Below are 68,083 nucleotides of genomic sequence, written 5' to 3' on the forward strand. Positions count from 1 at the left end.
GAAGGTACAGGGAAGCAGCATAATTAGTAGGCATAAAATAGACGGGAGAGATAAAAAAATGGTACAGGAAACAGAGGACTCAAAGAACTTATATGTACAACCCATGGACATGAACTAAAGGGGGGATGCTGGAGGGTTGGGGGCCAGGATGGAGGAGGGATAAAGAGAGGAAAAATTGGGAAAACTGTAATACAAAGCATAATCAATACAAATACTTAGAACAAAACAAAAAGAATGTGACTGCAAAGGATATTTCCGCAGACGAATAGATATGTTTCAGCTTACTGTACAAAAAAATAATTTTGTCTTAAAGTAAAAAATACCTGGTTGCGTCAGAATAAAAATGATAGTAGTAGGCAAAAAGAAACAGGAGAGGCACGGGAAAACGGTCACGCCGAGCGGAAGGAGTTGCTCTGAGCGGAGAGCTTGCTGGGCTGGGGCTGTCCGGGGCCCGCGCCTGCCGGGGTTTGCCCTGTGCCCACGAGTGGCCCCTGCTCACCACACACACACGGGTGCACAAGCACACACACACGTGTGTGCACACAAACAGCGCTGGGGAAGGGTGGCACCGGCACGACCCGCCGCCGAGAAGGAGGCCCGGGCCCTCCGCCCAGCACTCCGCTCTTCTCGCCAGCTTGCTCCTCCCGCCAGGGACGTGGCGCCTCCTTGGCACCACGTTCCCCCACTTTTCCCGGCTCGGCCTCTGACTTCTGACGTCCTTCCTCCCTCTGCTTAGCCCTGGGCCCCCCCTCTCTCCCTTTCTGCACGAGGCCTGTGCCTGCCAGCTGGAGAGGAACGCTGACCTGGCCGGCCGGCGTGGCTGACACCCTCCCGTACGCAGGCGCAGGGGGCTCTCCGCTCAGGAGAGAAACTGAACCCACTAACTGTGAGCTCGGGGGGTGTTTGCTTCACTGAGTTACTGGGTACAGACTCCCTAAAGCTCCCTAGAGTCTCCTCTGGGGTTTCCACTGAGTCACCGTCTACCCCTTGCCTTCCTCTGGCTAAACCGGCCTGTCCTCGGGCGCCGGCGTTTGGGAGAGAGAAGAGGCTCCCAGAGAGGGTTCTTGGTTCCGTCCGCAGCGGGGCCTCTTGCCTCCATCCTTCCGGCCGCTGCGTGGGACAGCCCCGGCCGGCAAGGGCAGGGGCAGCATGGGAGGTGGGGGATGGGTGCCGAGAAGCCGCTGTGGGCTGGCACCGTCTGGTGGAAGGGTCTCTGTGGGAGGTGGGCGGTCTGTCCCCAGAAGCCTGGGAGCATCCCTAGGCGCTGCCTTCTCTGGCCCTAGCAGGGGTGGGGGTGGAGGGAGTGAGGGTCAGGAGGGTGGGGCTGCTGACTTCTGTAGTTTGCCCGGCTCTGCCAGTCCTGGGGGGACTGTGCAGGCTCATCACTGTGAACGCCACTTCCCAGCAGGATTTTGTGTTAAGGCAGACGGGCCCATCTTCTTTTTTTATTAAAAAGTGCCAATAGGTCACCAACCAGCAACGTACCAGGCGTTGTGCTAAGCGCTTGCCCCTGCATCACCACACTCAGGTCTCCTCGGCAGCCAGAGATCCTTTCAAAGTGCAGATCACATCCTGCCCCACCCCAGCCACCAGCTGGAGAACTAGGCCCGCCTCCCCCATCACGCCTGGCTGGCGGGGTATGGCCCCCCTCCACCCACCATCCCTGCCTGCCCCTCCCCTGCTCGCCACGCCCTGTTGCTCCTGGCGCTGCCCCTGCCACAGGGCCTTTGCACGGGTTCTTCTCCCAGGCTCCGCCCAGCTCACTCCCTTGCTTTGTCAGGCCTTTGACAGTGTCTCCTCAGACAGGCCTCACCTCATGTAAAATGTCACCCGTCATCACGCTCTGTGTCTTCCCTGCCTTTGTCTCCAACAGCGCCCAGCACACCCCGAATCAAAGCTGCACGAAGGCGGGGCCTGGTTTGGCTCACAGCTCCACTTCCGGGACCAGGGATGGTGCCTCGGATGGAACGGCCACCACGAAATGGTGAATGAATGAGTATGTGGGTGGGTGCTCATAATGCCTCGTGCTGTTGGTGCCACGATTCCGCCCAGGTCACAGATGAGGAAACTGAGGCCGAGTGAGGTTGACCCTGTCCTCAGGGGCATGGAGCCAGAGAGCCAGGTGGGATCGGAAGGCACAGTGCCTGCCTGTGGGTCCGGCTCTCTCTGCACTCGAAGCCGCGTCCCCACGTGGGAGCCCTCTTCCCCAGGCGCTCCAGACAAATGCATTTTGTGGCTGAACCCGTGTGGCAGACACCGCAAACTGGGTTTCTCCACTTGCTGTTTCCAATGCTTGTTGCACCTGAAAGGCCCTGAAAAGTCCTGCGGGAAAAACCTTGGCTGGACTCGGGGAATCAGTGTGTCCAGAAGCTCTGACCGCGGGTCTTTGTTTACTTATCAGCGTGGGTAGCGCCTGTGAACACGTCACAGGAGGGGCCTCCGGAAATCACGGCGTGTGTCCTTGTGGAGAGGAGGCAGGTGAAGGGTCCTGGGACCTCTCTGGGTCGTCCCGCAGGGGGAGGGCCAGGACCAGGGGCCCAGAGTCAGGCCCCACCGTGTTTGCTCGCCCACCCACTGCTCGCCCCAGACACAGGGAGGCAGCAGCGTGGCTCCTGGCACCTCTGGCCACAGCCCGGCACCGACCTGCGGGCTGGCTCACCTTCCGCCCTTTGGTTTCTGGACCCAGGGACACTTGGTGTTTGTCCCGAGTCTGTTAGAGGGCAATTTGTCAGGCATGCTGCCCAGACCACTCGTCCTTGTTTCTCACTGTCTCCTGTCTCCCCACCGGCACTGGAACCTTCTAGAAGGGCACTGCCTCATGTATGTGTGTCCCCCCAGCGGTTTACACTCTGCCGAGCCGGCCGTAGCTGCCCAGACAGTCCCCAGTGGCTCTGGTGCAGAGGTGCGGGATTGATGATCCTGTTCGCTGCATGGTTTGGTGGGGGCAAGGATGGATGGCGAGGCTGCAACCCCCTTCATTCTCGACCAGAGTCCTTCCCCTGCCCCAGCAGACAGGGGCGCCCCGGAGGCGGAGGGGCCAGCAGCGGCAGGGCGTCCGAGACAGCCTGGTTCAGCGGGATTTGGGAGGCACAGAGCACAGGCCCTGGCGCATCCATTTGTCTTGGTGTTGATGGTGATTTGATGTCATTAGGGATTCAGGTCTCATCTCGGCGTCTGAGATCATCTGGGGATGGGGAAGGGAGGAGAGGAGCAGGCGTCCACAGGCAGCCTGGATCCGGCCGGATAAATCTGGGAGGGGAGGTGCCCAGAGCCAGGCCCTGCTGGTGGGCGGGCGAGGCTGAGCCGCAGAGAGCCAGAGGCAGCGGAGTGGACGGTCACCATGAGAGGGGCCATGCAGGTCTCGGTCATGCTGCTGCTGGTGGCGGTGTCCGACTGTGCCGTGATCACCGGGGTGAGTGGGCTGGCGTTTCCCGGGGTTCTGGAGGGCATCAGGGTCGCCGGGGGAGCGAGCCGGGAACTGCCGGGGGCCAACCAAGGGGAAGGGGGCTGAGCCGTCCCCCTGCCAGCACTCCCGAGGCTCACACGCGTTCCCCATTACTCAGGCCTGGCCCTGCTGAGCGCGTGTGCTCGGCAGAAGCCGTGTGGAAATCAAACCCTGTGTTCTGTGTCCTCGGAGAGCGCTGGAAATTCTGTCGTCTGGGCCTTTGGTGACTGGAAGATTCCTGTTTGGTGTAATGCACCCTTAGAAAATGGATCAGCGTCTTTTAATTTGTCTTCTGTGCAAATTTGGGTTTTTGCATACAGCCGGGGCCACGTGTCAAGTTCAACTCACCTGGCGGCGCGTTGGCCTCACTGAAGGCAGGGACCTTGTTAGCGTGTGCCGGGCGCTGTCAGCCTCTGCTTTCCCTGCTCTCACGGCGGCCGTCCCGAAGCTCTCCCTCCCTCCCTCCCTGCACCCGTGTCCTCACTCTGTGCCCAGGTCTGGTGGGAACAGGGGCAGCTCCACAGTGGGCTGAGCGCGCCCAGAAGCAAGTGTGGGCCCCCCCGGAGCAGCGCGCCTCACCGAGGGGGGTGTGTGCACCGGCCCCCTGCACACGTTAGTGCCCCAGACACGCAGGTGGCGAGTCTCTCCCAGAAGCGTGGCTTTCCTTGGGGCTGCCCTCGGAGGGGCGCGCGCTGTGTCGCAGCGGCGGGACGTTCTCGGTCCAAAAGAAAGCGACAGTGGACCGGAGAGCGTTGCAGGTGAAAGCCACTAGGACGGGAAGGGAAATGCACTGGCATTTCCACCTTCTCCCACGTTCCTCCTGGAGAGTGACACCGCGGGGAAGTGCCCGAGGGCCCCTGGAGTCAGGTCGGTTTCCCTGGTGAGAGGAAGGAGAGCCCCTGTCTTCTCCTGGTTAAAGGACAGAGGCTGAGTTTCAAAGGGCAGATGCGAAAGGCGAGTGGATGCTTTGGAGACCCAGAGCGGAGATAAAATTGCTTGCGCAGAATCTTTCCTAGCGAAGCAAACCCCGCAGCCTGGCCTCCTGCTGGGCGTCGCAGACCGGGAGGGGGAGTCAGAGGGGAGGAGCCGGGTCCCTCTGCCGAGGGGGTGGGGGTCGAGGGTTGACCCCAAGCCCAGGTCACCTCACGCTGTGAGCTCTGGCGTCTGGCCCAGAGCGGAGGCAGGAGGCAGGTGTGAGAGAGGCGGGAAGTGCCCTCCTTCGAGTCCTCGTTTTGAGAAGCACCGTGAGGGAGAAACCAGGCGAAGAGGACATTTGTGACAGAGGTGACATGGGAGCAGAGGGCGGAACCTGTGCTGAAGGCAGGACCCCACCCCCCCAGCCCCACACCCCCTGTCTGACTCTCGGTGAGGGGCTGGTTTCCACCATCCACACTCCTCTGCCTCCCAGGCCAACCCCGTCCCAAATTCAGGCCTGGGCGGCCCTTCCCCCCGGAGTGGGACAGTGACTCCCCGCCTCTGGGGGGAGGGTCGGGTGGGGTCTACTCGGCCCTGATCCTGAGCTCTCAGGGGCCCTCTGGTGTGTGAGACATTCGCTCACTGGCCCGGGGACCAGCACGGCCAGGTGCTGGCCACCTGCAGCTCCTCAGGGTGACAAGCTGTGCACACCCCCACACCGCTCCCGGGGCTGAGCAGGCGGGCAGTGCCTAGGTCCTGCCACCTGCCTTGGGCAGCAGGGGGTGCCCCGAGGCCTGTAGTTGTGGGGTTCGGCGGGGGGGAGAGCAAACCCACGCTGAGCTCTGCACGCAGCCACACAAAGCTGCAGAGCTCTGGAGGCAGAGGGGTCGAGGGGTCCCATGCTTCTCTGCCGTGGCCCCGCTGAGTCAGGGGCCGTCCTGTTTAAAGGGGGCTCACGGGGCCTTCTTCACAAACGGCCCGTTCCAGGCACTCACAGGGCCACTCAGCCCCGACCTGGGGGCCTTGCCCAGAGGGGTTCACTCCTGTCGAGGGGGGAGGTAGCTGCTCTGGGGGCAGCCTCAGGTGGAGCCGGGCTTCCGGTGAGAGTGCGGGACACCAACGTGGGGAGTATAGGCACCCACTGGGCGCTGCTGGGTCCAGGGAAACTCAGCACCAACCCCCTGGGAACCCAGGCCCTCAGGGCCTCTCCCAGGCCCCACGAACGTGAGCTAGTTCAATCCCAGCAGTATGGACTGTGCCCGAGGAGCTGTCTCCTAACCTCTGGACGTGTGCGAAGGGGAGGGCTCTCCCTGCTGAGCGGCCTGGAAGGAGCTTTTGGACGGATGGGGGGTAGGGGGGGTCCTCAGATCCAGGTTTGAGGCCCCACCCAGCCTCCCGCTGCAGGGGGATCCGGAGCAATAATGCAAGGTCCCAGGTGACCTGTGGGGCTTGGGGGGTGCCGCTCTCAGCGCCTCCCCCAGTAGTAGTATTTGGATGTTCTTTTTGCTCTGGTTTTTCTTGGGTGACCTGAATGGCCCCTTTGTCGCCCCCTGCAGGCCTGTGAGCGCGACGTCCAGTGTGGAGCGGGCACCTGCTGTGCCATCAGCCTGTGGCTCCGGGGCCTGCGGATGTGCACCCCGCTGGGCCGGGAAGGAGAGGAGTGCCACCCGGGGAGCCGCAAGGTGCTGCAGGGGCCTGCTGGGGCCGTGGTCAGGGAGACAGAGCGGGGCTGGAGCCCCTCTTCCCACCGAGTGCTTTAGCTTTCTCAAGCCTCTTCACAACCTTAGGTGGAAGGCTCTGTGATTAACCTGTTTTACAGAGAGTAAAGTTGAGGCACAGAGAGGCTAAATAACGTGTCAGTTGTCACACAGCTGGTAAGTGGCAGGGCTGGGATTTGAACCCACGCCGTTGGACACTATGCTCTTCACCGCTCCTATTTAACTCCCTTGGTGGCTGAGCACTCCTCTGGGTGTGGGTCCCAGTGCAGACACAGCGTGGGTCCTCTCCAGCTGCCCCCCAGCCCCAGCGCAGTGTCGCACACATAGCGGACGGATCACAAGTGATGTTCAATCCAGGAAGGCGTGTGTGAGTGTGTGCACACGTGTGTGCCAGGTCAGCGAGGGCAGACACCGTTGGGGGCTGTGGGGTTGTAGGGTCAGGGGTGAGCAGCATTGTGCTGTGGCTGATCCTATAGCCTCTGGTTCAAATCCTGGCTCCTCCAAAAGTTAGCTGTGTCATCTTGGCACGCTGCCTGGCCACTCTGTGCCTCAGTTTGCCCCTCTGCCGTGGCTGTCCCTTTGGGCTGGGGTGGGGGTGATGAGACAGCGGTCAGGGCTGGCACCCGTGTCCCTTTGGTGAGGGCACCCCCCTCCTCTTCCTCTCTCTGCAGATCCCCTTCTTCAGGAAGCGCCAGCACCACACCTGCCCCTGCCTGCCCAACCTGCTGTGCTCGCGGTACCTGGGCGGCAGGTACCGCTGCTCCGCAGACTTGAAGAACATCAACTTTTGAGCTCGTCTGGCCTCAGGATGCCCACCAGCCTTCTTGCTGATGCCACCAGGATGGTCTCTTACATACTTTTGCTTTATTTCTGCCACGTGGCCCGTCCCTGCCACCCCCAGCTGCCCGCATTGCCACTCCCGTCACCGCTTACCTCGATCCCTCCCGCCCGGCACATACTCACCCAGTGACCTGGTTCCCTGCGCTGGCCCAAGGGTGTCCCAGCCCTGGCTGTGGCCCTGGAGGTGGCCTGACTGGTTCTCTGTTCTCCGTTGCTCAGGCGGCCAGAGGGGCTTAAGGAACAGGAAGGTGCTCCCTCCCGTGTCCTTGCCCCACCTGCCCTCTGCTCCTCAGAGTTGACACGTCCTCTCGGGTCTTGCTTCTCTCCTCCTCGCACGTGCTCTCCCGCTCAAGCCCGTCCCAACACAGGCCTGGGGTGCCCACTCATCCTGGCTGGAGCCTCATCCGGCCGGTCCTGAAGCCTGTGGGGGTCGCCCTGCGGTCATCTTCCTTTGACCGACTGGCTCCGCAGTTTTGGGTCACAGGCCGGAAGTCAGCCCTGCCCGGAGGGGAGTGGACGGTGACCTCAGTGACCTCAAGGAGGATGTGAAGAGCCAGGGAATTTGGGCCTCCCCCCCATGCCAGAATCGCAGGGCCTCCAAGGTCCCTGCGTACACACTTTGCCAGTGAACAGGGACGTCCCCAATTCCCACGACCCCCCAAGAGGCAATGGTGGGGTTTAATGTAATCCGCATTTTAGGAGGTAATTAGGGAGTTGCTTTAAACAGCCCCTTTCCAAGGCTCAGCCCCTGGGAGCAGGTCTGGGGGGAGGGGAGGAGGGGAGGGGGAGGGCCAGCTGCCAGCAGGGCCCCGCATCCAGGGAAGGTGTCTAGCTCTGGGAAGCAAGGGCACCTGAAGTCCGTAGCCATCTGTCCAGGAGCTGTGTCACAGGCACCCACGCTCTTCTGCACCCCCTGCCCCACTGAGCACCTCCCATCCGGACCCGGCTCCCTGGGGACAGGGCGGTGACGCCACATGCTGTGTGCCCCGGCCTGCTGGGTGCAGAATAAAAGTGTGAACGAGGGGTGTGTGGCTGTGGTGTCCCTGCTGTGCCCGAGCGGGGCCTTGGGGGCAGGCCGGGCTGTGTCCAGGCGGGGGACAGGAGCCACCTGGACCTCCTCCCAGCTAGGACGGTTTCTTGGAAAGTGGATGTGTCGCTATAAAAAGAATCTACTGACAAGTAGAATATTTCCATAATAAAAATGCATCTTAGAAGAATTAAATTAAATTAGGATTGGGTAAAACGGACAGCCCTCAAGATGCAGGTCTTTTAGGACTGAGCCTCCCCATTCACCCCAATCCTCTCTCTCCAATTGCTGGAGTCTGGTGCCATCTAGTGGCTAAAGTGGGGATGGCACAAAAAAGCTACACAAAAAAATGGAAGCTTCAGAAGGACGCCGCCTTCCCAGAGCAGATGGGGACCAGGCCCCAGATAACCCGGAGAGTTAGACTCACTCAGAGGTTTAGAGGGGCAATGCATCCACCTGTGGGAAGAGGACCGCCATTCTAAGGAGCGCAGGAGAAAGGCTTAATTGCCCCTTTGGGTCCTGCCCCAGCCTGGGAACTTCTTAGAAGCCACTGTCACCTTCCCTTGAGACACCTGTCATCCCCCCCAGGATTAGGAAAGTGTGAGGTGGGCAGGGTCAGACAAGGGCGTTTGGGTGTCCCTCCCCATCTATCTGTGTGCTGGTTCTGTGTTAGTTTCCATCCAACCCTCCCCTGCCGCCGAGTATCCAAGTTCAAGGTCAGCCTAGATTTTAATTTCTCCCACGACCCCTTCTTCCTGAGCTCCACGCAACGGCACATTCCTTAGGCACAAAAAGTGGGACCAAGCACCCACTGGTCCCACTAAGTGGACAACACTATGCTGAACAGCCAACCCCCCAAGACCCCGTCCTGTCTGATTCGTTTTGCGTGAAAGGTCCACGATAGGCAGACCCGTGGAGACAGAAAGCAGCTTGGTTGTTGCCCCGGGCCGAGGGTGGGAACACGGACCAGTAGGGGGCGCTGGGTTTCTCTCTGGGGCGGCAGCCATGCTCTAAAACCGTGTCTAAGTCCTAAAGACGGCGGCGTCACCCGTGTTAAATGGGTGACTTGGGACGCAATGCAAATTATATCATAATAAAGCTATTTAGAGAAATGAATGTGACAACCCACACATTGAAAAACATGCTCCCCAGGGTCAGCTGGCAGGGCGAGGCCAGTGCCCCCAGGCTGGAGGGAAGGCGGCCTGAGGCTGGGCTCTGCCTCAGGGCCGGACACAGCGGCCCGTCTGTACTGGAACCAGGGCTCGGCTCCGGCGGCTTGGGGCTGCCAGGCACCCGCGGGGGGCGGGGGGGCTCGGGTCTGGGCACCACAGGGCGGAGGCATTGCGGGCTGGCAAAGGGCTGGGGTCCCCTCTCCTTCACCCGCCCCTGACTCGGTGGGGTGGGGAGAGGGATGGGCCACAGACGGCATTTGCCCTGTGCGGTCTTCTCCACCAGCCAACGTGAATGGCACCTTACTTAACCCATTTCCGTTTATTGTGACAGCATCTTAAAATGTGTGTGGGCTGGCCCTGGCCGGGGAGCTCAGTTGGTGGGAGTGTCATGGCCCCATACACTGAAAGGTCTCGGGTTCCATCCCCAGTCGGGGTGTGTACGGGAGGCAACAGATCGATGTTTTTTTGTTTCTCTCTTCCTCTCTCTCTAAAAAAAAAAATCAATGCAAACACATTCTTGGGTGAGGATTAAAAAAAAAATTGGGCAGCTGGCTGCACTCAGAGCCCATGGAGCTGCACCTGCGACCTCACAGGTGCGTGCGGGAGGCAGGCGACATGTCTCCTGCAAAGACGCTTTTAATTGTTCCTTGGGGGGGCACTGCCCACGCTGGCGGGGGCGGAGAAGTCCCTGTGGTAGCCCCCGAGGGCTGTGTGGGTCTCTTTCAGAACTGTGCCCCGAACTGGTGACCCTGGGGAGGAGTAAGGTTGCACGACACACCAGCCCCTCCGTGTTCCAACCGCCTCAGCCCCCGAGGCTCCTCTCGACCTTGACAAGCTGCTACTGTGACCTTCCACTCACAGTTTATAAAGAGGGGGCCCAGGGGAGCCTGCGGCCAGCCACAAGCCCGGGAGAACCATGCTGGGGCCTTAGGAAGACCACTTGGCCCAGGCCGTGGAGGAATGGCGTTCTGTCCAGAAAATTCTTTTGTGTCTCAGCCCTTGCCTACTTGGAAGGCTCCGCACATTTTTACCGTAAGAGGCTGTGAGCAAAGTTCGGACTGAGACAAGACATAGGGGGGGCTGTGACATTCCATCACAAACCAGCCCGAAAACCAAGCGAACACGTGTGTCAGGTGGCAGCGTGACATAGTTCTGTCATTTTGCATTTTGCTCGGTTGACATTTCTCTCGGAATGAGCAGCAAAGCCACCCTGGCGATGTTTTCCCACGGGCTGGGGGCCTGGTGGTGAACACCTTTACGAGGTAGGGACTTTGACCAAGTGACTGAACCCCTCTGCCTCAGTTTCCCCACCTGTAAAATGGCGCTAATAACCATAGTACCTGCTCCCCGGGGTTGCTGTGAGTTAGTGCATGCGAAGTGCTTAGGATGGGCCCAGCACACACGAGATCCATGGGAATGACTGGTACTTTTTTTGTTTATTTATGAAGACATCCAGGGCAGTCGGCACTGGGGGTCCTGGGCTGCTGGGAACTGGCTCCTACGCCAGCGTCACCTGGAGTCACCTCCACAGCGGGGTGGCCTGACCCAGCTGCCGGGAAGGGGTGAAACCCCCCACCTGGTGGGGCTTCGAGTGCCCCGCACTCACACTGGGTGGGAAGAAGATTGCCGCGAGTCCAGCCTGTGTTCTGTGATCACCAGGATGTTCGGAAGCACAGTTCACGCAGGCAAAGCTCCAGAACAACTCCGTCTGGGAACACAGATGCGCCAGTCTTATCGAGGTGCGTCTGGACCCCTTGCTTGAACACTCGAGTCGCCGTATCATAGTGAGGTGCAAATGTGTGCTCACGATCTTAATCCTGCGCTATTCAGTTTCTTTGTCTAGCAAAAGCAGGGGAGTGGGCTCTGAATTCTCTCCTAGCTCTTCTTGGGTTGTGTTCAGATTAAACCTGCCAAAGTGTGAGTGTCCCCTGAGATGGACGTCACCAGGACTGGTGGCTGTCCCCCTCCCCCGAGCGGGAAGTCCCAGGAAGCCCCAGGAACTCCCATTTCCAGACTGTCCAGAGGAGCACCGGAGGGAGGGGTTAGGGGGCTGAGTCCTGCAGTCCGATTCAGCAGGGCTTGGAAAGAGCCCTTCCCAGCTGTGGCAGATACAGGTGGTCTCCCCCCGCCCCCCGCCTCCCTGGAGAAACATGGGACTACCCATCCACCCCCAGCTCCAGAGGAAATCAATTAAACAGAGAATAAAAATTCTAACTTTCTTTCCAAGAGGCAGAGAGGTTAGTTCCCATCAGAAAGCGCCCCAGAAGACTTCTGGCCAAGATGGAGGTGCAGGTAGACCCACCGTGCCTCCTCGCACAACTCAAAGAAGGGCAACGACAAATTTAAAAACAAAAAACAACCAGAACTGCCAGAAAATTGAACTGTATGGAAGCCCGACAACCAAGGAGTCAAGAAGAAACACTCACTCAGGCCAGTAGGAGGGGCAGGGTAGCTGGGCAGAGAGGATTCCCAGCAAGGCGGCAGCTGGAGGGGAGGCAAAGCATCGCAGCACCTGGGTTGCTCCGCCCTGGTGAACACCTAAGGCCCCGCCCCTTACTACGTAACAGGTGCTCGGAGACAAAAAAAAAAAAAAAAAAAAACCTAAATGAAAGAACAGATCGAAGCTCCAGAAAAAAATACAACTAAGCAACAAAGAGATAGCCAACCTATCAGACCCACAGTTCATAACACTGGTAATCAGGATGCTCACAGAATTGGTTCAATATGGTTGCAAATTAGAGGAAAAGATGAAGGCTATGAAAAGTGAAATAAAGGAAAATGTACAGGGAACCAACAGTGATGGGAAGGAAACTTGGACTCAAATTAATGGTTTAGAGCAGAAGGAAGAAATAAACATTCAGCCAGAACAGAATGAAGAAACAAGAATTCAAAAAAAAAAAAAAAACCCGAGGAGAGGCTTAGGAACTTCCAGAACAACTTTAAACATTCCAACATCAAAATCACAGGGGTTTCAGAAGGAGAAGAGGAAGAGCAAGAAATTGAAGACTCATTTGAACAAATAATGAAGGATAACTTCCCCATTCTGGCAAAGGAAATAGACTTCCAGGAAGTCCAGGAAGCCCAGAGAGTCCCAAAGAAGTTGGGTTCAAGGAGAAACACACCAAGGCACATCATAATTACATTAGCCAAGATTAAAAATAAGGAGAGAATCTTAAAAGCAGCAAGAGAAAAGGAGAGTAACCTACAAAGGAGTTCCCATAAGACTATCTGCTGATTTCTCAAAAGAAACCTTACAGGCAAGAAGGGGCTGGAAAGAAGTATTCCAAGTCATGAAAGGCAAGGACCTACATCCAAGATTGCTCTATCCAGCAAAGCTTTCATTTAGAATGGAAGGGTAGATAAAGTGCTTCCCAGATAAGGTCAAGTTAAAGGAGTTCGTCATCACCAAGCCCTTATTATATGAAATGTTAAAGGTACTTATTTAAGAAAAGGAAGATAAAAAATATGAACAGTAAAATGACAACAATCTCATAGTTATTAAAATGACAACAAACAGTTATTAACAACTGAACATAAAAAAACCCCTAAACAACAACTAGAACAGGAACAAAATCACAGAAATGGAGATCACATGGAGGGTCTATCAGCAGGGGGAGTGGGAGGGGAAGAATGGAGGAAAATGTGCAGGGAATAAGTAGCATAAATGTTAGAAAATAGACAGGGGAGGTTAAGATTAGTATGGGAAATGGAGAAGCCAAAGAACTTACATGTACCATCAACAGACATGAATGAAAGGGGGGGATGCATGTTGGAGGGGTGTGCAAGGTGGAGGGGAATAAAGGGGGAATAATGGGACAACTGTAATAGCATAAATATATATATATATATTTTAAACAATTTTTAAAAAGATTTTATTTATTCATTTTTAGGGAGGGAAGGGAGGGAGATAGAGAGAGAGAGAGAGAGAAACATCAATGTGCGGTTGCTGGGGGTTATGGCCTGCAACCCAGGAATGTACCCTGGCTGGGAATCGAACCTGGGACACTTTGGTTCCCAGCCCGCGCTCAATCCACTGAGCTACACCAGCCAGGGGAGCATAAATATATTTAATAAAAGAAAGTGCTCCAGTCAAGCTAGAGTGTGCCCTTAATGTTAAAACAAGGACTAGCAAGACAGGAGAAGGGGGGCACTGGGGGGAGGGTGGCAGGCGGAAGGGGGCGTGTGGCTGAGCCTGGGTCTGCGTCCAGCAAGGATTCGGTCTCAAGGGGGGGATGGCTGCCCCGAATGCACCTCAGTCACCGAAGTGGCAAAGTGGACAAAGGTTACAAAGGGAGGGGTGACCGTGCTGGAGAGGAGAAGGCCCCTCTTGGGGACTGTCATTTCCGCTCACAGAAGGCCGGCACCTGGCCCAGCAGCTGGGGGCTGGAGAGCCCCGCAGGTGAGGAGGCCGCCCCGGCCGCCCGAGGCCCCAGTCAGGAGGCAGACACGTGTCCAGTGGGCCCCAGCTCCCACGTGGGGCCCAGCTGGGGTGCTCGGTGCCTGGAGGGGGTGTTAGGGAGTCGAGGCTGCAGAGAAGGGGGCCCATGCCCCTGGGCCAGGGGCTGGCCCGCGCTGCCTGGGGCCTGCTGGGGCGGGTGAACTGGCGAGGAGCCCCGAGGGCAGAAGCAGCCCGCAGCTCCCTCCCAGGGTGAGGGAAGGGAGTCAGACAGTGAGAGCTCTCCCTGCCAGGCTTGGCCCTCCGGGTCTCCTTAACCCCAGCGGAGGGACACTGAGCAGAGGCCCCAGAGGTGGGGTCAGAGGGAGGAGCCACGAGTGTTCTCGGGCAGCTGAGCCCTTGGGGGGCCGGGTCCCAGCAGGGCCGCTGAGCCCCAGCTGGGGTGTGGTGGGCGTGCAGGCCCCCCCCCCCCCCGGCTTCTGCTGCATGCTTGGGTGGGCCAGATCGGCCGGGCTCTCACTGGCAAGGCGTCTGTAGGTGCCTCTGACCGTGGGGAGGGAAGGCTGCCTGGGGGCCACTTCCACCCCAACAGCTGACACCCTCCAGGAGCCCCGGATGGGGGAGACCCGTGGACACAGCCTAACAGCACAGTGAGTGGGTCCTCGGGGGCTTCACTGTGCCGCCCCAGAGACACCCGGAGCCCTTGGGGGCTGGGGACCATCAGATATGGGGCTGGCCTCCTTCCTAGACGCTGCCCTCCCACGCCCCACCTGCCTTCCCCCCTCCATGGTGGCTCTGTCCTCTCCTTGCCCTCTGCCTGGTGGCCCAGCCCCTCCCTGTGGCCCTGGGAACAAAGGTTCAGGTTCTCAGCTCCCTGAGGCTCCGGCAGCTCTCAGTCTGTTTCGCATCTCATACGTGGGGACACTGACCCTGCCACCTATGGGGTTGTCATGAGGGGTACCCCTCACACTGCTTCCCCAGCCTTCCCTGGTCGTGGGCGCCGCCTGGGTGCTTGTTAGGCACCCACAGGCCTGTCCCCCACCCCAGAGCTGCTGGATCCTAATGGCTGGAGAGGGGGCCTGGCACGCTGTCTTTTTTTTTAAAAAATATGTTATGCTCCTCCCCAAACGGACTGCGCAGGACCTCACTGCACAGTGCAGCCTTCTTCCTGCCGTAACCCGACCCACAGAGTCCCTCTGTTTATTTCAAGGTGAAGATTTTAACTCGGGCTATTTATAATTCCCGCCGCCCTGCGGGTGTTAGTTTCAAAAGCCTCACGCCAGATGTCGACTTGGAAGTTGAGAAGGAGACAAACGTTCTCATAAATTAATGTTGCCAGTGATCAACACTTGATATTTTTAACACACATTCATCTCAGAGGGAAAAAAATCCTCTGATTCGAGGCTGCGTTTGTGCATTCCTCCCCTTGGCGAGGGACCACTGAGATCTTTGGGTGTGGCTGCAGGCGGAGGTCCGATGGGAGGAGATGAGTGGGTCCTGAGTCGGAAGCTCTCGTGGGCGTCCAGCTCTTCCTTCCCTCCGTCCATCCTTCTCCGTGTACCTCGGACTCCCGTCCCCGTGGTCCAGGCCAGATCAGGGCCTGGGAGCCAGACTTTCTTCTCGGCTCTGCCGATAGGTGAAGTGGCTCCTGCCGGAGACCACCACTAGGGGGCATACTGGAGCACGCCACTGAGGGGGGGATGGCCTGCAGACGGGTCAGGCCATCTGCACAGTGTTAAAATAAGGGGTTACCCTTTTATAAAAGTTGGTGGATTCCCCCCCAAATCGCATTTCCTGTATCTCTTGAACAGTGGACAGTCCTGGCATCCCTGGGCCAGGGTCCCACACTAGCTGACCGTGGTGGCGGCCAGCTGTTGGTGGTAGTTTGGACGCACCGAACCCACTCTTGATGGGGCCTCCAGCACACTTGCCTCACACCGCCCTCTGGCGGCTGGGGTTCGCAGCTGCCTCGGAAGTCATTTGGTCTGCGCTGTGTTCGTGCTAATCACGCTTAAACAATTTTGGGAGTTCTGCGGACCACATGGCAGGCTTTGCCTTAACTTTGATGCGTACACCACCCGCCCGGGATCACCGTCCCCACAGAAAAGGAAACCGAGGCACTGAGCTGTAAAGGGACGTGCTCAAGGTCACTTCACCCTGTGGCGGGCCCAGGATTTGAGCTCAGGATGGTCACACCTGCACTTCCCAGCCGGAGGGGTCTGGCTCGTTGGGTCACCTCTGCGGAAGCTCATCACACAGGGTCACCGGCTCGACCTGTCCCCGCCCGACTGTGGGCTCCCCAGCGTTGGAGATGACGCCAGCTCCACATCTCCGGGTCCAGCGCGAGCCCGTAGAAGGTGCTCCAGACACCAAGTTGCACCGGCTTTGCCCCGTCGAGTGGCGCTCACACAGGCTGGGCGCCCAGGGCAGCTTGTCCTGAGCTGTGACTGTGTTTTAGCCGCTCCTGTGGGTCATTCCCGGGCACCAGGAGTCCGGGGCAAGTGGAGTCGTCCCCGCCTGGCGCTGGGTGATCAGTAATGAAATCTTATCGAGCTTTTCTAAAAGCCTTTGCAGGTCTTGGCCGGCACACCCTGCCCCGCGATACGCAATCACAACGCGCGGTGCATTGTGGGGCAGCGTTCCTGATAGCGGGCACCCGAGTGCGGCTAGCGCGATCCCAATCTCGTGAACACACACACGGAGCAGCCCGTGCCAAGGGGCCTGCGTTCCTTGGTTTTGAGGGTCACCTTGCGGTGGGAGAGGCGGTGGAGGCTCACTTCCAGCGCTCCCTGTCCAGGAGTGCTGGCTGCTGGGTCAGCCCGGGGCACCGGTGGCGTGGAGCAGAGCTCCCGCCCGATGTTGCCCACAGCCCCAGATGGGCCCACCGCCCGTGGGTACGGCTGTCCCAAGCGATGCCCAGAGGCTGGGAGGAGTGACAAGGGGCAGGGCTGCCCCCGGACTTGACATTGTGAACTGATGAGGCGCCCGTTGTGTGCTTAGGCCTGTGGTGCCTGGGCAGGGGCCTTGCGACCCTGCAAACTCTTCTCCGTGACCGGCAAGCCTCTCGGAGCCTCCCTCTCCCCGTCCGCCGACATAAGGAATGTGCCTCCGCGGCGGAATCAGGTTCATCCGATCACCGGCTTAGCCCAGCGCGGATTGAGCGTCTACTACCACGTGTCCTGCTCCGCGGGCAGCGTGTGGGGGGAACTGCACTCAGATGCAGCCGCTGGGACAGGGCAACGTGCTCTGGGAAGAAACAGGAGGAAGCGGTACCGTTTAGTGTTTCTCCCAGCTGCTTCCCTGGCCTTGGCGAAGGGCGGGCTCATGGAGACAGCAGGGCGTGATGTGGCCGCTTCCGGGGCCTGAAGACCAGCGGGGATCTGGCCATCAAGGAAGGGACAGGCGCCTGGCCACCTCCCCGCTCCTGTCCTAAAACACTCAGTTTCCTTGACGGCAGGCCCCCTGAGGTTCCCTCCTGAGGCCCTCCAAGTCAATGCTCCCGAGTCTGTCCCCTTCCGTGCCCTCAGCCGTGTCTGGGGACCCTGCACATGCCCACCTGTCCGGCTGCCTGGCCTGCCCTCCCGGTTCTAGGTCCACACGTTCCTCCTCCGTGGACACCAGGCCTCCTCACCAGGCCTGCTGAGGTCGGAGGCCGGCACTGTGGTCCCCCTCCCCGCACTGTGGTCCCAAAGCCCCTGCCTTGTTATCCTGACTTGACCTTGATTCTGGTTTGCAGCCTCCCCTCACCCCTGGGAGGTGACGTTCCCACTCCTCACAGCTCAGTCTGGTTTTCCTTCTCACCCTGATCTGGGGTTGCAGGCTGGAGTGCCTCTCTGACCCAGCCCCCGGCCCCTGGCCCCCTCTAGTCATCACCCCCTGCACGTGAGCCCCCATGAAGCTGGACCCCAGCGTGGGACTCAGATGCCAAGTCTCTGCCTCACCCGTCCTTCCCCTTCCCCTCCGTGTGGGGCACATGTCGGCCTCCCCGGTTCACCGCCGTCGGCCTCTGACAGCTCCTGGGCATTGGCATCTCCCCCTCCCCCTCCCCACCCCTTCCCAGGGGGCAGCCAAGGGCCACGGCCCTGGGGGTGCGGGAATCGTGGGGTTGCTGTCTCTCCTAGATCCCGGTGACAGATTGACCACGCTCTGCCTCAGATGCCACTTCGGGAACAGGCTGAGTGCCCCTGGAAAATGGGGGATATTCCTGGACAGGGCTGGCTGCTGGCTCCTGTGAATCAGGCCCCGGGGTGGGGGGAGGGCAGTGAGGACAGGAGTGGGGTCCTTTGCATCAGGCCTCTTTCCAGACCCTAGAGTGGAACCTGAGACGTGTTTGTGCAGGTGGCCCACCTGTGTTAGCTTAAGGAGTCTTGTCGGGAAGGGCAGAGCGGGCCAGCGAGGCCTTTGAAGTCCCTGTGACGTGGAAGAGGGGACCTTATCAGAGTGGGCACTGCCTTAATGTGTTTGCAGAGCGGCCCGCAGTCAGGGGCTGTGGCTGCAGCAGCCCGGGCTTCCAGCCAGAGGGGGCCTGGCGCCCTCCATAAAGGCAGGGCCGTGGGCACCGGAGGCAGCAGCAGCGTCCTGCCCGCTGTCCAGGATGAGGAGCCTCGTGGTGCTACTGGCAGTCCTTGCTCTGTCCCAGGGCAGTGGGATCAGCAGGTGGGTGTCAGGCCCCAGAGGGGGGGACGGGCATCCACACTGGTGGGCCCCTCCCTGGCCCATCGGTCCCCCTGGGAACTCTTCGGAGGGGACACAGTGGACCCCCAGGGCATGTGCTCCCTGTCGGTCTTCCTGTTGCATCTTGGGAACTTGTCCTCTATGTCCACTTTAGGGTGGGGGGCGGGCAGCCCTGATGCTAAGGGCACAGCGTCTGAACTGGGCTGCCCGAGATTTGACCCCCGACTTTGCCGCAAACTTAACTCTGTGCCCAGGTTCCCTGTCTGTTGCCCAAGTGGGGGCGGGGGACTGTGGCGAGGGCCAGAGGAGTTGATATTTGCAAACGGCCTTGAACCCTGCCTGGCGCCGTGTGAGAGCTGCACGTGGGTTTCTGCTGCAGAACCACGTTCTCAGACGCAGCAGGTCCTCTGTGGGTCAAGCTCTCCTTCCGAAATAGTAACAGATCTTTACTGAGCCGCTTGCTACCAGGGCCAGACACTCCGAGGTCTTCCCTAGAGACTCTCACAAATCCTCACGGGTGGGGTGGATATTGTTATTTGCATTTTATCAGCGAAGAAACTGTTGTTCAGCGAGGGTCGCACGTCCACCATGTCCACATAATTAAGAAAGGTGGAGCCAGGACTGGGTCCCACGTGGACTTGAACTGTTGACATCACACCAGGTTCAAGGTCTCTTTGAGGGAGGCCCTCGGGGGTTGTGGGCTGGGCTGGGACAGCTCAGCAGAGGCACAGCTCCCACTGTGGGCGACCCTGAGCTGCTCAGGGACTGCAGCCCAGCACGCAGGCAGCTTGTGGCCGGGACGTGGGACAGAGGAGAGGGCAGCCGTGGGCCCGGGCCCAGGAGCCCTGCCTGGGCTCCTCCCGTTAGGGCGCATGCCCTCGTTGGTCCTGGAGACAGGGGCTGAGGCCCATCCCGAGAACCTGTTGCTTGTAAGTGGGGCCCCAGCGGAGGCCACACAGGAGGGCTGGGGGCGGGGGTCACCAGAGGAGGAGACGTCTCGATGCACACACAAGGCTGTGCCGGGTGGGGTCCCTTTGGGCTCACCCACTGAGAAAACCCACTTCTTTAGGGGTCTCAACATGGCTGCCCTTTATCATCCCCCCTGTAGTCCCCAGGCATCCTTCCATCGGCCCCACATGGGGGAGCGCATGACCCTCGGAGCTGGCTAGGACAGGGGGCCCGTCAACCTCCACTCCTTCAGCCTCCCGGAGAGGACGAGCCACATGGGTTAAGCCCCTGGGCTGGTCGACCGCAGGGTGGGGAGAGTGGCTGCAAAGGAAGGACTTAATCCGTTTTGTGGAGGATTGACCCGAAACTCCAAGGGCTTTGGGGGAGGGGGTGGGCAGCATCCAGTTGCCACAGACCAGCTTCTGTGGTTTTCCCTGTTAACCTGCCACCACCATCTGACACCTGAGCTCTGTTGGGAGCTCCCCGGGGACCAGACTCGGTGCTGGAGACTTCTGAAGGGTTTCCACCTGCCGAGGGCCCCTCAGAGAGCCGCGCAAAGGGCGGGAGTGTTGTCATAGCACTTGCTAGAGGACAATGCACCCTACTCACTATTGCGTCCGGCACATAGTAGGTGCACAGCAAGACTTTGGAGACTGAGTGATCATGTGCGTAGTGTCTTTTAAACCTCAGAGTTCCAAAACTCATTAGCTGGTTATAAAATGTATCCATTTTGTCTCTACCAGCATTAAAAAAAGAGAAAGAAATAGAAAATAGCTTGTGTTGCTTTTACTAAGGGTAGGCGTTGATTTGTGAGCGGAGGGAAAACATGTATTTTCTTCCTTTGGGTTGTGAGACGTCAGCGGGGGCGTGGATGACGGAGCCCCGAGGCTCCGGGCACTTCTCGGAGGCCGGGCAGCCCGGGGCGCTGGCCGCCCTGCCCACTGGCCCTCCCGTCTCCGCAGGATCCCTCTGTACAAAGGCAAGTCCATCCGGAAGGCCCTGAAGGAGCACGGGCTGCTGGATGACTTTCTGAGGACGCACCGCCATGCCATCCGCAGCAAGCACTCCAAGTCGGGGCGGGTGGCCAACGAGCCCCTGTTCAACTACCTGGATGTGAGTGGCTCCGCCGGCCTCCCGGTGACGGTGGTGACCCAGGGTGTGCTGGCCACCGAGCCCTGCCCGGGTCCCCACCTCTTTCCCTGTTTGGGGGAGTCACGCAGACCTGAGGGGTGTAGTGGCCGCACCCCTGCCTCTGGGTCAGCTTCGCAGCGCTGGGTGCTAGCCCTGCCGGTGGAGGGGTCTGAGCTCCGACCAGCTTCCCCGCAGACAGGGTCCCTCAGGTCTGCGGTCCGCTCCCAGGTCCAAGCTCACACCTGCCTCTCCCAGCCCCGGGAGCCTGTCTCCTTCTGGGCTCGGCAGGGTGGGGCAGCCGGTGGCCGGTCCACCGCTGCCCAGGATGCAGCAGGACGGCCCCGCGTGCCGGCTCCTTTCCGGAGCCCGGCTCGCTCTCACCTGTTGCTGGTGGCGGGAAACGGCCGGCTTCTTCCCTTCTGTGCTCCTTTCCCCGTCGGGGTCTCCCTGCCCCCCACCCCCCGCCTGGGCTCCAGTTCTGACTCACAGCGAGAAGGGACCGACCGCTGGGGGGACGTGGGGCCCGTACCTAGCTGGTGCCCACCCCTCTGTCCCTGCTCCTGGCAAGGTGGCCAGTGTCCCTACCAGGCAGACTTGAGGTTTGGTCTGATGTCTGCTGCAGTGTTGCCCGGCTCGCGGGAGGGTCAGGTCAGGCAGGGCCGGGGTGGGCGCTCAACGAGGGGGCTGCAGACCCCGCCCCAGTGAGCCTCTTCCCTCCCCCCGACCCCAACCTCCCGGGTCTCTGGGCAGAAAGCACGTGTAGCCTCCAAACCGGACGGGCTCCATGTGCAGCATGCGCCCTCGCCGACCTGCACACTGTGCCCCGGGCCCCTGACCCCCTGCCGTCTGTCTGTCCGCAGTGCCAGTACTTCGGGAAAATCCACATCGGGACCCCGCCCCAGGCCTTCACCGTGGTCTTCGACACCGGCTCCTCGGACCTCTGGGTGCCCTCCATCTACTGCAAGAGCGAAGCCTGCCGTGAGTGACCGGCCGGCCTCCCTGCCCGCCCCTGCACGCTCGGGCCTGGCAGTGGACAGGGTGGCTGGCAGGCCCCGAGAGGTCACGGGGGAGCTTGCTCTGACGGTCCCAGCCTCCCCGTGTGTCCCAGCTGCTTGCTCAACCCTCGCAAGTGGCCCCAGACAGGGAGGTGCGCAGGCCTCAGCCCTGACGTGCTGCATGGCAGCTGGGAGGGAGGGGGGCGTGGTTTCAGTTTTGTCCCCGTCGGGAGCCAAGACGAGCTGCTCACTCTCCCGGGTCCTCAGTTTTCCTTCTGTGAAATGGGGCTGCAACACGCCAGGGGGTGCCGGGCGAATGCAGTGAGAAGGCCCCTCATGACTGAGAAGAAATAGATGTTATCACTTCTTCCCCGACAATCCGGGAGCCCCGTGCTCTCTTCGGCCCCGTGTACCAGATGAGGAAACCAAGTGCAGGGGAAAAGAGGGGCTGGCCTGGGATTACGGAGCTGGCGAAAGTCAAGTGCCCCGGGAAACCACGGGGAGGGCTGTTTTTCTTCCTTAGTTTGTCTCGGAAGCTGCACAGGTGGCTCCTGGGGTCAGAGAGGTGGGTGGGACAGCAGAGACTAATTTTCTTTATGAAACTCTCGCTGCGGGCCCCAGGGCGGGCGGGTGGGCGGCTGGCTTTCGGGGGAGAGAGTGATGGGCGTTCAGCCCGTCCTCTGGCGAGGCCTGGGGAGGCCCACTCGCCCCGGTCTGTGCTCCAGAGAGCCACCACCGCTTCGACCCGTCCAAGTCGTCCACCTTCCGGGACCTGGGCGAGCCCCTGAGCATCCAGTACGGCACGGGCAGCATGGAGGGCGTCCTGGGCTCCGACACCGTCACTGTGAGTGAGGCCCGGGCCGGCCAGCGCGCGCCTCTCCCTTCCCCCCACCCGCTTGCCTCCCCTGACCCCCGGCTCTGGCGGGCGGGCTGCCTGCCCCTTGGGCCAGTGCTGGGGGGCCCTGTGCATCCTGTCGCTCCCCGCCATGGCCCAGTGGTGGGTAAGAATTCTGAGAAGGGCTTCGGCTGCCTTCACGTGCCCATCGTGGGCAGCGGGTGGGACGGGGAGCCTCGGGTGCAGCCAGCCCCGCGCACGGGGCTCCGTGGATGTGAGGGCGACTTGGGGCACCCGAGGAAGAGAAGGAAGATCAGTGGGGGGGGAGTTAAGGGGCCAGAGGAGGGAGCAGAGGTATAAGGAGCAGGACCAGAGCACAGGAGGGGACTCCAGGACGAAGGCTCCACCCTGAGTGCCACCTGGAGCCTTGGGGAGGGGCGTAGCAAGCAGTGACAGGGCCTGACATCCGTGTTCAAAGATCACTCGGGCTGCCCGTGTGCAGGGTGGAGCCACTGAGGTGGCTCAGAGGAGGCTGGGGACGTGCCCCCCGTCCAAAGCAGTGGGCAGCCCAGCAGGCCACTTCGGGGCCAGCGCTTCCTCAGCAGAGTGTCCATAAGTGCTGGACGACTGGACACTTGGCGAGTGCTGGGCCAGTGTTCTGTCGGGAGGCGGGTGCGGGCGCCACCACTCCACGAAACACGCGGAGAGTGAGGCCAGGAGAGGTGTGGTCCCAGGTCACACGGTGCCTGAGGTCTTTTACACGCTAAGGACACACATCCGGCTCTTTCAGATGCAACATGCGTGTTTGTGCTTCCCGTCCACTTGCATCTGTTCCCCGGGAGCCGATGCCGGGAGGCCTGCAGGCCGGCACAGGGTCTTGCGGCCTCCCAGAGCCCCTCTGCCCAGCGGAGGGCAGGCTGGCTAGCAGGGGGTGGCCTGGGCCCTGCTGCGTCGGGTCCAGGGCCCCCCCTGGTGGACGTCTCCACCTCCCCCGCAGGTCTCCGGCATCGTGGACCCTCAGCAGACCGTGGGGCTGAGCACCCAGGAGCCCGGGAGCGTCTTTACCTACTCCCAGTTCGACGGCATCCTGGGCCTGGCCTACCCCTCGCTGGCCTCCCAGTACTCAGTGCCCGTGTTCGACAACATGATGGACAAGCACCTGGTGGCCCAAGACCTGTTCTCCGTGTACATGAGCAGGTAGGGGCTGCGCCCCGCGGGGCCTGTGGGCCGGGGACCATGCCCACCCCCTGGGGACGCCGCAGCTCCAGGGTGGACCCCGGCCTCCGGGCTCATTCGACCTTGTGTCCAGAGGTCCCCAACGTGGCCACTGATGGAGCGAGAGTCCCCTGGGCTGAAATTTGACTTTTATTTCTGGCATTAAAAACAAGTCCCCAAACAAGCCATCTCTGCACAGGGGATTTTGCACTTTTTCCCCAAAGTGGCAGGCCTCTGTCATCACCTGTCGATGTCACCGAGAGTCACAGACTTCGCAGAGCCGGCTCCACAGGAGCCTACCTTCTCCTTTCACAATTTGGGAAACTGAGGCCGGGAGGAGCAATCACCCTGGGAACTGGTGGCCGAGGCGTGCCTGCCGCCCAGGGGTCCTGCTTCCAGCTAAGCGGCCCCTACCTTCCCGCCTGCCCCTGGGACGGTGCCGCTGGGCTGGACAGAGGGGCGGGGGCAGGGCCGGGAGAAGGCTGATGTCAGGGGAGCCCCGGCCAGGGGTAGACGGGTTCATTCATTCACTCACTCGCTTGTTCACGCCACAGATGTCTGTGGGTCCTTCCTGTGGGCAGGGGGACTTTTTAGCCGGGGACCCAGGCAACACACAGTGACACACACGGTCTGAGGACAAGTGTGGAGAGGACCGCGGGGACGTCTCCCTGTACTGCAGGCGGAACCGTAGCGGGGAAGCCTGGTCTCACCGAGGGTGGGTGTGGAGGGGCCGGGGAGCTTCACCGAGGCCTGAGTGGGAGCCGTCCACATGAGACAGGGACAGCGCGTCTTAGGCGAGGGGACAGCGTGCGCTGGGGCCCAGAGCGGGGACAGGGCTGGGTGAGGTCTAAGAATGGGGGGACGGCAGAGTGGGAAGCAGGTGACGCCAGTGTGCCACGTCTCCCGGCTGTGACCCAGAGCCTCAGAAGGGACAGAGGGGCTTCGGCTGAGGGGGCAGGTTTCATCCAAAGTGTGTGGGACTTTGCTGACGACCCTCTCTCCTGATCGCAGCAACAGCCTTGGGGGAGGAGGCCTTGGGTGACGGGGTGGGGACGCAGGGTGACAGCCAGGAACAACCGAGGGTGCTCTGAGCGGAGTCTGGTGGCCCCGTGGCCCATGGGGCTTCGTGGCTCCTGACACCCCCTCACTCAGCCTCGGCCCGGGGGCCGCTGAGCTCGGGCAAGTCGCTGTAGCCAGGGCCCGAGGGCCACAGCACACCTGTCCTTGTTGCAGGAACGGCCAGGGGAGCATGCTGACGCTGGGGGCCATCGACCCGTCCTACTACACGGGCTCCCTGCACTGGGTGCCCATCACGGTGCAGGAGTACTGGCAGTTCACTGTGGACAGGTGGGTGTGCGGCAGCTGGGGGCCCCTGGTGGGGGGACAGGAGGCCTGGTGTGGGCAGCTCAGAAGCGTGTCCCATCGGAGTCCGAAGCGGATGGGCCCCCCCCCCCCGGGCCTGCGGCCTGGGACGGCCACCCCCTGGGACCAGCCGCGCTGATCCAGCACTCTCTGCCTGCGGGGCGTCAGCTGAGTGACAACGTGACTGTCTCGTCCGGTCCTCGCTGAAGCCCAGGGAGGCTGCGTCCTCATTTTCTAGTTTTCTAACGTGGAGTTTGAGCCTCGCAACCACCCTTAAGGAGGTCGAGGGACTGGCCGTTAACGTGCCCATTCTGTGGATGAGAAGCCCGAGAGAGGGAGGTCAGGGAAGTCGCCTGAGATGTGCGGAGGGTGGGGGTGAGGGAGAACTCGGCCCTTCAGGCCGCGAGCGAGGTGCCCGTTTCACCCCCAGTGCAGTGCCTTTGCTGTCTTACTGCGGTCCTCGCCCCACCGAAGGTGGGCGGTCTCGGTTCAGCCCCTGGGTCCGGTTCCAGGCCCTTCCTCTGAGCTCAGGAGGTTGCGGGGCCTCCAGGAAGGGGCCCGAAGGACCAGGTCCGGGGTGTTGGCTGGCCTCCCTGCTGAGGGTCCTGGCAGGAGAGGCCAGAGGGGACCCAGAAAGGCAGGACCCGAGGGGACATGCGGCGGGGCCATCCTGTCTGCCTTCTGCAGTGTCACTGTCGATGGCGTGGTGGTGGCGTGTGACGGCGGCTGCCAGGCCATCCTGGACACGGGCACCTCCATGCTGGTCGGGCCCAGCAGCGACATCCTCAACATCCAGAAGGCCATCGGAGCCACCGAGAACCAGTTCGGCATGGTGAGGCCGGGCTCTCACACCCTCCCAGACCGCCCCCCCCCCCCCCCCGGGAGGGGACCCACGGGAGGGAGCCCCAGGTGTCAGGATGTCTCCGGGCCTTGCTCCCAGGGCCCAGGCAGCTGCCGGAGCCTGACCTCCAGTCCCCCGAGCCTGAGGCCGGCCCCTGGGTGGGCTGGCAGCTGGTCCCCCTCAGCGTGACTCTGGGGACCATGACTTGGGACCAAACCCCAACCTGAGGGTCCTCTGAGAAGGCAGGCCTCTCCCCGCTGTGTGGCCTCCAGCGCAGAGGATGGGTGGCCCGGAACCTTCTCTGCGGCTCCCTGGCACGCCCATCCCCCTCTGCAGAGGGCCTCCCTCTGGCCTTTTAAACAATAGCCTTCAATGGGTTAGTAGAGTCTAGCTGACATACAGTGTTAGTTCCAGGTGTGTAGCACGGTGATTCGACATTTCTGTATCTTACCCAGTGATCACCCCTAAGTCTAGTGCCCATCTGTCACCGTACAGAGTTTCGGTGATATTAGTAACAATCTGGCACTAACTATGACTGTTAATAGTGATATTGTAATAATAACACAGACTGTTTGCTCTAAGCTGGGCACAGCACCCCGTGACTTAGTTTACAGCTGGGAGTTTGCACCTCCCCAGCCCCTTCACCGTTTCCACCGCCCCCGCCCCCGCCCTGGCAGCCGCCTGTTTTCCTCTGCGTCTGTGAGTCCGTTTTGTTGGTTGGTTTGTTAGTTTGACATCAACTGCGGGAGCCTGAGCAGCATGCCTACGGTGGTCTTCGAGATCAACGGCAGAAAGTACCCACTGCCGCCCTCCGCCTACACCAGCCAGGTATGAGTCTCAGCAGAGGGAGCCCCAGGCTCGCCTCCACCTGCCCCCGCCGTGCGCCCCGCCCCCCGCCGGCCCGGAAGGTCAGCGCGGTTGGTGATTAGGGGCAGGGCCTCGATGGAGCTGGAGCGTGCACTTGGTCTTCTGAGGGGGCCCCGTGGTCCTTGGGCCTCCCTTGCGGCTGCTGCAGCCCCGCCCCGGGAGAAATGGGGCAGATGGGAAGGACCGAGTCCCGGGGCTTGAGGGAGGGGGCGGGGCAGGGCCATAGCCGGCCCCGCCCCCTCCGCCCTGGGAACCTCAGCTCACAGCTCCAGTTTCTAAGCCCAGGGGCCTAGAGCTCCGCTGGCATTTTCTCACAGAGCCCGGGTTTTGTGGGGGCCCAGCTCTCACCCCCACTGACCTGCCTTGACCTCATGCTAAGCACCCCAAACTGGCCAGGCCCCCGGCCCCCAACCTGTCCCGGCAGGTCTCCATGGCAGCAGGGGCCGAGAGTGGAAAGCCGGGGTGCGGGCAAGAACGAATGAGGAGGAGTGGGGTGAGGGAATCCCACCAGCGGACTCTGGACTCCCTCACCGAGTTTTTGGAGGGGCAGCGTCTTCACCTGCTGAGGGAGAGGAGTCGGGCACTTGTTCGCCTGCCCTGGAGGGTGGTTTCGAGGATGAGAGGGCGGAATGGATGAGAGAGCGCTGGGGTGGGGGGGGGGGGTGGGGGGGGCAGGGGCAGGCAGCCTGTAGGCACCGTGCTGCAGGGCTGGCGCCGGCCTCAGCGCGCCCCCTGCCTCTGCAGGACGAGGGCGTCTGCTCCAGCGGCTTCGAGGGCGACGACAGCTCCGAGCAGTGGATCCTGGGGGACGTCTTCATCCGCGAGTACTACAGCGTCTTCGACAGGGCCAACAACCGCGTGGGGCTGGCCAAGGCCGTCTGATGGCACCCTGGCTGGGACCCTCGTTGCCCCGACACACGCGTGCGCCCACGCCTGCATGCCTGCACACGCGTGTAACACACACAGATCAATTCTCAATAAACACCATGTCTCTGCAGAGCCTGGCTTTCCTTGGGGCTGAAGCCCCGCCTTGTTGTGGGGCGTCTGGTGGAGCTGGGGCCCCATGGGTGGGGGCATGTGGGGGCCGCCGTGGATGGGTGAGACTTTCACCAGGGGACTGGCCGTTTCAGGCTCAGGTTGGGGAAGGTCTCTCCTTCCCATTCCCCTCCGCGAGATCTTTCTGGGGAAAGGGCTGGGCCGGGAGCGAGGGCTTGGGACTTGGGGCCCGAGAGAGGAAGACTCCGGTCTGTGAAGAGAAGGCCTTGATGCCTTGGGGAGAAGAAGGTAGGGGAAGTGGGCCGAGGGCATCCGGGAAGGTCTGTGGGTCCTGAGGTCGCCATGACCTTGGAGAAGAGCCACAGACCGCAGGTCCACCCTCGGTTCCAGAGGCTCCAGAGCTGACCCACCAGTGACCGAGAGTGTGTCCTTTGTGCCAGGGGCCAGGCGAGTCTTTTCCCTCACAGGGGACGGTGCAGTCTCTCAGGCTACTGTCCCCACTGTGCCCCTGCCCACAGGGGCCCTGCGGCAGCCTGAAGCTGCAGGTTTGCCCGGCGCTTCACAAAGGAGACTGGGCTGCGTGTGTGTGTGTGTGTGTGTGTGTGTGAGTGTGTGTGTGTGTGTCCCAGCAGCAGCTGTGGGGGGGAGGATGGGGTCCTGGTGACAGGCCCCTCCGGGGGCCTCTGTGGGGTCCCTGTCAGCCATGGCCAAGGACAGACAAGAGGAGGGGCCGGGGCAGCGGTGCTATCCGAGGTGCCATCCGAGGTGCCAGTGCCGGCCACAGGCTCGGGGCCTCGGGCAGGAAGGACGGGGCTGGGCTGGGGGAGGAGGGGCTCAGGCTGCGGTCTCAGGTGAGCCGAGGGGCCCGGGGCGGCTTCGGGCTGAGGGCACAGGGCAAGGTCAAGGTCGCAGGCCTCCCAGGACGGCGTACAGGGTGGGGAGGCAGGCAGGGGCCCGGGAGGAAGCCCTGGCCCCCAGGGATGAGGACAAGGGCTCCAAGCCTCCCTTTCCTTATCTGAGACCAGAGCCGTGTGCCTGCCAACAACGAGACAGAACTGGGCCACTTTCATTATTTTTAGGCTTCTTGTAGATTTAAAAAAAAAAGTGCCGAACAGGCTCACAGGAATCGTGTTCTATTTCAATGATTTATGCTTAACAAATCGTATTTTAAACATCTGAGCCTCGGCTGGAGGTAAAAAGCCTAACCATGATGACTTTCATAAACCAGGAGCTTGGGCCAGGTGGCCCTGCATTACACCTTGGCCCCCCGCCCACCTGGCCCTGGTGGCCGCCCCTGTCCCGAGAGGGCAGTGACCACACGGTTCGGCAGCTCCCTCCCGTGGCTCATGGGATGCTGGCAGCCCCACTCTCTGCTCCTGGGGCTTCCCTGGCTGCTGAGAAAGCTCTGCCTGGAATGTTCTCCACACCCTGACCCCTTTGACCTTTAACTGTCCTTGAAGCCTCCCCTCAGCGCAGACCTCTTCAGGATGCAGCTGACCAGGCCGGGGCCCTCCTTGTGCTCAGTGTCCTAACCCTTGTGTCCTTGTCTGTCCCCCTCCCGGACACTGTGCGTCTCTCATCTGGTGCCCTGGGTGCCTGGCTCACGGAAGAGCCCAACTCAGGTGTGGTAGGACGAACAGATGACCGGACGAATGAATGAATGATTCACTCAGGGGGTCCCTGACAGCCACGCTGCTTGCCACAGTCTCCTCTTCCCTCTTAGGTCTCTATAACCTGGCCCCCCATCCCTGAGCCCGGAACACTCCCGTCCTGGGACGCGTCCCTGGGGAATGGAGCAGTGCTCTTTGGGAGGGCACGGAAGGGGAGAGGGGGTGGCTGAGCTGTCCCCAGGGTTTCTGGGTTCTGCCGAGGGGCCCACACTTGGCTCTGCCCCCGGCACAGCTGTCTGCAGGGTCTGCGGGGTCTGTGGGAGGGTGAGGGAGTACTGGGAGGTACGGTCAGCATGTCTGCTGTCTGCTCATGGAGAGGGGCAGCTTGCAGGCCCGTGGGGCGCGGGGAGGGCCCTGCAGGGCTGGGCCGACTCACGGCCCGGTTTCCTCCAGCGCAGGGAGAGGGCAGCCTAGGATCCCCGTGGCCATTCCCTTCCTCCCCAGCCCCCGTGTGCCTGCTGCTGCGTGGCTGCTGTCACGGCCACACCCAGCACCCTGCAGGGCCCGCCTAGGGCCCGTCCTTCACCCGTCTCACTCTCTGCAGCCTGAGACCAGCTCCGCATCCTCCAGGAGCAGCTCTGCGTTCTCTGAGGTGAGACCCCCATTCAACCTGGCTCCCACCTTCCCACTTCCTAACTCCTCAGCATGGGTCCCACCCCAGTGCCTGTGCCCTGAACCTCAGGACCCAGGGGAGCTCCTGGCGCCTGAGGAGGCCAAGCACAGGCTTGGGGGGAGCTGTGCCTCGATGGGAGCCTGCAAGTCTCTGCCTGAGCGGCATGAATCAGGAGAAAATCCGTTCACAAAGACACCCAGAGACACATATAACACACAAACACACACGTGCACACATACAGAAACACACCGACACACAGACACACATACATGGATGCATGCGCGTGCGCACACACACACACACACACACACACACAGGCAGGCAGGCAGACACAGCGGCCCACCAGCGCCTGCCCGGCCCCTGCAGAGGTGCGGGTGGGCGGAGTCCTGGGTCTGGAGCCCCCGCCCTCCTCCCCCCCTCAACCGCATCACTCATTCTTCCTGCCAGTTCCTCTCGTGCTTGTGGGTGAGAGGAAGCTTTTGGCCAGAGAGCAGCTTGGAAAGGAAGTCTTTGAAATGGAAATGTTATGACACAATGATGGATTGTTTTCCGCGCTGCGCAGTTTGTTTCTTGCTCGCAGCGTCGGGAGAAAGGAGCCGAGGCAGGTTGCCCGAGTCAGGGAGCCCTGCACAGCAGAGATTGCGCAGGCGCGGGCAGTGGGAGCCCGGGGCGAGGGCGAGCCGCGGGCAGGCGGAGGGACGCGCCTGGCTGCTGCCCAGTGGCTCTGCTCCTGCCCGGGGCCCCGAATAGCAGGGGGTGCAGCAGCCCCCAGCTGAGGGAAATTTGGTCCGGCCTGCCACGGCCACACCTGCAGGGCTGGCCCCAGAACCGTGGCACCTGCTGTTCCCTTTGCCTGCTGCCCCTCTCCACCGCCCCTGACCTGTCCCTGCTCTTCAACACCGGCTCTGAGGTCACCTCCCCTGAGCGGACCCCTGCCGCACGCGACACCCAATTGCCCCAGACGCTTTGAACTGCAGAATTGCTGGATGGCTCCTGGACACTGGGTTTACCGGGACTAGTCAGAACGGTCACCGGCCTTATTTATTAAGAAGCGAGTCCCGAGCGCCTGCTGTGTGGGGCGCTGTTCTGTGCAGCGCCTATCAGAGAGCGCCACGGGGGGAACCGCAGCCTCGCGGAGTGCCGCGGAGGACGCGGGAGGTACTCCGTGTGTGACAGGTCGCCTGGTTTTAAGCATCGTGGGAAGAGGCAGAGGGGGTCGGGGATGACCGGGAGCACTGAGGTGGGGGGGGCTCCAGGGGAAGGGGAATCTGAGCAGAGACACGAGAGGCTGAGGCCTGGGGATGGGAGGGAGAGAGGGGAGTCACAGGTGCAGTGTGGTGTGTGAAGGTTGATCCCCGCTTCATAAACGGAAGCTACCGGTAGACAAAGGGGGTACATTATCCTTTGTCTACGCCTCTTATCGTTCTAAGGAGACGACCCCGTTGCCGAGGGCAGGAGCCACATAAAAACCGTTGTGTATCCTTCATAGCACTTAGTGGGTATCCATTGCTCAGCAGGCGTGCTTGAATGCGAGGGCTGCCGGGACTCAGGGCTTGTCCTGGAGCGCCCTCTGGTGGTCAGATCTCAAACGCCCACTTTGTACGCCCTGTTTTACACCCTGCCTGGTCCTCCTCCCCTCCCCACCCGGGTTCCCAGGGTGGTGGCCAACTGAAGAGAATTCGCTGAGTGACTACTATGCTCGAGGCACAGGGCCAGCCTGGGGCAGGAGGCATAGACCCAGAAGGCGTGGCCCCCGCCTGAAACCCACACTCAGTGGACGTCTCGCTGGTTAGCCTTTCCTTTCTCAGTCGTTGTTTTCTGGTGTCCTCCCTCTCGGATGGTTCTGCATCATCCACGATACCAGGTTTAAACTAGAGCTGGACAGCAAGCGTGGCTTGTTGTAAGTGCCCGAGGGGCTTAGGGGCAGCTTTACCCTCCAGTCGGTGGCATAGCCCTGCACCCCCCGGAGTCACAGCCCCAGGGAGCTCGGAGAGCAGCCAGAAGCTGTGCATCAGAAACTCCCTGCAGTGTTGGGGCGGAGGCTGGGTGAGGTGCAAACCAAGGCCGTCTCCCCGGTCTGGCTGGTGGGATTGTGTCTCCTTTGCAGTCACTGCTCATGGCCCAGCCCCCTCCTCTGAGCAGGCGGCCTTGGTTTCCTCAGCACAGACGCTGAGGCTCTGCCTGTGGATGCTGAGCCCCTCCCACCTTCTGCCCTTGCTCTCTCTGCTCTGGCCCCAGCCACGAAACCTGAGAGTCTCTTTCTTTCCCAGGGCTCCACCGAGCACCGAGAATAACTGCCCTAGGAGCTTTATTTTTAGGGCTTGTGCGAGGAAACAAGGAGCCTCTGGAAACAGGCCCCTTGTGTGTCAAGAGGTGCCATGGGCAGGGAGCAGCCGCACATCCTGCAGACTGAACTGTGGTCTGGGAAGTCCTGCAAGCTCAGCCACACACCTTAGCTGTCCCTGTGTCTGACCCCCGGGGGACATTTCTCCTCGAGAGAGAGTCACTCATAAGCAACGAAGGAGACTGGGGGCAGACTAGGGGTCCAGATGCCCGGGCATAGGTCCCTGGGACTCCCTGAGTCACTCTGTGGCCAGCCTCTTGGCCTCTGCTTCTGAGACGGCGAGGCAGGTAGCCCCAAGCGGAAGGGGTGCTTGGGCCCGAGCCCCAGTACCTGGCCTGCGGCCTTGGTGGGTTCGCATCACATGCCAAGAGTAGAGGCACTCCAAGTTGTTTCCTGAGTGCAGGGAGTCCCAGGCCAGTTAGGGGGAGAGTGGACTGGGTCTGGGGACTTCAGAAATCGGCGTCCTGGGCCTGAGAGTCAGACACACGACCTGACTGGCAGGTTGGTGCTGAAGGGGCCGTGCCGATATTCTCGTTACTTGGTGGCTCTGGACTTGGCCTGGATTCCAAGGATTTATTTAGGCCCAAGTAGGGAGGAAGGGCTTCCTCCTGCCCGGGGGCTACTCCCCGGCAAGGGTCCCTGGGCACCTGCGTGACCCTCTCTCCTCTGACCGCCCTGACTTCCATATCTTCCTCCTCGCCTCCAGTGGCGCGCTAGTCAGTTCGGGCAGCCACAAGAAAGTGCCGCCTACTGGGTGGTATAAACAACATGCATTTATGGGTCACAGCTCTGGAGGCTGGAAGTCCAAGATCAAGGTGTCGGCAGGGCTGATTTCTCCCGAGGCCTCTCTCCCTGGCTTGCAGGCAGCGGCCTCTCCTCCCTGCCCGAAAGTCCCTGGAGTCTCTTCCACTTATGGGACTAGGGCCCTGCCTTTACAGTTAATCTCAGTTGCCTTTTTAAAGATCCTGGCTCCAAATCCAGCCACATCAGGGCTTAGGGCCAAACTGGGACCTAGCTTAATGACAGCACCGGCTGTCCCAGCGACGGGATCTTAAACCAATCAGTCAGGAACCGCCTGCCCGAGGCCCCTGCCGTCCTCTGGAGGACGGGGACTTCGCAACGGCCCGCCGGCTTCCCGCCCCCGTAACTTCCTTGTTCCCGCTCCCGTCTGCCCGCAAAAGTCTTTCATTTCGTGCTGCTCCTTGCAGCTCCTTTCTGTTTGCTGGATTGAAAGCTGCCCGATTTAAATAAACTTTTGCTCAAATGAACTCTTTAAAAATTTTTGAAAATATGCCTCAGTTTATGTTCGTAACAGTTTGCAGCCCCCCACGTCTCGGGCCCCGGAGCTGAGGACTCTGGGCCACTTCCGGGGACGACTTCTTTCCTTGATGAAATAAAGGCTGACCCTCTGGGCTGGATGTGGTTCGGGGGCTGTCTCTGCAGGGGCTGGACCTCGCAGGTAAGTCACCTCCTGTCCGGGGGACTCTGGGAAAGCCCCGCCTTCCCCGCGTGGTCCTGGGAAGAGTGCTGGTCCTCTGACGCTCCGGCTGGAGTGTGGGCGCAGGACCCCAGTCCGGGCTCTGGTGACGCAAAGGGGAGTGAACGAGAGCGACATGCACCTGACCAGATGGTCAGGTTTGGGAGCCGTGGCATTGACCCACTCCGTCTACCGGCTGAGTCTTATTTATTTATCTGTGTTTAGAGAGTGGGGCAGGGAGGGAGGGAGAGAGGGAGAGAAACAATCCATCGGCTCCCTCTCATGTGTGCCCCGTCTGAGGACTGAACCCGAAACACAGGCACAGGCCCTGACCGGAAATCGAACCAGCAACGCTTTGCTTTGCAGGATGGCGTCCAGCCCACTGAGCCACACCGGGCAGTGCTCCCAGATGATTCTTCACAGCAGATTCCAGCCGCACGAGAGTTCTGCTGCTGCTACAGCAAATGGTCACAGACTCAGGTCTGGAAATGACCCAGATGTACTGTCTCAGCAGGGCTGCCTTCCTTCGGGGGCTCGTGGGGACCATCCCCTCATTGTCCCTCCTTGTTACAGGCTGCCCGCGTCCTCTGCCTGGTGGCCTCTGCACTGCGACTTCTGCTTCTGTTGGCACATGGCCCCACCCTGAGCCCCTGCCTCCCTCTTATTAGGACCCTGTGATCATAATGGGCTCACCCTCGTGTCCAGGAGTAACCTGCCACCTCCATATCCTTAACCTAGTCACACCTGCAAGGTCCCTGTTGCCAGGTTAACATAGTTAAAGGTTTCGGGGAGCAGGCTGTGGACATCTCTGAGGGGCCGTTTTTCTGCCTCCCATAACGTCTTACTGCCTCCCGCCCTGACACTCAAATCCAGACAGTTCCCCCCGAGAGGTCTGGATGCAAGACCCGGAGGTTCTCTCGGAGGCAGGGCTCCCCTCCACCTGCCCCAGGCCCTCCTCTCTGATGGCTGGCGCCAAGAACCCACTTCCTGTAGAGCGCGCCACGTCTTCTTCCTCTCGGGCTGACCTCTCCCTATGGCTGCTGCGGGACAGAGCTTCCTTCTCAGAATGCCAGCCGGCGTCTGCAACGTCGGTGCCCCTCCCTCCAGACCACGGCAGGGAGGTCTTGAAAAAGCTCAGAGGGCCGAGGCCTGAAGCTAAGACATCATAGCCAGACACTGGTGCCTGCAGATCCCAGGCCCTGCCCACCCAGACTGCTGCCTTCTTTACTGCGAGCTCTCTCCACAAAGGGAAGGGGCTATTCGGCTTGTAGATGTGTACGGTGGGTAGAGGGCCTCCTGTGGGGGAACAGAGAGAAGGAGCCACCTTCAAAACCTGAAGCTGCCGAAGCCTGGGGTCCCTCTAAAGTCCCGGTTAGGACTTAAGGTGACTGGGGCTCTGGCTGACATCACCGGGGACTCTGAGCCAGGGGGCCCGGCTGCACCGCCTGGACTCCTGACCCACGGAAACTGTGGGATAATAAATGCAGGTTGTCTCAAGCTGCTAAATCTTGGGGTGATTTGTTATGCGGCGATAGCTAGCTCATGCACACTGCCAAGTATCATTCAACACCAGAGAATCACGGTGTCATCACTCTTTAATTCGGTCAGTCCAGCTGAACACGGACTACATGTGCCAGGCATGTAGTACTGGGGTCCTAAGGCTGCAGTGATTGGCCGGGCCAGACTCCACCCCCTAGGAGCTCCGGGTGGAGGGACAGGGAGACACAGCACTGGAGAGGCGAGGGCAGAGCAAGCTTCACAGGAGAGGGGGCATTTGGAGTGGCTTGAGAGGTGGGTGGAATCTGAAAGGCAGGAGCCCCCCTCGGCTCAGCCATCCAGGCCCTCCTGAGACAGAGCTGTGAGCAGAGGCGGCTCAGGGCAGACCCGCGGCCCGGCCTCCGGGCTTACGTCCTGATTCACCTGCCTGCTGGCTGTGGCACCTCGGGCAAGTGTCAGCCGGCTCTGTGCCTCCGCTGCCTCATCCGCGAGACAGGGCTCAGAGAGGTTAGCTCTGTGCCCGGCGTGCGGTAGGTGGGAGTTACTGTTTTTCCAAGGGACATACTCTAATCTTTGTGCCATCTCTAGTGCTCTCCCTTATTCTTTTTAAATAAAGTTTATTTATTGATTTTTTTTTTTTGAGAGAAGAGGAAGGGAGACAGAGGGAGAAAGGGAGAGAAATAATGATTTGTCGTTCCACTTACTCCTGCATTCCTTGGTTGCCTCTCGCCTGTGCCCTGACCAGGGATCAAACCCGCAACCTTAGCGTACCAGGGCGATGCTCTAACCAGCTGAGCCACCTGGCTGGGGCTCTCGCTCACTCTTTTCCTTCTTTTATTTGTTGAGCATCTGCCACGCACCAGACGCTGGGCACAGCTGTGGCCTTTGAAGGATTTTTCACCTGCAAGCAGGTTCTCATCCTCCTCTATCTCCATCCTATTTTGTATCCACGTTTTTACCTTTTGCCAAGGAATTTCATATATTTTCTTATTTAATTCCCACCATCACCCAGGCAGCCCAGCATTATCATTTGTTCGATTTATTTTTTTCTGTTCTGTTTGCGAGTATTGTTGCCGTTAACAAGGAACAACAGGGTGGCAGTGGGAAGGAGGACCTCAGCCTTGGGCCTGCTGGCTCCGGAGAGACAGAAGATCCACCCAGAATTCCTGACGAGGTTCTCCGTCACCCTCTCTGTGTGCATCTGACAGACGACACCTCAGTGGCAGCGAAGCAGCATTCATTATCTGGTGACATTTCACAGGTGACTTCCTGCCTCTGCCTCCCCCGAGAGGCAGTGACAAACGTTTGTCTGATCTTCCTGTTGCCCCCCTCCTGGTCCCGGCCACCCCCTCCCACCCCCTTCCCCCCCTGCCCCTTTTCATCCCTGCGTTTGAGGTGGCTGCGCTCCTGCCTCCAGGATCTGCCACCAGGTGACACAGTGGCCTCAGGGGAGACCAGGGCAGCTTCCTTCCTCACTTCAAAAGGTCTTCCCTGCGTGGGGTGGATGCATTTTATTTCCTAGGAGGCTGGACAGCTGCCAGGAGGGACAGGGACACCTTGGGAACCCCCTTCCCTGCCATCCCCAGGATCTCATAAGGAGGGGAGAAGGGGGTGAAGGGAGGGGCCTTGTCACTGGTGTGAAGGTGGCCTGAGCAGGACTTCCCAGGAGCAGGCTTCGGCTGAGGGGGTCAGGCTGGGTCAGCGCGTGGGGTTTGGCAGAGTCTGAGCTGCCCTGGGAGGCGGGACTTCCCAGGACACCTGTGGAGAAGCGCGGCCTTTTGAAGGCTCAGGCGTTCCCCTGGACAGCTTGCAAAGGGGGCTGACATCAGATCTTGCAGCAAACAGGAGTCTGGGTGGGCAGGTGGGGAGGGGGCCCCCAGAGCCAGTTGCCCTGGGTTGCTGGGGAAGAAAGAGCTGGCTCAGTGCTGGCGTGCAGGGGACAGCACCCCCTGGTGGCAGAGATAACTCCTGCAGCCTCACACCCTGGCACCCTCCTCCAGACCCCACCTGCTTCCTTGGCACCATGCAGAGTGGCCCTGCGGTTGCAGGACTGCGTCCTGCAGGCTGTGTGTGGGGCTGGGCGTGTTTCTGGGCTGTGTGTCGTGGGCTGTGGTTTGGGCCCCGTGGAGTGGAGCCGTGCAGTCATCCGGGGCCATTGTCACCTGTGAGGTATGGTCAGATGTTGAGTATGGGGCCCAAGGAAGGCAGGGCCTCCATACTTGAGGGCGTGAGTGGGGAAGGACCAAGTGCAGACATCCTTCCCCACCTTTGGGGATCCCCAACGCCATTCCCTCCTCCTGGGAGCTGGGGGGCTGAGCGGGGCCCTCTCCCAACAGGGCAGTTCCTCAGGGGGCTTGCCATAGCCACCCTCCTTGGGGGGGGGCCTGGCTTCCAGGCACACGTCTTAGCACCCCACAGGTCAATTCCCGATGAGTCAGAGGGAGCCGAACCCCAGGGCAGGGGCCTTGACCATTTTCCTGGGGCGGACCTCCAGGGCCCCGATGTGGACGCTTCTTCCTCCTCTTCACAGGAAGCCCTGCACCTGGGGGCACCTGTCTGTGTGTAAATCCAGGAAGATACACCAGGTGAAGGGCACCCAGAAACACTTCTGCTCAAGGAAGGGACCGAGGGGTCGGGGCCAGGCAGATACGGTCTCCCCAGGCTCCGCGCAGATGGGGGGACCCCCGGGGAAGGGAGCTCCTGCCAGAGTGTGCTGCCTGAATCCCCTGAAGGACAGAGCCCTCAGCCCCTCCCCCACTCCCCAGTCCATCACACCCACTGGTGGAGAGAGCACTAGACCGGTAGGTGGGAGATTAGGGTCTCAGCATTGACTGTGTCACTGTTTCTGGTGACCTTCGGGAAGTGGCTGTCCCCTCGACTGTTCATCTGCATAAGAATTATTGTTACAGAACTGACCGGGGTGGGGGAATGATACACTATTACCGAATGGACTCACCCTTGTGCTCCGGGGGTCCCCCCCCCCCCCCACCACCGTACTAGGTTCTTGCTCACCGCCAGGGAAAGACGTCTCTCAATGCCAGAGACTGGTGAAAAGGAAAAGGGAGTATTTACTTATTTAAAGTTATACAGACTTAGAGTAACGACTTAATGTCTTCATTAAAAATACTGAAGTCCTTTAGAATACCCACAAACACGCAGTCCTTCCTTCTCCCCTCTGCCCAGTCCGGGGTGCGGTATCTCAGGAAGAGACGTGGAAGTCCGTGGTTCAGGCAGCCCCTCGGTTCCGGCACCATCCGCTGTGTCGCCACCACGATCCAGTTAATCCAAAACCACGAGGCACCTTCTCATGGCCCACCAGCAAGAATCCTTTCACCCCTTTTCTCCCAGGCAAAGTCTCTCCTGCCTCCTAAGCCACGTGGCAAAAAGGAGGCACCCTAACGCTGCACGGTCCCAACTTTCGCCAAAGCCATATAGTCCCAAAAAGCCCCGCGTGGCTGCCCCGCCTGGGTTTAAATCCCAGCGCCAATCTTCCTCAGCTGCATCATTTCTGATTCCTCCCATAATTGGCCACAGCTGTCAGCACTCCTGCATTTTTTTCCAGCTTTTCTGGGCTGCCATAGTAAGTCTGGGCAGGTGTGGCCCCATGGTGTGGAGCCAATCATCTCCAAGCTCTGACGCAGGCTCTGTAACCAGGGGGAGTCACCCCCCAGTTACATCATGTGTTGAAGTCACTTCCATCCCCCTGGCTCAGAGCATGGCCACAGCTGTTTAATGTATCTATGAAACCAGTTGAAGGTTATAGATACATTAAACCACTGTTCTAGAGGTTATCTGCAAAACCGTTGCTATGCAAAACTGTTCTCATTGGCCCTGCTGCATGAGTCCCATCCCCCAGCTCAGACTTGTGGGGGTGAGGACATCCTATATAAATATATTTTCCTAATATTTCCCGGACACCCTGAGTTCTGGACCCCATAACAAATCCCCATTCCGGGGACCTCTCTTGGCTGCACCCTGTTACATTATGAGAATAATAATAAAATCTGTTCTACTGGTTATTTTTTTCTAATCCTCACCTGAGGACGTGCTTATTGTTTTAAGAGAGAGGGGGTGGGAAGGACATGTTTATTAAAACAGCTTGCAGGGAGGGAGAGTGAGAGGGACAGAAACATCAATTTGTTGCATTTTGCACATGCCCTGACAGGGGACTGAACCCCAAACCCTCACCAGGAATCGAACCTGCCACCTTTAGGTTTACGGGACGATGCTTCAGCCAACTGAGTTACACCGACCAGGGTGTTCTACCACTTATTTTTCAGTACAGTGGGATAATGTGAGGGAAAGCGCTTCAGAAAATGCGCACAATGCCACGCACAGGTGGGGTACTGTTGTTAAACCACCCCGAGTTCTCACTCACGGCTCGTGGCAATCCCCGGCCTCTCAATGTGCTTCCTCCAAGGAAGAGCAAAGCCAGAGCCTCCTCATCTTCCTTGTGAAATGGAACCGCCTGGGATCTGGTTAAAATGCAGATTCGGAGTCAGGGGGTCTGGGTGGGGCCTGGGTTCCGCCTCTCCTGGCCCACCCAGGTGACGCTGGTACTGCTGGGCTCGGAACCGCAGGCGAGCAGCAAGGACCAAAGTGCCCACCTCCCCCGAGAGGAGAAGGAACTCTCCCTGCGGGGGGCTGACTTAGCAAACGCAGCAGAAGAACACGTCTATTAAAACGGCTTGCAGTCACCGACGGCCTGCTGGGCACAAGCCGTGCATGTTGGTCTTTGGGAAAACAGGGAGCAAGAGGCAGGGGGAGGGAGAGAGACACAGAGACAGAGAGACGCAGAGACGCAGAGACGCGGGGGCCAGGAAGCGTGGGACAGTCACTCCCCAGACTTCTCCGCAGAGCAGCCGCCGTTGGTCTTGCTGAGGGAGCCGGTGCTGCCCATCCTGGAATCCTCACTGTGGAGGATTTTGTTGATCTGCTTCGGGATGCTCTGCCTCTCCTCATTTTCCGTCTCCCGGTGGTAGAAGTAGTTGAAGTTGGAGACGATGACGGGCACAGGGAGGGAGATGGTCAGGACGCCGGCGATGGCACACAGGATGCCCACGATCTTGCCCCCCGCGGTGGTGGGGCACATGTCGCCGTAGCCCACGGTCGTCATGGTGACCACCGCCCACCAGAAGCCGTCGGGGATGCTGGAGAAGTGGGACTCCGGCTCGTCCACCTCGGCGAAGTAGACGGCGCTGGAGAAGAGGATGACCCCGATGAAGAGGAAGAAGATGAGCAGCCCCAGCTCCTGCATGGAGGCCTTCAGCGTCTGCCCCAGGATCTGCAGCCCCTTGGAGTGGCGGGACAGCTTGAAGATGCGGAAGACCCGCACCAGCCGGATGACCCGCAGGATGGCCAGGGACGTGTTCTGCTGGGCGGTGGGTTCCGTCTCCTGCACCAGCTCCGTGATGACGGTGGCGAAGTAGGGGATGACGGAGATGATGTCGATGAGGTTCATGATGTTCTTGAAGAAGCCCGTCTTGCTGGGGCACACCACGAACCGCAGCACCAGCTCGAAGGTGAACCAGAAGATGCACACGGACTCCACCATGAAGAAGGGGTCGGTGAACAGGGAGTGGGAGAGGGCGGTCCTGTTGGTGTGGAGGCTGGGCTCCCTCGCCGCCGCCTTCAGCTCCCGGTCCTCTCGGAACTCGGGCAGCGTCTCCAGGCAGAAGATGGTGATGGAGATGATGACCACCAGCACGGAGACCGTGGCCACGCCGCGGGCCGCGCTGGAGCTCTCCGGGTACTCGAAGAGCAGCCAGAACTGCCGGTGGAAGTCGTTGGCGGGCAGCGGTATCTCGGGGTCTTTGATGAAGCCCTCGTCGTTCCGGAACTCGTCCATGGCCTCGCTGCCCAGCTCGTAGAAGGTGATCTCATCTGCGAAGACGTCGATGGGGACGTTGGCCGGGCGCCGGATTTTCCCGCCCGACTGGTAATAGTAGAGGATCCCGTCAAAGCTGGGCCTGTTCCTGTCAAAGAAATACTCGTTTCTCATGGAGTCGAAGAACTGCATCCTTTTCTCCCGGTCCCCCAGCAGGGTCTCCGGGAACTGACTGAGGGTCCGGAGCTGGGTCTCGAACCTCAGCCCAGCGATGTTGATGATCACCCTCTGGTTCCCTTCGTTCATGGCTGCCGGCTCGGGCTCCGGGGGGTCGGGCAAGTCGCCGGGGAGCTTGCAGAAGGCCGTCTCGTGGCCGCTGCTGTCGCTGACGAGGACCCTCCAGCTGGAGAAGGGGCTGCTCCCAGGCCGGCCTTTCGGGCCGGTGGGGCTGAAGGCTGTGGCGTAGCCTGGCTGTTCCTGGATTTCGTCCGCGTTGTCGAAATCCACCAGAGCGACCTCCATTTCCTTCCAGCCGCACGCATCCATCCTAGGGGACTCAGGGCCGCGGCATGAGGACGCTCCGTCTTCCCGGCCTGCTGCGAGCTGCGGAGGGGAAGAAGCTCGTCATATCGGAGCTGGGACCGGGACGGCTGGCCCTGGGTCATTGAGATAATAAGGCACGTCCTTGGATGAAGGAGTGATTTGTGTTCAGCTGGGGAAGGAACCTCTTGGTGGTTTGGGCAACACGCTGCCCTTGGGATTGGTTTTCACCCCGAGTCTGCACATATGAGCAAGTGGAAGGGACTGTGCAGAAAGAGCCTGGGGAGCGAGAACTTCCGCCAGCCGAGGGGGGCGGGGTCCCTGTACATCATCACAGCACACACAGGCCATAAAGAAAGAGGGAGCTGACATTTCTTTTATGTAAAGATTAAATTAAAATTATTTGGAAGCCAATGTCTCCTAATAATGAGACTTTTTTTTTTTTTTTGCCTACGTCCAGTATGTGTATGGGAAATGATCTGGGTTTTAAAAAACCATCTTAGGCAGGTGGGAAGTAAGTGACTGAGTGTGTGTGTCGGGGGTGGGGGTTGGTTAAGGAGAGCATGCCCATCGGGCTGGGACTCCCATGAACGGACCAGGGTCCTTCCCTCAGGCCTGCTCACGCTTGGTTTCAGCCTCAGTGCCCTGAAGGCCGGCTGGCGGGGCTGGGGGTCCCGGCCCGGGGAGCAGTTTCCCTGACAGATGACGAGGACAGCCTGTAGTCTTTCCAAAGTGAGCCCACACTCCCACTCGCCTATCTCAGCGCTACGTGACAACAAGCCACTAATCAACAACAATCGTGTGAGCCACGATTAGCGTTGGCTCCTACCGGCTGCCTTCCTGGCCCCTGGGTGGAGCTGGGTGCTCTGCGTGGGTGGGTGCTCCAGGGAAGGTGGATCTGGGGGGCTGGGGTCTTTTGGGGGCCCCCTCCCATCGTGCTGAGCAGGGTCCTGGAACGTGCTCTGCCCGAGAGTGTGGGGTCCTTCGTGGCTCCCCCTGAGCCCTGCACCTTCTCCTCGGCCTGTTTGCGACCTGTGGCTCTGTGGTGCAACAGGTACTTCCTGCAGGCAGGGTCTCGGGGGGTTCCGTCCTGTGCCTCTCCCAGGGCAGACGTCCCTCAGCCGTCTGTGCAAGGGCCAGGCTGTCCGACTGGCCTCTCCAGGTCACAGAGCTACAGGGAGCATCAGTGTCCCCAGCCCCCCTCCCCCGGCCTTTCCCACCACTGGCCTCTGGTTGCTTAGCAACCTCAGCCCCAGGTGACAGGGGAGCTGTCTCGGAGTCCGAGAGTGGATGGAAGAAGTCACCACGCAAAGAGAACGGAGTGCACTGCACACGGCCCGGAGGGCCCCAGGGACGGGACCGCACAGCTGTGCAGAGGGAGGGCTCAGATGTCACAGGGCGGGCGGCCGGGGGGAGGCGGTGTGGGTGAGGGGCCAGGAGGTGGGCCTGGCGCAGGGTGGCTTCCCACTGCCTGCTGCTGAGTGACGGAGGGGACCGTGGAGGGAGGAGTGGCTGGAAGGCCGATCTCGGGCTGGCCTAGGGCTGGACAGGAGAGGCCTGTCCAGGTGACCCAGGCCAGGTGGCCCTCCTGGGACCCGCCTGCTGTGGTGAAGCTGCCTCTTCCGGGCGTCCCGGGCCCTACACTCAGGCAGGCCACTCACTCCCTGCAGGGTCTGAGCGTAGCTGGGGCCCATCATCCCCACGGAACAAACCAGGAGGCCGAGGTCTAGCACGGTGTGTGACTGCCCACAGGTCCTTCCGCCGCTCGGTGACGCCGTCGTGACTCGAACCCAAGTTTCTAGTTCCAAAGCCAACCTTCTTCCCGGTCAGTCCCACCGCAGCGGACCTGCCGCCGCGTGTGGTCCATTCCCATTCAGCCCGGGACAGTACCCGGGACACGCACGCACAGGGACATGGACACACACAGATATGTGACACACACAGACACGCCACCAAGATGGCGGCGCATGCCCACTCATGCACATAGTCACAGACACACACCTGCTGCATGTAAAATCACCAGGACTCCCAATTGCGTGCACAGACATGTGCTCGTGTGCAAATATGCAGACACCTGTGGGCTCCGTGCACACACCTGCAGCCCCGACCCCATCCTGGTCACAGGTGTCTATCCAGGTGGCCCGACCCTCCCCCGCCTAGTCTGTCTGCCTCTTGGAACAGGAGGAGGCTCTGTCGCTCGGAGCAAGTGGGAGGAGGCAGGGAGGGCTGTGGCTCTCCTCCTTGTCGGAGTGGTGGGGTGGGCACAGCGGGGGCTGTCTCTCTCTCTCTCTCTCTCTCTCTCCTTGTGAGGACAGCTCAAGGGCAGAGCCGTCGTCCCGTAGAGATGGAATGACAAGAGCTCCTTTGTGTCAAACCTGAGCAGGAGCAGCAGACGCTGGAAGGGAGGGTCACAGGATTGTTGGCTCCGGGGGGAGCAGCGGGGCTCACAGTCCAGCTGCTCTTCCGCATGGAGGCCGGAGCAGCCCCCCCTGACCCTGCGGAGGCACCTTCTGCTCTGGGAGGCTGCTGCAGGGCAGGACTCGCGGGACCTTCTCCTGGACCCCCGAGTCCTGTGGGCTTGTAACTGCAGTGACAGCCTTGACTCTGGAGCCCACAGGCCCACACGTGCCACTGTGACCCACTGGACCAGGGCAGGCCATTGACCCTCGGCCTCCGTTCCTCCCCCTGTAAGACAGGGAGACGCCTCAGGTCGTGGGCTGTCCAGGTGATGAGAGGAGCGAACGTTTGTGCTGCAGGAAGGTCGGTCCCAGTGTGTCCAGGAGCCCGGCTGCCCCGGCTGCCCTGCAATGGCCGCCCGGCCTTGGCCTGGTTCTGAGAGCCTAACTGGGACTTCCTCTGGCTCCCGTTGCGTCTGAGCTCACGCTGCCTTCTTTGCCCCCCACTGCGTCTCCCCCCAGCCCAGTCCTCCATTCAGGGAAGACACCCTTCTCCCCCACTCTCACACTCCATCGGTCTCCACATCCTGTGGGATCGGCCTCCGCGGGGCCCTGTCTCCCCACTGCTGCCCGGCCGCCTCTCGCACTGCCGGTCTCGCACTGCGGACCTCCCCTCCTGCCTCGGTTGCTGCCGCGGCCTCCCCACGTGGTGCCCAGGTGCTCCTGCTCACAGGTGTGTCCAGGCACCCCTGCACAAGGCCTCCAGCGCTTCCTCCACACCCAGATCAAAGCCCCCACCCCCCCAGCCTGGGACTGTGTGCCCCTCTTTCCCCGCCAAGCAGTGGCGGGCCGTGGGCCTCACCCAGTCTCTGCAGCCCACCTGGAGTCTGCGGCCCCGTGCAGTGTCCTTCAGGGGGCTGGAGTGGGGGTGGGGGGGAACCACCGCACCTTCCCCCTCCCCACCTTTCCGGCACAGCCAGCTGGGGGCGGGGACACAGATCTTGTGGTTAAATGTTGACACCAAACAACAAAATGCCAAATGCCCACCTCTCCTTTCTGCAAGCCCCCCCAACCTCGAGTCATTTTCTTGGGGTCCCCTCCCTAAGGAACCACCCTGAAGCCACGTTCCAGGATGTAGTGCATGAAGCTGTATGACCTGGGCAAAGTCACCCTCTTTGTGCCCCGGTTCCCAGGGAAATAACAGTGTTATTACCACGGTTAATAATAGTGTCTACAGAGAGAGCGGGGACGGACGGCTCGGCTGGGTCACCCCGAACCTACTGTGCTGCCTCGCCCAGAGAAGACCCCTGGGAATGGCAGCTGAATCACTTGTTGACGACGGGAACACGCAGGGCTGGGTGGGGTGGGCGGTGGAAGCGGCCCGTGTGCCCGGCCCGACAAAGCCCCGCGGAAGCCCGGGTCTGCCTCTGGGCCTGGGCCTTCCCCCCGGCTCCTGTGGGGGCCCCTGAGCAGCGGGGCCGCTGGGGCCTCCTCACACCCAGGAGGGCTGCAGAGCTCCGGGAGCAGAAATGGGCAGAGTGGGCGGGGCTGAGGGATGCTTTCTTCTGGAGCAAAGACAAGGCCCAGGCTTCCCTGGGGGACTGAAACTGGTATTCTAGAAGGCTCCGAGCCCCATGAGCTAGGGATGTGGACCATGGGAATAACACGTCTCCCTAAGAGCATGCTGGGAACCGAGCCCTTCTGCTCATGCTTGTTGCCAGGTTCCCAGCTGAATTTCCCAGAACGCTTCGGGGCTGCGGGGGAAAGGGGCGCGGGGCCCTTTGAGACGGCGGCTAAGGCCCAGCTGCAGAGACGGAAGTGTGGGCGGGGGACAACACGGCCAGCGACTCACCAGCGGGCGGTGGAGGGGAAGGCGCCACTGGCGGGCCCGTGGGTGCTCCGGCTGGGTCCGCGGTCCGTGGCCGGGACCCGCTGGTGTCAGCGCAGGCGGGAGCTCTGGCCGGGAGGAGCCGGCCAGCTGATGCCTGGATTCAGACACCCGATCCCGCCGTGAAACGGGATCGCCCTTGCTGTCTCCCTTTCTCTCCGGAGGAAGGAAGCTCGGGAGGGGACGGGGCAGGGCCGGGGGGCGGGTGCGGCAGGGTGCGGGGTGCAGGGCATCATCAGGGCACAGTGGGCGACGTGAGCTCGGGACAGGGAGACGCTGCGCCAGGGTGACACGGCAGAAGGGGCCCAGACCAGACGCTGACCCAGGGCCTGGGTTCGCTGCCGGCTCAGGGGCCCTTTCCTAAGAGCCGGTGGGCACGTGTAGGCACAGAGGGTGGAGGCTCACGCCTCCCAACATTACCCCCGGCTCGTAGGGGACCTGGCCGGTACGTGGGTGGTTGAGCCCGTCCCGGCTCTGCTGGGCTCCTCAGTGATGGGCCCCTGGCCCTGAGGTTCTTGTGACAGGGACCTGGGCCCTGTCCAGGCCTCTCCCACCTGCCTCTGAGCAGGGCCAGAGCAGGCGTGCAGCTGGGGGTGTGCTGACGTCCCACTGGACCTGGGGGCCAGAACCTGGCCTGACCGGCTGGGGCCCAGCCCCGTTCTCCAGCTCCAACCCGACGCTGCCCTTCAGGTCCTCCGGGAAGGCCGTGGGTGGGAGGAGAGCTAGGACCGGGGAGGACACTGCAGAGAGGGGGCCCCTCGTCCCCCTGGGGGACAGCCCTGTGCTCTCTGGCCTCCCTGTCGCGAGGGGCTCTGTTTGGAGAGGTGCAGAGCTCTGGGGCTATAAGCGGACTGGGGCTATAAGCGGACATTGTGTTTTACAACATCTCCTGACCAGTCACCCCCATCACAACACGACGGTTCAGCACAGGCCGTGGAGCTGACGGCCAGGGTCCAAATCCAGGCTCAGCTTCCAGCTGTGTGATCTTGGGCAATGCACCCAACCTCTCTGGGTCTCCGTTTCCTCGTCTGTAACATGAGGACGAGGCTAACAGCACCTGCCTCGCGGCAGTGCCGTGAGGTTTGATGGACTCGAGCAGGACACGCGGAGCCATGCGGGCCTGGGGACGTGGGAGAGGGAAGTGCAGGCTCTGGCTCTCAGGGCTCCACGCGGCGGGGCCTCACCTCCGCCGGGGCCTCTCCCGGGGGCGCATCTGGGTCCCCCTGGAGAGAGACCTCCTGCTGTGTCTCATGGAGGGCCGGCGAGGCAGCCTGTGGGCATGGTGCAGCAATGAGAGTCCCAGCCAAACAACACAATCCCACGAACACCAGCATTTAAATTGTTTTTTAATTTTAATTTTTAAAGGAATCTTTTTTTTACTGTTGTGCTATTACAGTTGTCTCAATTTCCCTCCATTGCTCTCCCCTTTCCCCCCCCCCCCCCCCCCCCCCCCCCCACCTGCTCCCTCCGTCAGTCTCCACCCGTTGTTCCTGCAGGTTGTTTGACTCGACCCCTCCCTTTCTTCCCTCTCTCCCGCCCCCCTCCCCTCCCCCTGCTCCCTGTCAGTCGCTCCTTGTTTTCATGTCTCCGGTTCTCTTTCGCTCACTCGTTTGTTTCGTTCAGTAGGTTCCACTTACAGGTGAGATCCTATGGTATTTGCCTTTCGCCGCCTGGTTTATTTCACTCAGCATGACGTCTCTCCAGCTCCATCCGTGCTGCCGCGAAGGGGAGGAGCTCCCTCTGTCTCTCTGCTGCGTTGAATCCCACTGTGCAGATGGACCACGGTTTTCTGATCCGCTCGTCCACTGAAGGGCACTTAGGCTGCTTCTAGCACTTGGCTGTTGTGAATAGCTGCTGGGCTCTCTCCCCGACATTGCCTCTCTTCTCTCTCACTGGTACAGGAATCCATCCTTTGTGTCCAAAGAGTAAATTGAGACAAAAACGCAAATGTCCTTGGTGTGCTCGGAAGTCTTGGAGTGGGGCCGGTGCGGGACAGGCCTGGGCGCTGGGCCACGGGGACACTCACCGCAGGTGCATCGGCGAGGGGCTCACCCTGCCAGGCCCGGGTCCTCGTGCTTCCGGCAGGTCTCATCTGCTCCTCCCGCAACAGCAGCGGGTGTGAGTGTTACCTCAAGTTTGGAGAAACCGAGTCACAGGGCTGTTTGCTTGCTCAAGGTCGTCTGGTTCCGGGGAGGGCAGAGCTGAAAGGTGAACCTGCAGACTCCACCTCTGTGCATCGGGGGTGCAGCCGTGCGGCCGCAGGTGGGAGAGGGGCCGGTGGGTGTCGGTGGGACTCACTCTGCCTGAGGAAGTCAGGGAGGGCTCCCTGGTGAGGTGGCATTTGGGCTCAAGGAGGGGCTCTGAGGCTGAGAAAAGGACACACAGGGGACGAAGGCGGTCCCCAGACAAGGGACCTTTCAGTGTGATGGCGTGAAAGCCCAGAAGAGTGGCCCTGTGAAGACGAGTGTGGGGTGCTGGGAGAGAGGGTGTACGTCGGGGAGTGTCCACACAGGCCACTCGGGCTGTAGAAGGACGCTGCAGACGTCTGGGGCCTCTGGTGGCGCCCTTACCCCACCAGATGCCCCAGGGAGGCAGAAGGGGCTGAGGTGCAGACACAGGGCGTTTGTGGTCCAGGGCAGGGCGAGTCGTCCTCCTCGCTTCAGAGGAAGGTCTGCACGAATGTTCAACCCATAAAACAGGCAGACAGAAGCTGCCCTGCCCTAGGCAGAGGTGGGACTGGGGTCCTGCGCCTGCTTGCCGCATCCCTGACTCCCCTGCTCCTGGGAACCTCCCCTGGGCCCGGGAGCACAGCCCGACACCCCCGGCTGCAGTCCTAACTGCTCCTCATGCTGCCCCGTTGAGGTCTGACCTCCTAGTCACCCTGGCCCCTGCCCCCTGGACACGTCCTCTGGCCCCTTCTCCCCAGCGTGCAGGTCGGTGACGCAGTCCAGTTTGGTCCCTGCCCGTGAACTTGATCTCCTTGCTCTCCACTCCGACCTCCGGCTCCGTTACCAACACCAGCCGGGAGCAGGGGCCGGGGCCGGGGGCCTCCACCTGATCGAATGGACACTGAGCCTCGAAGAACAGACTCCCTTATCACATCCTGGGGCCTCTCGGGCTCCGGTCTGGACTTGCCCTTCTGACCCAAACTCCTGCGCTCCAGTTTCTGGGGCAAAAGGACGAGCAGGGCTGTGTGCACTCAGGGGAGCCTCCTTCACCCCCCACTGTGTACCTGGGACTAGACCTGACAGGGAGGGGGAGAGAGAGGCGGCGGGGTGGGGGAGGGGGAGCCGAAGGGTGCGAGTGAATAGGAAACCACGTCAGGCCTGAGTGGCCCAGGCTCACATTTCCATGGGGAGGACCCGCTCCGTCTCTCTGCACCGAGGACAGCGGGGCAAGCCGGTTCTCCTCCTACAAGCCGGGATTGCTCAGCCCCTGGTGTGTGCCCAGCACTGTGTTCCGTGGTGGAGACAGGGAAGTAGTGGGGGGAGGGTGGGGCCAACAGCAAACAGGTGTGGACTTGTGACCGCACAGTGGAAACATCAGGAGCTGCCTTCCAGGAGGCGGAGAGGGCTGATGACGGTCGGACGCACAGTGCCCAGCTCTGAGCCGCTGCAGGGAGCAGCGGGGGTGGGACAGAGGTGCGTGCTGTGGGACCGCAGGGGAGGGGAGAGCTCCCTCTCCGGAGCAGCCTGGGCGGAGCCTCGGAGGACAGTGGGGTCTCCTGACACAGAGAAGAAGGTACGAAGAAGGGCATCCCAGGCACATGCAAAGGAGCACGTGCACAGGAAGGCCGAATGCCCGAGAGAGCCTGGCTTACCTGCCTACTCCCAACTCAGGAACGTCCCGCCGACAGGAGGCACGGTGTCCAGGACCCTGCTGGGCAGCACCACCCAGTGCACGGCTGCTCGGGGACTCCGACGGGCCTGGGCTCCTGGCGGTGTGGCCTCAGGTCCACACCTCTTTGCTTTTTTCCTTCCCGAGTCTCTCTGCTGTGCAGGGGCCTTGGCTGTTCACCTTGCTGGACTGTTGTCAGACGAGGGAGAAAGGGAGCAAGGTGGTCAAGGACAGGCCCGCGGGAGTCTGCTCCTGCCTCTTCTGTGAGGTGCAGGAGCAGACTCGAAGTCCAGAGTCGGGAGGTGTCGGGAGGTGTCAGGAGACAGCTGCTGTAGCCCCTTCCTAGGGCAGACAGCCCCCGCCCCGCAGCACGGCCAGGCGGCGCCCCGACTCTGCAGGACGTTCCTGGGCTCGGGCGAAGGTCAAGGGCCCCCGAAACGCCGACTGAGGCCGTTGACCCCATCTCGCTGAGCTGCTGGCCTCGAGGGAGAGGAAACAAGGACAGTGACTGGGAATCGTGACCCCTGGTTCAGAGATGCAGAGACGTCAATGGGGCCTTGGCTGTCACTGATCCTGACTTCTGAGTGGTACAGACACAGAGGGCTGGGACATGCCCCAGGTTCCCCCAGGGAGCTCCCGGCAGGTCTCCCGATTTCCCCGGGCAGGGCGGGTCTACAGCAGCCTTTGGCTGAGCGGACTCCAGCGCAGGGACCGCGCAGGGAGCCGACCAGTCCCTGCAGGCTCTGCCCTGGGGTTAGGGCTGTGTGCTTGGAGGGTCCAGTACTGAGTGTCCCTTGCATCCCCCTTACTGCCCTGGACCCTGGGGGGTGGGGTGGGATGGGCCAGCAGGACTGAGTGCTGTGCCTGGGACCTTGTCCTCGCACGGTCAGGGATGCTGGGCCGAAGGGACAGATGGGAGCTGGCTGGTGCGACCAGACTCTCGGAGCGGGGTCAGGCTGACAGTAGCTTCAGGAAGAATGTCGCGCTGAGGAACCCGAAGGGTGTGTGACTCCAACTAAGAGGCCGACATTGGAGGCTGGGCACAGGTGGCCACCGTCCCCACAAGCCCCGTGGGGTCATGGCATTGGGTGGAACCACCAGGCGAGACTCAGCAGTGGGGCACCTCTCACTCCTGGTCCCGAGGGGGCAGGAATGGGCAAGATCGAGGCAGGCCGCCGAGCTGGAGGAGGGGGCCACGGGCTAAGTTCCCAGACGAGGGCTCAGGCTCTGGGGACCGGGCAGGGCTCAGCTGCGGCCTGGCTGAGGCTGCTCGTGGGGTCAGAGGGTCTGGCTGTGGGGATGGAGGCTGGCACCATGCGGCTGGTGGGCAGGCCGGGCCAGGGAGGGGCCGGTGCCTCCAGATCACAGCTCCCGGTGGCATCAGATTAGAGGCGGGACTGGACTCGGGCCGGGAGCCTGGAGCAGCCCCGCACTAGCTGGCGGGGTGACCTCGGGCAACTCCTTTAGCTGCCCAGAGCCTTGGCTTTTCATCTGCAATCTGGGGACACCAAGCCCTGTCCTGCTGGCCTCACAGGTTCTTTGGACGTTACCACGGTTGCTGCCCGGCCAGGCACTGAAGTGACCAGCTGCCTCCCCTCACACTGAGGTCCTTCCACCTGTGAGCCCCCAGCACAGCAACCAGGCTCCCTCTGTGTCCCCCAGGGCTCGGGACCCAGCTGCAGGCCGCCGTGCAGACAGAGGGAGAGGCCAGGCCAGAGCGGGGGCCAGGCTGCGGCCAGCAGTCGGCAGGGCTGGGAGGAGGGATGCCTGGTGATGCTTGAGGCTGCCCGCCCTCGCCCATCTGGCGGCAGAGCCATTTGCATAAAAACAAAGACAGCTCCGGAGGCTTGAAATATTGATGCCCGGAGGCTTTTCAGAGTGGCCCTTGGGTCTTGGCCAGCGAGGGCCTGGTGGGAACGGTGCATCCAGCCTGTCCTCGTTTGTTCCAAAAGGCCTCAGGGAGGGAGAGTGCCCGTGTCCGAGGAGCCACCTGGGAGACCCTGTGGACATGCGTTCGTCTTGGGTTTCAGGTGGTACTGACTTTAATTAAACTGGTTTGGGAAAAAACCCCACATTGGATCAGGTTCTGAGTGGCTCAGTTTCTAGTCTGATGAAGTCAGACGGGAGCTTGGTCCCCCCAGGAGGCCCCGCATCCCTCTTACCCTCACAAAACAACCCGCTGACCAGTCTCTCAAGAGTGACACCTTTCAAGAGCGATGGGGGTGGAGGGGAGGCCCTGCCCCGCTGGGGAGGACGCTCTAAGATGGGGAGAGTGTGATTGTGAGGGGTGCATTCTCACCGGCGTCCTGGAGGGGGCGCTCTAGTGAAAAATGCTCACACAGTCCAACCAGCATAGGGGAGGGGGGCTGAGTCCCAAGTGGAAAGGGGAGGGTGCTTTAGGCCCAGGAATAGCGCTTTGGGTCCCTGTCCTTGGCTCAGGTCCAGGACTGTGTGTATCTCTAGTTTGGCTTCTCCCAGAAGGTGGCGGCGGAGGGGGGTCGGGGGCGGTGGTAACATAAATCCCTTCTTTGCTGTGTCCCGCGGGTGTCTGGCCCAGGCCCCTCCACCTCCATCTGCCACAGGTGCGTGAGCGCTCAGCCCCAGCCAGGTTCCGACCTCCAGAGCAGGCCGGTCCTTAAAGGTCTCTCCGCGGGAGCGCCTCCAGGCCCCGGGCCAGGGCTTCGTCATTTCTGCTCCTCCGCTCCTGGCACCCAGGAGGCACCCCAGAATGTTTGCTGAAATTAAGGGAGTGTCGGAGCATGGGCAGGCTGGCGGGGTCCAGGGCTGACCAACAGGGTGAAGGGAGCGCCCGCGGGCCAAGAGCAAAGACTGCTGGCTCCCGGCAAGGGGCTTGGTGGGGGAGAGGGGGCTCCTCCTCTGCCCCGGGTGGCGGATGAGAACCAGCGAGCTCCCTCTCGAACCCGCGCTCCCACCTTTCGTCAGAGCTACAGCAGGCCAGCAGACTGGGTTGTTAAAAAATGCTTTTAAATTTCATGCTCCTCTTATTTGAAAAGAAACACACATTCACAAGAGAAAATGGTAAAAACAGAGAAGTGTAAAATAAAAAAACTATAATGTTCTCAACAAGTTCAGCCATTTCTTAAACATTCTTATTCTAAATGTGGCTGACTTGACTTGGCTGGGGTCGGGCTTGGAAAAGTAACCCCCCATCCGGTGAGCAAGTGATCCTAACCTGCGGCCGCCCCCCCACCCCCCAGCCCCAAACCTCACGGCGAGCCAATGGGCCCAGCATTTCCCCCTCTGCTGGGTTGAGAGTAGCGCTCTCTCTCGCTGCTCTGGGTGGGCTGGCTCGGTCTTTTGTGAACCGGCTGGAAAACACTGGTCCATCTGGGTCGTCCTCGTCCCCTTTGTCTGCTGACCCAGAGCTGACAGGGCCTCCCTGACCAGGACCAGGATGCTGGCTGCTCCTTCCCCCCAGCTAGAGTGCGGACAGGGGCCGGAGGAAGGGGTGGAGGAGAGGGGAGGAGGGTGTCTGGCCCAGTAGGAAAGTCGGTTAAGCTAAGCCTTTCCCAACACCAGAGAGTTCCTTACTTTCTGAGGGCTTGTGGTGTGCTGGACGTGGTTCTGAACGCTTTACAAATGTTACCTTACTTAATCCTCTCTTCCTATTTATTCATTTATTGATCCTTACCTGAGGGTATGTTTTCAGAGAGAGAGGAAGCGGGTGGAGAGAGAGGCAGAGAGAGAGGGAGAACCATTGACCTGTTGCCTGTGGCAAGCGCCGGGACCGGGGATCAAACCCACAATCCAAGTACGTGCCCTGAATGGGAATTGAACCTGAAAACTTTTGGTTTCCCAGATGTTGCTCCAACCAATTGAGCAACTTGGCCAGGGCTTTATTTATTTATTTTTTCATTTAATTTTTAAACAACAATGTATTGGGCATTACTGTTGTCTCACTAGAAGCTGGGGGTGGTTTCTGGCTGCCTGCCACGCCCCTCTCCCTGTTCTAAGAAATCACCCACTCCCTTCACCCCCACTTCCCTGGCGTCCCCCTTTCTGCCCTCTTCCTCCTTGCCTGTCTGGCCATAGGTGCCTTGAGGTGGGCTTCCTACAGGTCTCCCCTTCTTTGTCCTCCCAGTGCTCTCCCCACACAGCACCCCCCGTGACTGCTCCGTATGCAAATCAGGCCTGTCACCGCCCCCTTCCCAGAATTCTTCAATGACTCACCATCTGCTACAGTGCAAAATGGAAATGCCTTTCATGGTGTAGGGGGCTTGTTGTCCTTGAATCTTGGTTCTGCCTTCCTGCTTAATGCCATCCTTTTTGGCTACGAGGTTGCAAGAACAAAGAACACGTTTCCCAAACTCTCTGGTAGCGGGGCATGGTCATGTGACCAAGGAGGGACTGAGTGAGGGGTCACCTGGCAGCCTCCCCTGGGGCCCTGTGTTCAGACTCTGCACTCACGCGCTCTTCTTTGCTCTCTCTGTCCCTTTCTCATCCCTGCTGCCTAGATGTTTCTTCCTGACCATGAGGTCAAATCCAGGCACAGGGAAGAAATGAGATAGAAGGAGCCTAGACCCCTGACAGTGGACTCCAAGCCGCCCCCCAGGACGGTGGGTTGAGGAGGGTGTACACCACACCCCCGCCAGTTGGGCTGCAGGCTGTGGTGGAGGGGCAGGTGGAGGCAGTGTGGGAGGGAGAGGCTGGACAAGGGCCCAAGGAGTCAGATGGGGGACAGCTGACTGAGAGCTGGGGAGGGCGAGGGTCTGGGACCGGGCCCGGAGCACGCGGGCCAGCCGCAGGTCCAGGAAGGGGAGGAGGCGCCTGACTCCGTGTGCGTGGAGCTGTGCCTGGCAGGCAGAAGCCGCGCGGCAGGGGCAAGGGCACGTATCTGGAGGCAGAGGGACTGGCTTAAGCCTGTTAATCTCAATTCACCAACATGCTTCGGGGGTTCGGTTTCCTCCTCTGCAAAGCAGGGAAGACAGTAGTCCTAATCTATGAGGTTTCTTGGAGGGTCAAATGAGGCAATGTGCGCTACAATGTTCTCAAGCCTGAAGTGTGCTAACGGCGTCGGTGGTGGTCATGCCGCTGGGGGGCACAGGGGACAGGAGCAAGGTGCCAGTGGCAGTTGTGTCACTGGCTGAGTTCTTTACTCCTTTCTGTATCCCTGCCCCTTGTCAGGTGCCTCTGTAGCTCCTCCTGGCCCTTGACAGTGGGTTCAACCATGTGACTTCTTCGGCCAATAGAAGGAGGTGGGAGTGAGAGTGTGCCAGTCGAGCCCCAGCCGTAGGAGGCCTTGTGGGTTTCTGCTTGGCGTCCTTCGCCTTGTTGCTTTGAGAGGAACAGCGAGCACTCAGCCAGCTTGCCAGTCCCAGGAGGGCCAGGGCCACCGAGGCCAGAGTGGCCTCAGTTGTGCTCAACTCAGATCAGAAGGTTCCCAGCAGACCCCCGGATACAGCAGCAGACCTGTCCACGGCCAGCTGACCCACAGCGCAAAGGATTGTGGTGTTGAGCCTGAGTCTGAGGGTGGTCTGCGATGTAACAATATCTAATTCCCAAACTTGGCACAGAAGTGATAGTCAACCTACTGACCAGCACATAGTGGATCAGAACAGTGAACACAAAATGACCTTAAAGAAGAGAATTTCAACAAGATCAAAATGACTCCACGGTAAATACATCTACACACCTACACTCACTCACACCAAGAAAGCGTCAGTCGGAAGAGCAATTGGTCACGAACGGAAGCAGAAGGTTTAGGAGCATCAGACAGGCTAAACAGCAGGGCCCACCCACCACCCACCCCTGTCTGGGCAGAGCTTGTCTGGCGGTGTTGGGGGGCTGGTCTGAGGGCAAGGTGAACCCCAGTTGTGAAGATGTCAGGGCAGGAGAGCCTGATGCCATGAAGCAATCAAGTAATTTAATTAACTCATCTTGGCGGATTCCTCCACGTTTCTATAATTTGGCTCCCACGGAGAGATTGCGGTCGGCCCGAGTACATTTCCAACCTCTTTGACAGTTACATTGCTCCTTGTGATTTAGTTGGCGCTCTGGTCGTCGGGTTCATCTAAGGTTTATTAATGTACGTCAATATCCCCAGAATTGATCAAATTTGATTTGGGATCCTAATAGCGTTTGAGTCTATCAGTCTGTAAGGGCGAGGCTTGCTGACAGCAGACTCATCAGAATAAAAGCTGCCCTCTGGTGTCCGGCCAACTGGCCTCACGTAGCCTGTGCATTAGTGTCCACCCTTTCTTCCGGTTCTACGGTTACGTTGCTGTCCAGGTGCATAAAAATCTCTGGTGAGTTCGGAGGGGTGATCACTCTTGGTTAGCAGGGAAAGCTGGGGGAGGGAGGCATCTTTCCAGCCCCCTGAATCCCACTCAGAAAAACATCCCGGGATGGTGGTCCTGGAAGGATGCTTCTAGACCAGCCCACTCACTTTGTGCCATTGGCGTCTCAGGCTCGGGGAGTTCACACAAATTGTCCCATTTCCAGGCCCCCATGGGGGGGTTCGCATTTGGGGGAGCCGTGGACTTGTTCTCACTGCGGTGTGGCTGACTGAGCCGGCCCGGGGGCCTCTCTGAATGCGGGGGGTGCCTGTTTAACACCGAGAATTACTATCGCGCACGCCTGTTGGGGTCTCTAGGTGTGCTGCTGACGCACTGCGGGTTGGGGCTTGGGGAATGGTCTCTCCACCCTGGCCTCTGCCCTGGGTTTGGCTGGCCCGGGCTTCCCATCTGCCGTCCGTTCTCTCAAGCTGCGATCTTGGCAGGAGCCGTCCACTTACTTGTGCTTCATTACCTGTTCTGTCTTTCCAACTGGTTGCACTCCCGGAGGGTAATCAGCAAAGTGTTCCCAAACGAGGAGTGATGGCCTCTTCTCTTTCCTCTGTGTTTTCTACCCCTCTCCCGCCCCGCCCCCCACATACACTCGCCCCCGGCGCCAAGATTGGCTGAGTTCTGAAAACCCAGGGAAGCTTTCTGCAGAGCAGCAAGAAGATGATCTTAATGGGACCCCAGGCCTCAGCGTGGTGCAGGGGAGGGGCTCAGGGCTCAGAGTCTGGGGGCCGAGTTCCAGCGTTCTGGCTCTGGAATGTTAAGTGGGTTGTTTGGTGTTTTGGGGGACCCAGATTCCTCACCAATGAAATGAAAATGCTGAGCGACTCAATGGTGTCTTGCATTAATATTCTGTAGTTTCATTTCGAACTTGGAAAACTGTCTTGTGTGCAGAGGTGAGACACTGCCCTTGAGCCCCAGATCCCGTGGGCGCTGTCCTTGGTGCTGAAGCCGTGCATCTCCTGTGGCCGGTCGGAGTCGGGGAGAGAAGGATTCGCTCCGTGGAATGTGGGCACTGGGCACATTTTTGACAGCTGGGAGTTGGGCCATCAAACATTGCTCCAGTTAGTGGGCCTCAGAATTGGGGCTTGAAGATTTTTCATAAACCCATTGTTACAGAATTTGATCTATATTTTCTATGCCTCCAGGAGGGTTTGGCAAACTGTCCCCCATGAGCAGTCTGTAGTTTGATGGTAGGACCATATATTGTGTTGGCAAGAAGCCCACATGTTTTTTTTTCTGTAAAATAAAAGAGGTATTTTTTAATTTTCTCCAATAAGTTTATTGATTTGAATATTTTGAGTATGTTGGCTATTTCTCATGTGGTATAACATTGATTGTTCTCAATTAATGTCTCAATTGGATTGCAATCAACTTCAACCGGTCTACCTGACCATGGAGCATGGTTCAGCGAGAAATCTCCAGCATGAAACTCCGCAAGCCACTTTTGACACATCCGGCCAGTCACAGCACCTTCTCCACACACTGCACAAACCTCTTTCTGTGTTTCAGTTGCATTTTTACCTTTCTTGACATAATGCAGCATAATATGCCAGAAATGTTGCTTATTTCCTTCCATCTTCAATATTAAAATGACTTCACAAAAATAAAAAAAATAAAAACGCACGCTGATATGACAGCCGTTACAATACAATCAAACAAAATTGTTTTGAATGAAGTTAAAGACTACTAAGTGCTACCAGAAAGTGCCATCATATGGAAAAAACCAAAGCAACTTTTTGGACAATCCAATCAATTCTGGATTCCTGCATTTTCTGGTACTGCCCCAACTTCAAATATTCTATCACTTGGGTTCCATAAATTATTGCAATGTCCCTGAAATTCTAATATTTTGCCAGCTCGCCCACACCTTCAGGTGTCTCTTGGCTATGGGGAGTAGTTTCATACTCTTTTGTTCAACTGTGTATCTAGATTTCTGGCTTTGAAAATACGGCCTCGACACAGAGACAGTCTGTTTGATGTCTTTTGTGCTGAGATTGCAAAGCTGCCGGAAAAGGAATGGCCAGGACTCTTCTTTTTCATAAAAGTCTCTTTTGATTAGAGGGCACGCCTCGCTTATGATTGAGCTCCCCTTCTCTGGACAAAAAGACAAAGGAATGAGAATTCTGAGTGGATCATGCCTACGCAATGTCACGGAGGAGTGACCAAGGATAAAATACAAGATAAGTGAGATTTGGGTGTCATGCCCTCATCTCCCTGCCCGCTCAGCCAGCTGCTTTGAGACTGTGTTGACGCAGTAGTGGTGACAGAGTGGGGACAGTCACACAGGCAATGACCACTCTTCTGGCCTTGTTGGAGAGGCGGCTCAGTGGCCGGAGGGCAGCGACAGCCCAGGAGCAGCCTGTGGGTCTGGCCGGAGAACTTCTCAGCACCACAAGGGGAAGGTCCCGTCTCCACTCCCCTCTCCACTCCCCCCTCAAAGGCTTTGGTCCTCCGTCTCCCTCGGGGCTGGGTCTTCTCACTCTCCGTGATGGGGAGAGCAACCCGGTTCAAAGCTGACGCCCGATATTTAATGCAGCAAATGTTCACTGAGCATGTACCTTGTAGCCATCCTCCTGCCTTGACCCACGAGGGCTGTGGTGGGCGTGGACGGAGGAGGGCTGGGAGGCAGGAGGACCCCAGGGGGACGACGCCTGGAAACCTCAGGGCAGGGAGGGAGACAGGGGCATTCTGAGTACAGAGTCTAGAGCTAGTCAGCCCCGTGCTTAGGCCCCAGCTTAGCTGCTTAATAGCGAGCTGTGGGACTCCTGAACGTAAACCTATACGCATTAATTTTTAAAAGGCAGGGAGTGTAAAAATATCACCCCTACCCGGCAGGATTGTTGTTGGAGTTCAATAGGATAATCTGCATGAAGGGTGTGGCTCAGGGCCCATGGGTGCTCAGTGAAAGGCGGTTCTCCTTATTACAGGCGTGGGATGTGTGTATGATGCATGGTTTGCTTGGGAACAACAGCCAAGCCCCTTAGGGTCCCTGCTCTCTGTCACCTCCCTCCTGCCTCCTTGGACTAGGGGGTTGCTGAGGTCGGCCTTGCACTCTCTGCCCTTCCACAAGGACACGCCAGCAACCTCGTCGCACCTCGTTGTTTTTCGGGGGGCTGCCCAGGGACCGTTTGCGTGTCTGCTCCACATCTTGCCTGGTGTAGAAGGAGTCGTTGCTTTGAACCTGGAGAGTTAGCTGGGCTCTCGGTGTAAACGTGGCCTCAGTATCCACCCATCGATGTCCTCAGGGGTGTGTCCCATCTCTTGGGAGTGGAAACAACCCCTAAAGCCTCCGCCAACCAGTCACAGTTTGCTCAGCGACCTCGGGTATGAGTCAAAGGGGCCAGAGCTTCGGAACGGCTTCTGCAGGCCTCGCGTTGCCTCCGCCCGGATCGGGTGTGACTCGGCCCGCCATCGAAGGGGGCACCTGGGTCACAGGGTTATTTATAGTTGATCTTTTAAAATAAAGACAGCAGCTCAAAAAACACTCCCGCGTTCTCCTTGTCTCCCGTTACCCTGTCACTCAGCTGGGTGGCGGGGGCGGCTGTGGGGCTGGAAGTGGCGGGACTTGCCCCTTCTTCCTCCTCCTGCTCCTTTTATACTCGGGGACCGTCTTCCCGTCTCTCTCTCTCCCGGCCAGACCTGGCCTCCCCATTCACACCAGCTTGTGTCACCACACGGCTGGGATGCGTTCCTTTGACCCTCTCTTCTCTGGGCCTGATGACACAGGCATCGGAGAGCATGCCCACGTCTCAGAGCCCCAGGCGCCCTCTGTGGGGTTCAGACAGCGCCGCACTGACGGAGGGCCAGGGCTGCACTGACGCAGCCACCACCCCCGAACCCTGGGGGTCGCCCAGGCTGACTCTGTGCGGCTGTGCTGGCCGCTCCTTCTCACTCTCCTCCGCCCCCAGGCTCTTGGGCTCTTCATGGGGGAGGGGGCTCTTCCTGTGGCCGTCCTGGGTCCCCGCCCACAGGTGCAGCCCCATCGATCTCCTTAGCCTTCACCGGCATCACAGTCACTGTCTTTTAAACAACTCTACTTATTTATTGATTTTAGAGAAGTAGGGAGGGAGGGGAGGAGAGAGAGACACACACATGGATTTGTTGCTCCACTTACTGATGCACTCATTGGTTGATTCTTGGATGTGCCCTGACCGGGGATCAAACCCACAACCTTGGTGTATCAGGGCGACACTGTAACCAACCAAACTGGCTGGCAGAGCCGTATTTATCGTCCTATCACCCATTTCCTCTACTCCATGAGGGCAGGATGCTTTTCCAGTTCATCTGCTAGACCTCCAGGGCCTGACTCAGGGGGACACTCAGTGGAGAAATTCGCTGAATTTTTCCTGAACTGCGCTTTCGACTGCTCGCAGTTCCTCTGAGGGGTGGGAGCTGCCCTGCGCCTCTGCGCCAGCCCCAGGCCCCAGGGGCCGGGCGGAGAGAGTGGGAGCATGGCCGGGGCCTGGGGCCTCAGACCGCCTGCCCGCGCTTCTCCCCCAGGCCCTTCCTCCACTGGGACCGCCGGCCACTCGGGGACGAGCCGGGCGGCTCTGCTGGGCGAGTTTGCCATGGAGGCATTTTCCAGGGCTGGAAGGAGCCTGTGCCGCCGGAGGCCTGGCCACCCGCCCACTCCGGCCACCTCGGGCCACAGGAGAGGTGTCCTGGGCTGACCTGAATGCTGGGCACACAGGCCTGGGTGCCGGGGTCAGGGAGGAGAGAGCCGGGGCTGGGCTGTGTTGTGGGCAGTGTGCGGGGGTGGACGGAGGTGGGCGCCAAGGACCAGCAGCAGGCGGAAGGGCAGCTTGGGCTGCACCCCGCCCCTTCAGACCCCTTTCGCCCACCCGTGGTGAGTGGAGGGAAGGCAGGCACCCCTCCTGTTGCCCCGCCGGAGCCCACCCCCGAGTGGCCTGGGCCCAGCGGTGCCGACTACAGGGTAGGACACCCAGTTAAACTTGAATTCCAGATAAACAATGAATGGTTTTTCTATGAGGGTATAGTCTAAGTGTGCACAACCCAATACTTACAGTAAAAAACGGTGCTTTGTTTATCCGAAATTCACATTGAACTGGATGTCCTGTACTTTTAATTGTGAGATCGGGTCAGACCACCTGGACCCTTGAGGCACCTCTCACGCTTCTCCCCCGGGGCAGCAGGAGCCCCCGGGGCGGACTGCCCTCCCGCAAGCTGGTCCCCACGGAGCAGAGAAAGAGGCTGCTCTTGCCAGGGGCTCTGAGACGCTTCTGCCCTTAGAATGCTTCAGCCACCGGGCGGCGTGTAGCCTGAAACTGCACGATCGGCTCCTGGCCCGTGAATAAACCGCAGTGGGAAGCCGACTGGGTCGGGAGGCTCTGAGGGGGAGACTAGCGCCTGCCCTTGGCGAGCTGTGTGGGCAGAGGCGAGCCGCCCCGAGCCCGCGCACTTCCTCCGCCACTGAGCGGATATGATGTGTTCACAGCTTCCCGTGCAGATAAAGAGTACCGTGTGTGTCTAAGGCACTGGGCACATAGAAAGTGCTCAAAAGCCCTGGCCGAGTAGCTCAGTTGGTTAGAGCGTCATCCTGATATCCCAGGGTTTCGGGTTCAATCCCCAGTCAGGGCTCATATGAGAAGCAACCAGTGAATGCATGAATAAGTGGAAGAACAAATCAATGTTTCTCTCTCTCTCTGTCAAATCAAGAAATTAAAAAAATTAAAAATAGCCTTAACAAGGAGGAAATGCTCAGGCTGACCCCCAGGTGTCTGCAGGGCTTCCTGGAGGCTCCGGGGTGGGAGAGCTGGCCCTCTCCAGCCTCTAGAGGCTGCCCACGCCCGTGGCTGCAGCCCCTCCCTCCTCCTCCTTCAAAGACAGCAGTGCAGTGTCTTCGAACCTCCCTCCTGCTTCCGTCTCTCACTGGAAAGGACGTCCGTGAGTAGACCGGGCCCACCTGGATGGCGCAGGGTATTCTCCGCACCTCCAGCGGCTGCACTTAACCACAGGTGCAGAGTCCCTTTGCCACATCAGGTGACACTTCCACAGGGGATTGCATGGGGACACCTTCGGGGGCTGTGATTGCTTCTCCTGGGGTCCTTGTGCACACTGCGCGGCTCTCCCACACTCCCCTGCCCAGGGGCCACACGATCCACACGTGGGGGGCAAGGTCCACCCTTGAGAGGACGGATCAGGTGACAAGGAACACGCAGGACGTGGAAGTGGGCTTGGAACTGTTTGGGCAATGAAGCAAGGGTCCCAGGTGCCTGGAAGGAAGATCCAGAAGGGGGCGCATGAGCTCCAGGTATGAGCGCCCTCCTGGCCTTGAGGACTCCTTACCCTGGGGAGCAGGACTGGGCGAGGGAGGGACTGGAGTGGGGCCTTCTAAAGCTTGAGGCCCGGGGGAGGGTCCCCCCCTCCCGGCTGCTCTAAGGGCGGTGTATATTAACTTGACTTCAGGGGACTCCCTGGGATTGTGTGCAAAATCTTGTTTGTGTGTGTATGAACATTTTTTTGGGGGGGGAAGAGATTTTACAGTTCTCACCAAATCTTCAAAGTGACCCAGAAAAGTTAAGCACCCTACCACTCTGATTAGTCCCACTGGGCAAAACTAGCCGCTCTGATCATTCCCGTGTCTTCCCGTCCACAGGCAGACAGATGCCGCCGTGTCTCTGAGATGAGGCCCTCCCCCGCCCCCCACCTCTGGAGCTGGCCTCTGCCTACCCAGGGAGCCTTTGCAATGACTATTTGGGGTGCAGCGGGGGCCGTGGGGGTTGACTGAGGATCTGGCCCGGGATGTGGTGAGAGGGCCCACCTGCGGGAGACTGGAAGGGGCTGTTCCTTTCTTTCTCCAGCAAACAGATGCTCAAAGGCATTTTCCTGGTCCCTAGCCTCACCTGTCAAGCAGAGCTCGGGACAGCGGCAGATGGGAGGCTGCAAACTGGGCTCAGGCGGTCAGCTGGGCCTGACAGGTGAGACGGAGCTGGAGCCGGAGCCCTGCTGTCCTCAGGAGGGGCCAGGAGGGTGTGGGAACGGTAGCCGTTTCTGCCGTGTGCTTTTTATTTTCCAAGAAATTAAGCCGAGTTTCTTCCTCCCAGTGAATTTCCTTAACAAAGATATTTTAGAGCCTTGGAAAACATTCTTGTCCTACTTTAATTGTGTAAAGACTGTGTGTGCTGGAAAGGAAAGAGGAGGAGGGGGAGGGGGGAAGAAGAGAGGGGGCATGGTGAGAAGGGGGAGAGGGAGGGGTGCAGGGAGCAGGGAGGAGAGAGGGGGAGGGGGAGGAGAGAGGGGGAGGGGGAGGGGAGGAGAGCAGAGCGAGAATGTGTTTCAGGATGTGGAGAGCGGCTCTTCCCTCCCAGGAATTCTCTCTCTCCCGGTCTTCTTCTCTCCAGGCTGCCGCTGCTCCCCCGCCCGAGGCTTTGTCTCCGGCGTCACGACACAGCCCCGCGGGCCTGCCAGCCTGCAGGAGGCCTCTTTGATAATGGGGCATCTTCCCCCGGGGCATCCGAGGTGGGAGAGCAAGGCAGAGACAGGCACTGGTGGGCCCAGAGGCTGGACTGGGGTGCTGGGGAGGGGGTGGCACCCAGCCGGAGCCCACTGTGGGGAGCTGCTCGGAGACCTCTCTCAGCCCTGCGTCTCAGGTCCCTCCTCGAGGGTCCCCTGGGACCTCAGCACCTCTCTTCAACCGCACCCGGAGCCGGAGCCGGAGCCGGAACCAGGGCTCCACCCGAGGAGGGGCCCTGCCGAGGGGCTCTGGCAGCTCCCCCAGGTCCCTGAGGTTGGTCTCCTTCCGGAGGGCAGCAAAGAGGCCCCAAGTGCGGGAGGCGAGGAGCCTTCCACTGGTGTGCCATCTTCTGAGAGAGAGCTTAAAATTCTGCCCCACAACCCCCAGAAATCCTTGCTTCTGAGGGAGAAACTGAGGCAGTTACGAGCTACTCATTGAACCCCCCCATGACACCATGTTCCTTTGGCTGATGAGCACGAGGCCTGGCCAGCAGCAGCCTTCCCTGCCAGCCCCTGGTCAGCACTGATGGGCTTCTCTGTCCTCAGGTCACCCCCGGCGTCCTGCTGTCACACTCGCTTTGCCTCTAGAGGACACGTGGGGAACTGGGTCCGGGGAGGGGCAGAGGGAGAAAACCCACGGGGAAAAGGGATGGGATGGGAGCTCTCGGAGGGCAGCGACCCTGTCCTTGTTAACTCTGGGTCCCCAGCACCTGGCCTGGCGCCTGGCAGGGAGAGGAGCCCAGGGCCGGGGACACCCCGGGGACGCCCGGGGCCTTGGTCTGCTTCTCTGAAAACACCGGGGGTCTCGTTGAGCACGAGATTCTTTGGTTTCACAGAAGAGAGTTGTCTGAAGAGGAGTCTATTTCCCGGGCACTCCGGGGTGGAGGTGAAAGCCAGCGGTACCCGTGCCCAGGGAAGGTGAGAGGCGGTGGCTCCGCTCAGGGACACTGATGCGTGGGGCCGCTGACATAAGCTAGGCATTGTGCAAGGCACTGGGCCTCACTGCTGAGCCAGAGCACAGGGCCTGGGAAACTGCATGGACTCTGCTGTAGGAGAAAAGGAAGCCACGGAAGGGCTGGAGACAGGAGAGTGATGTGATCACACTTTGTGGGCGGGGCCACGGTTGGGAGGAGGGAAGCGGCACTAGGTAAAAGGTAAACAGGGTGGTTTCCGTAGTGACTGGCAGTGGAGATGTAAACAAATGCATGAGCTCGAGGATCATTTAGGAGATAAAATTGATAGGTCTTGAGAATGGGATGTATTGGAAGAAGTATGATTCCTGGTGCAGGAAACCTGCTCACAGGTCACCGCACAAAGGGTTTCCTTTGGTTGGAGAAGCAGAAGGTGTGAGGATGTTTTCTATTGTAACAGAAAACTCAACTGCTAGGAGAAAGACTTGGCTAATTCAGGAACTTCACAATATAATGAGGCAACCAGGTTCTTCCCGGCTTTTCACTTCTCTGTGGGTGGAGGGAGAGAGGGGATGACCTCAAACTATCTCCTCACAGTTGCAAGATGGCTGCTGACATTCTGGCCATCACATCCAGTCATGACTATATACAGGGAAAGAAGTGGAAATGGAAGGAAATGGGATTGCCAGAACTGACTGAGATGAATCAGGATTAACATCACCTTCTCTGATGAAGGGATAATTGAACAAATCTGGGCTTCTCTTACCAAAGACGGCAAGAGGCATGAATTTCAGGAAGGCGACCAACAGTATCTGCTAACCCGGAGGCATTCCCAAAATTCTCCCTAGGAGAAACAGACGGCGAGAAAACATAGCCCTGGGGGGGCAGGTGCCCTGCAGGGCTGCCGGGGAGGCGCAGTCCCAGCTGCACCGATCCAGCGCCACCAGCAGAGGGCACTGCCTGGGAGGCGACGCGGCGCGGACGCCGAGCGGAGCTGGTGGGCGGCCGCCCACCCCACCACCCGCACGGGGACCCTCCCTGCCGCAGTCCGCAGACTGGCTGGTGGGGCCGGTCGTGGTTCTCACCATACAACCAAAGGGCCTCCGGGTGCTGTTGGCTGGGCCGCCGCGGGTGTGGATGGAGAGAGGGCTGCGCGGTGGAGCCCCGCGCTCTGCAGCATCCGGGCTGGAAAGCTCCTGATTCCCCCGGAAGCCCGGGGCTGCAGCGCAGGGCTTCCGCTGCCCGGGACTCTGGCGCGGGCAGGGCCATCCGAATCCCACCCCGAGACTTGGGTGTGTGCGGGGGTTGGAGGGAGTGGAGGCTCCGTTCCCTATCAGTTCTGTGGGCTTAGTTTAGGGATTGAATTTTAGGGCAAGGACACCGCAGAACACTAGAGGAGAAGATAGCACGGAGGCTGCCGGAGCAGACTGTCCCCAGACTGCAGGGGGCAGAGCCCTGCCCTGCCACTTCCGGCGGGTCACCTTGTACAAGGGGTGAAGGTGGCACCTGGCTGGTGGCGCGGTGTGGGGCCCCGGGAGTCACTGTGGCTCATGCAGTGAGTGCTGGGGCCGTGCCTGGCTCGGGGTCGGTGCTACCTGGTGTTAAATATTACCATTGCCATTACTGGTACTGGTATTATTATTGCCCCAGTGCCCTTCCAGGTCCGCACCAAGTCCTCAAGGGTGAGGCGAGGACTCTGTTGGTGGGGCTCAGGCCTGGCGGCAGAGCTGCCTGTGCCACTCAGGTAGCAGGGGGTGGGGCCACGAGGCAGGGCTGATGCCCACCCCCAAGGCAGGTCGGAGAACATGGTCCTGATGCAGCATTCTCCTGCCCCTCCTCACAGTTCAGCAAGGCTCAGGGGCCTCCCTTCCAATGGTGCGGTGGCCCCTGGGAGCCTGTGGTGCCCTCCCCAGGGTCTGAGTGAGGTCAGGTGGGACAGCAGCCTGGGCCACGAAGGCCAAGTGTTTGGTGCATCCCTGTCCCCTGCAGATGGGCTCAGCCCCTGGCCGTGTCCTCGGAGGGCTCTGCAGCTTCTTACCGCAGCTGAGGCTCCCAAGGGCTCCTTGGCGCCTGTGTCTGCTGACGGGGCTCTTTGCACACAGCCATATGGGAAAAGGGTGGTGGTGGGGAGCTCCCTCAAGTGCCCGCCAGCGTCTCCCAGCCCCCTGGGTGGGTGTGGGTCCTCGCTCCCACCAGGAGCACGCTGCTCAGCTGCAGGCCAGGCGCCCCAGCTCCCGGGCGCTGCCAGCCTCCTCAGCACTGGGCTGCCCACCGGACAGCAGCGGGAGGAGCCCCAGGCGGGTGTCCAGGGGCTGGGGTTCTGGCATTTGCTGGCTGGGCGTCTGTGGACAAGTCTCTTCACCCCTCTGGTCTTAGGATCTTCATTCATAAACGGGAGACAACGATAGCTTTCCTGCCTCCCCCGACCCCACCCCACCCCACCCCACCCCACTCCAGAGGTTCCAGAGAGGCTGTGCATGCAGGGCTTTGATGGGAATAAAAGGCTAGAAGTCGGCTGTGTTCCGGCTTCTAGTTCTTGTTGAGTTATTGGCTGTCATCAGGCGCTCTCACTGGTCGTTCCTGTGGGCAGCCAAGTGGTTGCCCAGCAGAGAGGGTGGTGGGGGAGCCCCGGATGAAGGTCCTCCTTGATCTTGGGGGATGCCTGCCCCCCTTTATTGGAGAAGCAGAACACACATTCCTGAGGGCAGAGAAATGCATAAATATAGACTTCAAAGAAACCCACAAGCATGGTTTTAAATATCCATCTATAAACACTCAAAAGTTTCCAAACACACAACAGCTGGAAGTTCAAATGCTCCAGGATTCTGGAATCATCAGGCTCAGGGAAGGTAGTCTAGGAAGGCTTCCTGGAGGAGGAAGTCTCTCTCTCTCTCTCTCTCTCCCTCTCTGTGCCTCTAAAGAGGTATAGAGAAAAGGGTAGTGAGTGGTGGCGGCAATGGAGGTCCAGGCCAGGACAACCACATTTATAATCATTTTAAGGCCAGAGGGACCTGGAGCGGCTCCTGGTGTGTGGAGACCCTGGAAGCACCAGTGATGTGTAAGGAACCATGAACAGGTGTCCCCAGTGGGGCTGCTGAGTGGGAACTGGAGTTTAGATGGCAGGGCGGGCCTGTTGAGGGAGCACCATCCCAGGGCCCAGCTCAGCATGGCCCGTCGTTGTAGGTGAGCTTCCGGAGGAGACAGACTTGGAGACAGAGACTTGGCACGCAGGGGGGTTTCGGAGGGGAGGGCACTTGGTATGCACCCTTCAGGGGGGTCGGGCAGAGGGGCGGTTGAACTGTGATTGGCGGCCACAGAAGTCTGGGCTGGTCCCACGGGGGCTGCGGAGCTGGCAGGACCTCCTGACTTCCTGCGTGAGTCTCCGCGACCAACGGCAGCCCCGCAGGTTCTCCTAGGGCAGAATGATTCGGCCCCTTTCTCCAGCCCACCCTTCGCCAGGGTGGTGGCGTTAGAAGTGAGTTTAGGAGTCGTGTAATGCCCGAACCCTCAGCCTGGGTGGAGGGCGCATTACAGGATCATCCAGAGGCTTTTTCAAACCGCCCTCAGTAGCTCCTGACCCGCGCTGACCCCCACCACCCTCTGGGACGAGACCGCGAGCTCTCGGCTGGCCCCTGGGGCTCTGTCTCTGGCACAGTCCCAACATGGGAATGGCAGGGAAGGGATGAATGTGACCTCTGCCCTCGTCCTCAGCCTCTTCTCTCGCTGCTGGCTCATCTGTCTGCTGCGCTGCAGCCGCGGTGACCTCCTGGCCTTTGCACGGACTGTTCCCTCCCTCTGTCTGGAATCTCCCCGGCCCTGGGACAGACGAGGTGAGCCGACATGTGTAAGTGGTCACGAGGGAGCCGGCCACATGGTGAGGCGCCAGACACTGCTGTCACCCCATTCTCCGTTGACAGGCGCTGCTGAT

At 60.1% G+C, this 68,083-nt stretch overlaps 3 protein-coding genes across 3 annotated transcripts; 2 read left to right on the forward strand and 1 right to left on the reverse strand.

Annotated features, from left to right (window-relative positions):
• Positions 1 to 3,340: 3,340 nt before the first annotated feature.
• Positions 3,341 to 6,950, forward strand: PROK1 (prokineticin 1). Its single transcript, XM_028502465.2, has 3 exons — positions 3,341 to 3,412; positions 5,917 to 6,042; positions 6,750 to 6,950. The coding sequence occupies exons 1-3, from the start codon at positions 3,341 to 3,343 to the stop codon at positions 6,867 to 6,869; spliced, it is 318 nt and encodes a 105-aa protein (XP_028358266.1). The 3' UTR covers positions 6,870 to 6,950.
• Positions 6,951 to 18,019: 11,069 nt separating this feature from the next.
• LOC114489204 (chymosin-like) lies at positions 18,020 to 27,378 on the forward strand. The gene is made up of 9 exons (XM_028503213.2): positions 18,020 to 18,169; positions 20,098 to 20,248; positions 21,127 to 21,244; positions 21,987 to 22,105; positions 23,094 to 23,293; positions 24,545 to 24,658; positions 25,361 to 25,505; positions 26,244 to 26,342; positions 27,126 to 27,378. Exons 1-9 carry the CDS (start codon positions 18,108 to 18,110, stop codon positions 27,261 to 27,263), a joined length of 1,146 nt encoding a protein of 381 aa, XP_028359014.1. The 5' UTR covers positions 18,020 to 18,107; the 3' UTR covers positions 27,264 to 27,378.
• A 12,434-nt stretch (positions 27,379 to 39,812) lies between these two features.
• Positions 39,813 to 41,351, reverse strand: KCNA10 (potassium voltage-gated channel subfamily A member 10). Its single transcript, XM_028503081.1, has one exon. The coding sequence runs from the start codon at positions 41,349 to 41,351 to the stop codon at positions 39,813 to 39,815; it is 1,539 nt and encodes a 512-aa protein (XP_028358882.1).
• Between the last annotated feature and the right edge of the window lie 26,732 nt (positions 41,352 to 68,083).

The sequence above is a fragment of the Phyllostomus discolor genome, chromosome 14 (assembly GCF_004126475.2).
Source record: "Phyllostomus discolor isolate MPI-MPIP mPhyDis1 chromosome 14, mPhyDis1.pri.v3, whole genome shotgun sequence".
NCBI lineage: Eukaryota > Metazoa > Chordata > Mammalia > Chiroptera > Phyllostomidae > Phyllostomus > Phyllostomus discolor.

Bases quoted from the DNA above. Each gene is read 5' to 3' on its own strand.
- PROK1 (XM_028502465.2), top strand. From the start codon at position 3,341: ATGAGAGGGGCCATGCAGGTCTCGGTCATGCTGCTGCTGGTGGCGGTG. The intron at 3,413-5,916 runs GTGAGTGGGCTG...CGCCCCCTGCAG, and splicing joins ACTGTGCCGTGATCACCGGG to GCCTGTGAGCGCGACGTCCA. The intron at 6,043-6,749 runs GTGCTGCAGGGG...CTCTCTCTGCAG, and splicing joins GCCACCCGGGGAGCCGCAAG to ATCCCCTTCTTCAGGAAGCG.
- LOC114489204 (XM_028503213.2), top strand. From the start codon at position 18,108: ATGAGGAGCCTCGTGGTGCTACTGGCAGTCCTTGCTCTGTCCCAGGGC. The intron at 20,249-21,126 runs GTGAGTGGCTCC...GTCTGTCCGCAG, and splicing joins CCCTGTTCAACTACCTGGAT to TGCCAGTACTTCGGGAAAAT. The intron at 25,506-26,243 runs GTGAGGCCGGGC...TTGGTTTGTTAG, and splicing joins CCGAGAACCAGTTCGGCATG to TTTGACATCAACTGCGGGAG.
- KCNA10 (XM_028503081.1), bottom strand. From the start codon at position 41,351: ATGGATGCGTGCGGCTGGAAGGAAATGGAGGTCGCTCTGGTGGATTTC.